Here is a 68162-nt window from a genome sequence, read left to right on the forward strand (position 1 = left end):
ACTCTTAAAATCACGTTCTGATTACATTGAGTGGTCCGGATCATTAAATTTCGATCGAGAACTTGTGAGGGTTTTTTTAAGAATTTTTTTAAGTATCCCCGGAACCACCCCGTATATATATATATATATATATATATATATATATATATAGAGAGAGAGAGAGAGAGAGAGAGAGAGAGAGAGAGAGAGAGAGAGAGAGAGTCCGTCTCCCGTAAGGATCACCTCATTTTAATAAAATGCGGACCTCCCTTTCCCGATTGAATATCGATGATCCGAGCCGCTCAATATGTTCAGAGCGTGATTTTAAGGGTACCCGCAAGAAATCGGCGAAAAAAATGACCGGAAAGGGCTTCATCCGAGCAGTTTTTGTTTATTTTTTATCGAACGGTTCAAACAAAAACTGCTCGAATGAAGCCCTTCCCGGTCATTTTTTTGCCGATTGCTCGTGGGTACCTTTAAAACCACATTCTGAACACATTGAGCGGCTCGAATCATCGAAATTCGATCGGAAAATGGGAGAAACGAGGAGGTCCGTATTTTAATTAAAATAAGGACTCCCTCATTTGAGACTAACTGTGTATATATATATATATATACACAGTCAGGCTCAGGTCAGGAGGTGTGGACCGGAGCTCCGGTCCGCACCTCCCCATTTCTCACATTTCCCGATTGAATTTCGATGATCCGAGCCACTCAATGTGATCAGAACGTGATTTTAAGGGTATTCACGAGATATCAGCAAAAAAATGACCGGGAAGGGCTTGATCTGAACAGGTTTTTTTTGAACGGTTCAGAAAAAAACTGCTCAGATCAAGGCCTTCCCGGCCATTTTTTTTGCTGATTTCTCGCAAGTACCCTTTAAATCACGTTCTGAACACATTGAGCAGCTCGGATCATCGAAATTCAATCGAAAAAGGGGAGGTGCGGACCGTAAGGGTGTAGACTTGATCCGGACTGTGTGTATATATATTATATAGGATAAATTTTAGTAATAGTCCCTCTAGTTTACATGAATTCTCATTTTCATCCCTCTAGTATCATTTGTGTCAATTTTAATTTTTTTGTTTACATTCCGTCTCAATTTCATCTCTCTCGCTAGCAGCGTTAATTAAAAACTGAAAAGAAAGGGAAAATTTGATTTTGCCTCACGAGGGACAAAATTGAGATTTTATAAAATAGAAGGACTATTTTTAAAAAATTTCATTTTAATTTTGTTTTCGCACATAAAAATAAATAACACCACATAATATAATTGGCACCTCAAATTTTTTTTATTGGTAGTCAAAATATGTTGAGAAAATTTTAAATAATTCAAAATCAACCCCTTAGATGAAAATTCATGTAGGATAATAGCACTGTTCCTACAGATATCAATGTGAAACAACGTCGTCCCTGGAAAAATCCGATCTACAGATGAAATATTCGTCCAAAGATGAAACTATCAACTCTCAAGAAGACAAAAACAAAACTCCTACCGATCAAACGACAATTCGTTGATCTGAAGAGACGGACAAAAAACAAAACAAAGACAAAACTATATATAAAATATACATGTTTATAACTACTATCATGTCATTCCCCTTCCACCGCCGTACGAGAGTGTGAAGAGTGTAAAACCCTAGAAGGAGGGAAAGGGAAAAGAAAGATATTTGTGGCCGCTATGATTTTGTGAGAGAGTGACTTCTCAATTTTTTCTTTCTCTTGGAATTATCTCAAAGGGCCCGTTTGGATGCGAGAAAAGAATTTGGGGGTATTAGTTAATAAGAGAGATAAGATAATAGGGGATATTAGTTAATAAGGGATGACCCACAAAATAGTAGGGGGTATTAAATAGTGATTGGTTTGGATGAGATATTAGAAAATGGGGATTAAATAATACTTGGTTTGGATAAAAGATAAATTGGGGGTATAAGAAATGATAGATGATATAAAAAGCTGTCAAATGACCCTTTTGCCCGTGTGCAGTGTTAAGTTAGATTATTCATTACAATAAATATAAAATTGTAAAAATTAATTACTTTTTCATAATTAAGAAATAATAATTTAATTCAATAATAAATTAATTAATTTAATAAGTAAAAACAATTAAAATTCCTTTTTTTAAAGTTTTTTTATAATAATTTTGGGTGTTTTTAAGTGTGGATGGATAGGGTTGTATGGAACACATGGGCATAGGATTGTAGTGCCTCAAAACTGTGTCGTTTTGGGGCTACAAGGGATTGAGAAAAGAAAAAGCTGCAAGACTTGGTTTGGGGAAAGCTGAGAAAAAAAAATGAAGTATTTCAAATTTCAATCTGTTTGAATCGGCGGGAAGATTTTATTTTTCTGATCATTTAATTCTAAAGGGTCATAATTAAATTTTGACTATAGGGCTTTCGTTGATTAGCCCTAAGAAAGTCGTAGAACTAAATATCTGTTAGGGCTAACTAATGAGAACCCTGGAGCCAAAAATTAATTATGACCCTTTAGAATAAAATAATCAGAGAAATAAGATCTTCGTACCTATTCAAACAGATTAAAAACTAGAATAGTTTAATTTTTTAACAATATTTTTTAATATATAAACTGTATAAAGACGTTGAAAAATTAATATATAAATTGTCTAAAGAGGTTGAAAAATTAAGTGTTCAAATTTTCAATCGGTTTGAATCAATGCGAAGATACTATTTCTCTGATCATTTTATCTTAAAAGATTATAATTAATTTTTGGCTTTAGGGCTCTCGTTGGTTAGCTTTAAAAGATATTTGGTTCTACGACTTTCTTAGAGCTAATCAACGAGAGCCCTATTGTCAAAATTTAATTATGACCATTTAGGATAAAATGATCAGAAAACTAAAAATCTTTCCACCGGTTCAAACAGATTGAAATTTGAAACACTTAATTATTTTTCTCTTGCTCAGCTTTCCCTCTTGTCTTTTCGAACAAAAGCAGAACTGCGACAGAAATGGCAAGCTGGGGGTGGGAGAGGGGGATAAATAGGGATGGAATCGTCCATTTTTGAGGGAGATTAGGGGTATACGTGATGGATACCTCAAACCCTAGCCATTGCTAAGACCCTTGAATACCCTTTTCTACGGTGTTATAGAAGAACGGGGGATTAAGAATACCCGACCTCGATAACTTCCTAAACCAGGGCTTATGCTGTGGGCCCAGGCTTCTTCATAAATCCAAACGATCTCAAAGAGTCGAAGTGAGGTACACGCGGCGGCCTTTCGCAACATCCAAAGAAGTCATGAAATTTGTAATTTCTTGGAATTTGCTTGATGTTTGAGGCTTTTGAACTACTCCTATATCAAGTTCCAAACCATACTTATTATTAGGCAAATAAAAGCATCAGATTTCCATGTCTTCTTTAAAGAATTTTGATCCACTCATGGTCCCATGGAGCGTCAATTCTTCTTGGACTAATTAAAGCGAGTCAAGTAAACTTTATTACTATGAGTTGGACGTCGTTGAATCTCTTGGCACGAGTACGGAGTACTAGACTCAGAGATTTCTAAATCACCCAATTTCAGTTTAGAAGTTTGACAATAGCTTGAACTTTTAATTGTGAGATTTAAACAAGCAGATACCGAAATCCGATTTCGTTGATTTTTATAGAAGTATTAAAATTTTCATGTTATAAGAGATGAACTATTTCGATCATCGCAATAGGACCGGCAATGTGATGAATAATATTCACTCAATTTTGAAGGTCACTGAACGAAACTAAACTCGGTCTATTTTGTGTAGGGTATATATGCTTATGTGGTCTCGATTTGGTACCAGAGTTTCTCATCAGGCAAATCAATTAAAGTACTAGGGAAACGAAAAACCACATTAAAGGTTTACACAGAATAATTTCCCCTCCTTCCAGAGGCGGCTCCACCATGGCTTGAACCCTGGGTTACTTCAGAAATGGAAATGCATTAAAATTTTGTGGTAGTGGAGTATTTTTTTTCCGATACAATCTGACATTTTTCATATTCACGGCACATCCGCATTTAAAGTAAATTCAAGTTTTACTTAATTTTGTGAATAAGTAGAAAAATATAACTCAACAATACAAAATAAATCATATATACTGAACAAAGTTTTCACCAAAGTAAATATTTCTACACATTCCGTCCTATTTTGTTTGTCCATTATTTCTTTTGTCTCCTTTATGTCTGTTGTCTATTTCTTTCAATATAGATCTTGAAAAATATGCAATATAAATATTATTTATTAGATTTCAATTCGTTCTGCAATATAAGGTTGTTGAAATCATGAAAAATATTATATTGAAATATATAAACAATAGACAAAAAAAGACAACATTTGATTTTCCAGTGTCAATTGTCGAAATTAGAAGTATGGTTGAACTGTCCTTTTGTGCACATGGTATCTAGTTTCAGGGCTTCGCTCTCTTTTGTTGGCTGGATGAGCAAAGTCCTGAAACTAGACCGTTCTCATGATCTGCGTACTAAGCAATCGGACCATGACATGATTTCTCTTCTGGCTTCAATCTGCTGGCACATTTGGAAGGGTAGAAATAAATTAATTTAAGTTCATTTTGTAGAGAAGGCGCTATCTTTTCACAATGAAGTGAAAGCGGAACGTGAAGCACAGCCCATCCCCGTTAAAAAGGTTACCCCTACTCCAGCTCTTGCATGGTATATATCCTCCTCCACCTGGTGTTGTCAAATTGAATATTGGGGATCATCTCGGCCAGATTCTTGGTACAATATCGATTCCTTTCACGGGCTTTCTTTCCCGGAGACTGACTGAAGCGTTGAGCTTCTGCGAAGCTCTTTCTGCTATGGCTAACATGAACTTCTCGAGCATTAATTATTGTGGAAGATGACTCTACCCAAGTTGTTCAGGCTCTCAATCGGAAAGGATCCTTTTCGGATTGTAGTTCTATAATTTCAGATTGCTTTCAACTTGCTGCGTTATTTTCCTGTTGTACTTTTGTCCATGTTAATCGTTTGTGCAATAGGCCAGGTAGCTCATTTGCTAGCTAAACAATCTGGAATCCTCCTATTACTTCTTAATCTTGCCCTTATGATGTTCGGTCCTCGGACCGTATTTTTATCTAATAAAATTTAGCCTCCAGTCCGATTTTGTTTGTTACCCTCGCTCTTATTGATTCTTCATAACTTGTGGGTCCCATCGAATCTAACCATAGTTAGCATCGAAAGCCAAAAGATATGAGTGAGATTTCGGATGTGCTCATCTGGAAAGTTATCCGCTGCATCAAACGCACATATGCGCGGGATCACTCCTCCTGTAATTTAAAAGGATTTCGGCCGGCCTTGCTTTTGTTCAATTGTAATATTAGGTTCAAAAATTTTACACACACAACTGTTGTGTATTCCGTTTAGTTCATAGAAAATTATTTTGCCTTTCTTTTTCGATTAAATCATGGTCTATTTCATTTAGTTCATGAAATTATGGCTCAAATTTGTATTTTTTTTTAAATAAATCGTAGTGTATTCATTAAATCATAATTGTTTTGGTTCGATTCTTGATGAAATAAATCATGGTGTATTCAACCTATTTTAAGGAAATTTAATTTTTCATGAATTACCATAATTTGCAAAAATAATTCATAAAAAACATGGTTGATATCACCATGTTCCAAAATAGGGTTTCTGATTTTAAATCAGTAAAAAATAAATTTTGAAATGATTTAAACCCACAAATTTTGAAACGAAAAGTCTGCTGTTCCTGATCCCAAAATCCCGACCGGATCCCGACGCCCCACCGGGCACACTCCGGCCACCGGACGGCCGATCCTAGCCATCCAAAAATTCTAAAAAAAAATGAGTGGGCTACGCGAGAATCAACGGCATCCAATGTGTGTAGGTGCTCGATCCAAATACTCCATATTTTTGTATATATTTGGATCGAGCACCTATACACATCGGATGCTGTTAATTCTCGCGCGGGGCCCACTCGATTTTTTTTTATAGAATTTTTGGACGGCTCGGATCGGCCATCTGGAGGCCAGAGTGTGCCCGGCAGGGCGTCGGGATCCGGTCGGATCCCTTTTGGTCGGGAACTGTAGCACCACTCATTTTGAAATGAGATAATCCCACTAAATTAGGAAATAATTTAATCCCACTAAAATAGGAAATGATTGATTAATCCCACTAATTTAGGAAGGCAATATACACACATGTGGATAAATTTTTAAAAGGGTAAGATAAATAATTCATTTTCTGAAAAGACGAAAACATAAGTGCAAAAAAAAGTGTCAGATGAAAACTGACATAGCAAATTTGTGCACAATCTATGCACAATCTTGCACAGATTGCGTTGTGAGGCCTACTAAGGGTTCCATACAAATAATCTGATCCGTTAATTATGTTTAAAATATTTTTTAAAGGGGTTACACGGAAAATTAGCTCAATCCAATACCTATAAGTGCTTAATTTAATCATCTAACTTTTCATTTAGGTTTTTAGAGAATGAAAAAGTTAGACGATTAGATCAAATATTTATAGGTATCAAATTGAGCTGATTTTGTGTGGGGACCCTTAAAAAAACATTTTAAACATAATTAACGACTCGAATCACTTGTGTGGGACCCGTGGTAAGTCTCACATAGCAATCTGTGGTCGATCTATGTACAGATTTGTTGTGTCCATAAACTTTATGTTTGACAAATCTTCTGTTTTTTTTTTGGGTAAAGATATGATATGACAAATCTTCTTTAGTAGTGGGCCATATGTTTCTTCCCCTCCTCAATACAAAATGGACCCTCTCTTAAATGGACGACGTGAATACGTGATCACATAATCCACCCCCCCCCCCCCCCCCCCAATCTCTCTCTCAAGTACTTTTCCAAACCAAACTCCGGTCCTCTGCTTTCCTGTACCAGGGAACACTACAATTCAATTGAATACAATAACGCCTCATTGACTCGCTTCCAAGTCGTCCGGAGCTACAGCCATGGATAATTTTGCCAATCTCCCCTCTCCACGACTCATTAATTTCTTCCATAACCCTCTCCCAAATAAGCCGAACGAGTTAAGTATAGTTAATTTTAAAAACCTTTTACTTTTAATTTGATTGTAGCATTGTGGATACTCTTAGACGTAAGTCCTTTAGTTTCATATTCTTGGTTCTTTTTTCTTATGGATGTTGCCAAATATTGCTAGTTTGGAAATGTCAAAAGCAAAATCTTTCTTAACTTTCTAAATTGGAGTATATAACACTATAACAAAAATAGTTATCACGACGAAATCGGAATTGTCACCAAATGGTACCTATTTGGCAACAAAAATAAAACTTCGTTTCCAAATGCAAGATTAATTACTTTTTAAATTTTGAAAAATTCAATATATTTTAAATAAATAATACATATCAATATATATAAATACATAATAGATTACTTTAAGAATTATTGAAAAAAATAGTAATATATATATATATATTGCAATATTATCAATAAAAAAATAAGTGATGCGCGTAGTGGTGTGGAGTGGTTGTTTAGAAACCGCAGATCCCCAGTTTGAGTATGAGCAACAACAAAGTGAGGAAAAACAAATTCTAGTTCGGTAATTTTTGGCGACAAAAAAAATTCGTCTCCAAAAGTTACTTGTCGCCATGTAGGACCAAAACACACATACACACAAGATATGTGAATAGAAAACAAGAAAGAAATCAAGACACATAATATACGTGGTTCTCCAAAACCAAGTATGTCCAAGGGAGCGAGAGCGGCTGTCGTTTCTTATTCAATCAACTGAAACAGGGTTTACAATATAGAGTATTTATACCTACTCACTCTGCACCGCACCGTTCGGGCAACTGGCCTATTTCTAGAACTCTTTAGTATCCCTTCATACTTAACATATATATGATCGAGCCATAGTTCTAACATGCCAAAATGTAGTTTTGCCGACAAAAAAATTCTTAGCCGATTGGTGGTACCCCTTTTGCGCGAAACATATGACGACGAAGAAATACTGAAATTAATTTATTAGAGGAAGAGATACACGAACTGCATGTTTGCCTAAACTCCCACAAAAGACCAAGAATAGTGGACGAATGACGTATCTCACTTGTATTTTCCAAAATGTGACCGATGTTGACTCATGTCGGCTTGTTATAAACTGAAATCACAACGTTCCCTTACAAATTAACCAAGTCTGAACATATTGTCAAAGCTCGTTTAGTTTTAAAATGAAACTCAACCAACTTAAGTAACGCTAGTTTTAGATGAGTTTGTCAAGAGATGTCACAAATGTAAGATTCACGCCAACCTTATGCATATGCCACCAACCGAGTTGACCAGCATGACCACACCATGGCCCTTCTCAGTTTGGGGCAGTGATATTATTGGGAAGGTGACTCCAAAGGGGTCTAACGGACATGAGTTCATTTTGGTGGCTATCGACTACTTTAGCCGAAACAACTTACAATGATACTCGAATCAGATTGTTTGCCACCTTAAATGAACGCTACCTTTTGCTCATGAAAATTGTTGAATGAAGTAATTTCTTCAATGCAGGAAATGGGGGAATCTCATCGCAAGTAATCATTGTCATTGTAGTTCCAATAGGGTCGCTATTATCCTTTTCATAGCAGGTTTCTGTTTCCTAAGTAGGGGGGCGAAGAAGAAGTATAACTTTATACAAGAAGACAATGGTAAGAACAAGTAATATTTAATTTCAACATTACCCCAAGACAAACTAAAGAAAGAATGACCATGTATTTATTCTTGTTTCAACTTTTGATTTGCCCAGTTGGGGACGACATGTCAGCAGTTCAGTCCTTGCAATATGGTTTGGGTACAATTCAAGCTGCCACAAACAACTTCTCAGACGATAACAAGATCGGTGAAGGTGGATTTGGTCTAGTCTACAAGGTATATTTTTTTGTTGTAAAATCGTTCCCAATTCTCAGAAGTTGTCCTACTTTGGATCTATATTAAGTTTCACGGGATGTTTTGTATTCTCAGGGCTTACTTTCAGATGGACAAGTTATAGCTATGAAAAGGCTATCTCGAACATCGGGGCAAGGTGCACAAGAATTCATGAATGAGGTGGTATTGGTAGCCAAGCTTCAACATAGAAACCTAGTGGGGCTATTGGGATTTTGCTTGGAAGGAAAAGAAAAGATATTCATTTATGAGTTTGTTCCCGACAAAAGCCTAGACTACTTTTTATTCAGTATGAAAATCTAAACAAGTCTTTGTTATATTGCTTGTTACTTTTTTATTGCCGTGAATGTTAAATTTGGAATCTGTAGCAGGCCGAGCAAAATGGCTCGAGCCATTCCGAGCGTGATCTAGTATTACTTTCAACTCCAAGACATCTCTCTTTGGACGTTCGGATCAGCAATCGTAGCCGAAGGTCCCTGTTGCCGAGTTTTCCTCTGATTACACCTTCTTTAATGTTCCATTCCCTACACCTGCTCGGGGTGGAGGATACGTTCGTTTGGATAGCTGCCGAAGGTCCCACAACATGCTCGGTGCCGAGCATGGCTTGGCCGACGATCCAGCTCATCCGCATCGGAACAGCAACCATGGCTATGATGATGGTCGTGATGTCATCCGAATGGTTATGAGGACAATGATGGTGGCACGTGAAGGTGCCAGCTCATCATAAAAACGGTTGCAAAACCCTAAACGTGATGCAACAGTGACATCAGCCGACGCGTGTCAAGCGTTGGTGCAATCTTGGAGACCAAGCGAAGGGTTTCCTATAAATATCCCATTATGCCTTCTTGGAAAAGGTACGCTCAAACAAAACCCTAGCTCCCAATCTCTAACTCTTCCTGGCAAGCAAAACTGACTCTTGCACCGGAGGGCCATCCCGGAGAACCTCCGGTGTGGTCTCTTAGTCGTGCTTCGTTTTGCAGGACTGAGCAAAGGAGACAGGAGCTAACCCCAAACCACCATTCAAAAAGGACGAACCACCCAAAATGGAGCCCCACAATTTGGTGAACCCGACGTGAACTTGATTCTCAGATCCACGGCGGCTCCTCCACCTCGACCGCCTCGTTCGTACCTAAAAACTTCACCCCTCGAGATCTCCACCAGTCTCCTCCAAAGAACAATGGGCGGAGCACCACCACCACCTCCTCTCTTTCAACCCCTCATTTCCTCTTTACACATCACCTCTGAAACTGGTATCAACGCTGCCTCCCCATCTCACCCTCCTGGATTTACTCCTCCAGGCGTAAGCTCTTCCATCCAACGTCCAGTGGGCCTGAGTGAAGATGCTCTAGCATACGTACAAATGCTAGAACAGCAACAAGAACAGACCAACGCTGATGTAGCCCTCCTACGAATGGAAATCGAAAAAATTAAGGCCAAAGAATTTCAAACGGCATCCCACTCCGGATCTCAGGGTCGGCGCCGGAGAGGAAATCTGCCACCCCCTCCTCCTTTGGGTGTTGATGCGCGGCCAAAAAGAATCTCAGTCCACGACCGACTGGACCCACCATTAACAGACCATCGAACTGGGGATAGTGCTCGCCTTAGGCAGCAGCTCTCACCAGTTCATAAACGTCTTGGCAATGGTGCGGGACATAGAGGCAGAGAAGGACAGCGAGAGGGGAGCCCGCATACTGTTTTCTCAAGTTCATCGGCTGGAGACGAATACTCCCAGGGCTCCCAAAGCTACGATACCGTGGAATTCCAAGACAACGATCAGGCTCTCATCCCGTACAAATCCGAACGGCAAAGAAGCCGAACGCCGAGAAGAAACGGGAAAGGTCCCCAGAGCCATCGGATCGAACATGATGAAGTCCCTCGGGAAAAGGCTCACGAAGGACGAGCAACAAATTCAGTAAGCGCTCGGAGGCTAAATCGTGAAAGGAGTGTAAGTGTCGTCGTTCGGCAAGACGATCGCCCTAGCCAACGAAGGGTTTACCATACCGAAAATCTTCCAGAAGAAGAGTACAGAAAGGTCCCCATAGAGAAGAGGGAGAGGGGATTTCAACGTCGGCAGGATGAGAACGAAGGAAAACAAAGGGAACAAGAATTCCAAGCATCAAAGAAGTCTCGAAACGCTCGGGAAGGTCTTCCCCCTCGGCCAACCCACGAATACCAATTGAAAAAACTGACAGAATCACCCTTCTCGGCCAAGATCCAAGCAACGTTGCCGAAGCTAGGTCTACATCTACCCAAGTTCCAGAAGTTCGATCCCAGTACGACTGAGGGATACACCCATCTCATCAGTTTCAGAAGCACCGTCTCTTGCGTCACCGACGACGATGCCATCATGTGCAAAGCATTCCCCTTAAGTCTTGGGCGCCTCGGCTTACTTTGGTTCAATCAATTAGAGGCTGGATCGATCCATAGTTTCAAAGAGCTTGAAAGAGCTTTTAACTATCGGTTCATCACTAGCAACAAGCAAGCCAAGGAAGAAGATGCCTTGGCACAGATGAGAAAGAGGCCCGGCGAGACGCTTCGGAAGTATGCCGAACGTTACTGGCAACTGTTTAACGAGATACCCGGTATTGATCAATACTGGGCGGCAAGGAACTTCAAGAATGGGTTGGAAACAGGAAGCAAGATCCTGGATGAGCTAGCAATAAGGGCTCCACATGGAATGAACGAGCTAATGAGGACGGTAGAACAGTTCTGCTCCTACGAAGAGTTCATCGCCGAGCGAGAACTCCAAGGAGGACAGAACTCAATCGTACCTCAAAGCCTTCATGTTCCCACGCCCCAAATCGCACCCCCGAAGCCTGTGGTCGCTGTCCAGCCGAAGAAGCAGGTCAACACAGTCAAGGTGGCAGACAAAAAGGGGCCGAAAGCTCATGACTATATAGCTGAAACCACAGTTTTCAAAGAGCCAATTTATTTACTCCTCCGTGCGATAGAGAGGGAACCATTCTTTGTTTGGCCGGACCCTCCCAAATTGAACACAGAAGAAGGCAATAACAACAATCGGAAGAGATGCTCATACCATAATGAGCTCGGGCATTACACCACGGCTTGCGCTCCCTATAAGGCACTTTTGGAAAATCTAGCGGCACAAGGACTTCTCGATGATCATATCGATTGGACAAAAACGCCGAGGAGACAGCCGAACGCTGGTGGACAAAACCTTATTCCACGACCAGTCGGAGTAATCAACGTTATTCATGGGTCAACAACAAGGGAGGCAGCAAAACAGCTTCGTCAAGAGCTTGTCAAAGCTGAGAATATTTCCCAAGTTTTTTCCATCGATCGTGCTCCAAAAAGAGTCAAAATGCTCGAGCGTCCCTGGTCAATCTCCTTCACCGAGCAAGATCTTCAACGCATCCAAACCCCCCATTGCGACGCTCTGGTGGTCACACTCCAAATCTCAACTCACTCGGTCAAAAGGGTGCTTATTGATCAAGGAAGCTCGGCAGAAGTGATGTATTTATCTCTCTTCAACGAGCTCAAAATCCCACAGTCGTGCCTATTATCAACAGAAGTCCCTTTAATTGGTTTCAGTGGCACTCCAGTTTGGCCTCTCGGAAGGATTACCCTCCCTGTCGTTACGGGCTCGGTTGCTTCTAATCAAGAATTCGTCGTTGTAGATGCACCGAGCCCATACAACGCAATCCTTGGCCGAAATTGGCTCCATTCAATCAAGGCCGTCGCCTCAACCTACCATCAAGTGGTCAGGTACATCGGCGCTAACGGCAAACAAGAAGACTTATTTGGAGATCAGTTACAAGCCAGACAGTGTTACGTCTCGGCCATCGGAAAGTCATCAAGCACCAAAAGAGTACATTGGGTTGAAGTCCCTGACAAACCAGTTCTCGAAGACGTCGGATCTCTTCCTGAAGAGAAATCAATTGAGGATCTTATCAAATTCCCACTTAACGAGGATGCATCACGTTATTTCATGCTCGGCGCTGGTTTATCCCAAGCCGAGAGTGAAGAAACCTTGCAGTTCCTCAAAAGCAACATCGAAGTTTTTGCATGGACGCCGTATGAGATGCCAGGCATTGACCCAAAGCTCATCCAGCACTCCCTCAAAGTTTTAAAATCGGCAAAGCCTGTAATTCAGAAGCCTCGGCGGTCAGCCAGCATTCACGCCGACGCAGTTAATGAGGAAGTTGGCAAACTCCTCGAGGCTGGCGCCATCAAAGAAGTACAATACCCCACTTGGCTCGCGAACCCTGTGGTGGTGAAAAAGAAGAATGGAAAATGGAGAGTTTGCGTGGACTACACCAACTTGAATGATGCTTGTCCGAAAGACTGTCTTCCCCTTCCAAAGATTGATCAATTGGTAGATGCAACGGCGGGTCATGCTCGGCTAAGTTTCTTGGATGCTTACCGAGGCTATCACCAGATAGCCATGGATCCCGACGATATGGAAAAAACGGCATTCATCACACCCAGAGGCCTCTCTGCTACCTGGTTATGCCGTTCGGCCTTAAGAATGCTGGTGCCACATTCCAAAGAATGGTATACCTGTTGTTCGGAATTCTCATTGGAGAAATCATGGAGGCTTATATCGACGATATGGTGGTGAAAAGTCTCAAGGCCGAGAATCACCTCTCTCATCTTGCCGAAGTCTTTGCAATCTTGAAAAAGCACAAGCTACGGCTTAACGCCGACAAGTGCGCCTTCGGAGTTAGCTCAGGGAAGTTCCTCGGCTACTTGGTTACTCGGCGCGGTATCGAGGCAGATCCGAACCAGATCTCAGCTATTCAGCAATTAAAACCACCATCCACTCCTCGGGAAATTCAGAAGCTAACTGGGATGGCAGCGGCTCTCAACAGGTTTATCAGCCGCTCATCGGATAAATGCCATGTCTTCTTCCAAACGCTTAAGAAGCAAAGCCGACGAAGTTTCAAGTGGACGGAAGATTGTGATGCAGCCCTTGCCGAGCTGAAATCTTATCTCAGTTCGGCCCCTCTTCTTGTCAAACCAGTAGCTTTCGAAACTCTTCATCTCTATCTAGCTGTCTCTCCACACGCCGTGAGCTCGGCACTTGTCCGACGGGAAGGCCTTGAGGACCAACCAATCTACTTTTCTAGCCGAACCTTGCTCCCGGCACAGACTAGATATCTGCCACTGGAGAAGCTCCTTCTAGCATTGGTTACAGCAGCTCGGAAATTGCTCCCTTATTTTCAAGAGCACCCCATCATAGTTCTCATGGAGTTTCCACTTAAAAATCTCTTGAGGAAAACTGATCTATCAAGCAGAGTATCTCAGTGGGCAGTCGAATTAGCAAACTTTGATAACCACTTTGAGCCTCGAATTGCAATTAAGGCACAAGTATTGGTAGACTTTATTGCTGAGTTCACCCCTGGAAGCCCGGACGAGGAAACATTGGTCAAGCCTAATTATGGGATGCTAGAACAACAAGAGGCTCGGAAAGTTTGGAACTTATTTAGCGGAGACGTTTGGAAATTGCACGTTGACGGGGCATCAAACAGCAACGGCTCGGGTGCAGGGGTTGTTCTCGTAAACCCTTGTGGCGTCCTTCATGAAAGTGCTATCACAATCAACTTCCAAGCCACAAACAACGAAGCCGAATATGAAGCTTTGCTTGCTGGCCTCCGAGCCGCGGCAAGTTTACAAGTTGAAGATTTACAAGTGTTCTGCGACTCTCAGCTGATCGTCAATCAAATAACAGGTGATTATGAAGCTCGGGACCCAAGAATGATTAAGTATCAAGCTACCGCTCTAGAGCTAATCCGAGGGTTCAAAGGATTCCAAATCGAACAGATCAACAGAGAGAACAACGCTCATGCCGATGCTCTTGCAAGTTTGGCCTCGGCAAGCAAAGCATCTGAATACCGACACATCAGCCTCGGCGAGATTCACCAGCCGAGCTTTGAAGTATCGGAAGAAGTATACAACATTTCCCTCGGCCCAAGTTGGATGGATGAAATCATCTCGTTCCTCAAGGATGATACTCTTCCCTCTGACAAAAAGGAAGCCCACCGTGTACGCAGCAAAGCAGCCTACTACTGGATCTCTGAGCTCGGCCAACTATATAGGAAAAGCTTCACCGGGCCATATCTCCGAGTCGTTCACCCAACCGAGGTCCCAATTATTTTAACCGAGCTCCACTCTAGCAGCTGCGGTTGTCACTCTGGCGGACGTTCCCTATGCCAAAGAGCTCTCAGTCAGGGATACTTCTGGAAAGGAATGAAGAAGGATTGTGAAGAAGTGGTCAAAAAGTGCAAGCCTTGCCAACTTTTCTCCCCCATACCAAGGCAACCCGCTCAATCTCTCAAACCTATCACTAGTCCATGGCCCTTTGCTCAGTGGGGCTTGGATATAGTAGGCAAACTTCCAACTGCCCCTGGGGGCTTCAAGTTTTTGATCACTGCAACGGATTACTTTTCAAAGTGGGTGGAAGCGGAGCCGTTAGTCACAACAACTGAAACAGACGTTCGGCGATTCGTTTGGAGAAACATCGTCACAAGGTTCGGCGTGCCTTATGCAATTGTGTCAGATAATGGCTCCCTATTCGTCGGAAAAGAGTTAACTGGGCTCTGTGCTGAGTTCGGAATTAGATTCTTCAATTCAACCCCATCCTACCCCCAGGGCAACGGCCAAGCCGAAGCCACTAACAAAACTGTTTGCGCGGGCATCAAACGTCGGCTTGACTCAAAACGAGGAAAATGGGCCGAGGAACTACCTAGGGTCCTTTGGGCCTACCGCTCCACTCCCAAACGCTCCACTGGCCAAACTCCCTTTGCAATGACCTTCGGCATGGAGGCTGTCATACCACTGGAATCAAAGTTCCCGACCCTGCGTACCGAAACTTTTGATCTAGAATCTAACAATGATGCAGTGGCAACCGAGCTAATCTTAGCCGAAGAAAAGCGAGACGATGCTCAGCTCAAGTTAGCCAACTATCAGCAAGAAGTCGCTCGGGGCTACAATCGAAGCGTAAGGCTTAAGAAGTTCAGAACCGATGACTGGGTCTGGAGGAAGGTTGTCCGAGCCAATCAAAAGACAAAATTCAAACCAAATTGGGAAGGACCCTACAGGGTGATTAAAGAGGTCGGCAATGGCTCGTACAAGTTAGAAGACAAAGAAGGAAGGGAAATTGAAAATCCCTGGAATGCTCTGAACCTCAGGAAGGCCTACCTTTGAACTCTCTCGTCGGTCGCACTCTATCACACCACCTATCAAGTCTATTACTTTTCTCTTACCAAAGTGTTGTACTTGTCTTGGCAATCTTTTTAATGAAAAGTATCTCCTACTTCTGAAGCATCAGTGTTCTTTATATTTGATTATAATGATTCAAACATCAATCAGTATAAGCTCGGTATTCTAACAGTTACAGCTACGTTCGGATTTCTTTACTGCAAACATGATTATGGCTCGGACAATTTGATTTCCAGCCACAACTCGATTAAACAAATTGGTTCGGTAATGTCCACACTTGGAACATTTACTTAACATATTGCCTTGTTACAAGGCTGGCATTTTGAGCAGAGCCTTATACCAGCATTGGGGCTGTTTTGAGTAAATCATAAACAACTCGGACAACTTAAAGTCCAAACAGAAAGCAATAGATGAACTTGAAAGTTTATCCTCAGTACGGCTATGTTCATAATTTGACTTGAACTAAATGGCCACATCAAACAATTACTCTACCTATTACCTTGGCATAAGACTGGCATTATGAGCCGAGCCTTACACCAAAGTAGGGGCTATCATGAGTAACTATCAAAACTTTCAAAGCAAGCCAAGGTTGCTTAACCCTCGGCAGCCAAAATCAGAAAAAATTTCTAAGGCATGGAGAAAAATTCAGTGCAGTAACAAAGTTGAGAATTCCTTCTAAGTCATTTAAACACAAACTTGAAATGCAGAATCTCCTACCAAGAGGGCTCGGCTTGGTAAAACGTTCGATGCCGACCCCCTTAAAACTATTACATCTGGCATGGCAAATCCTAAACGTTCGGAGCCATCCAGTCCAAAAGCAAAGTTCAAAAATATTCAGAAACAAAACAAAATAAAACTTAAGGAAAATCCTAAACTGGGGTATCTTCGGCAACTTTATCCTGAGCCTCGGGATGGCTTTCAGCATCTCCAACCTTCCCTTGTTGATCGGCCACAGGCGCTTCGATCATCTCTTCATCGTCATCCTCAGGAGGTAACGGTAGGCACTCCTCTTCGGAGTAAGGAAGCTCAAGATCCGGCACGGTCGGCTCGGGAAGCTGCTTCAAAAAGCCAGAATCGGCTTGAATTGCCATTACCGCAGCCATAGCCTCGGCACCAGCAGTATAACCCAGCTTAAAGAAATTTGGAAGCCGAGCCTCAAGCTCGTCATTCACCATCTTATGTGCTATTTGGGTGTACTCCAGTGCGGCTCGGTTTATCCCGGCCTCATAGCCCTTGGCATCAGCAGCATTGAGCTTCTCTTTTTCTTCTGCCCTCATCCTTTCAACATTGGCCTCGGCAGCAGCCTTAAAGTCGGCAAGCTCCTTCTTCAGCCTCTCCACCTCTGCTTCCGCATCCTTCGATTGCTGATCTGAGATCCTCCACTTGGTTCGGTAGGAATCTCGGTCAGACCTGTATCGTTCGCGCTCGGCAGACACTTTGGTGGCCTTGTCATAGGCTTTCAGGGCAGCCTGTCCAGCCTGTCAAAAACAAGGAGATAAAGATTACCACAAGGCAAGTACAAAGGAAAAATCACAAGTACAAAAACTAAGCAAAAGTAAGCACAAGTAATACCTGCACAAGATGCGAGCACATTTCCCCGAGCCCTGGGATTAGGTCGGTCGGCACTTGATCATAGTCTCTTGGAAGAGCTAGACCCCTGAGGAGCGTCACTGCAAGGTTTGGTTCTTCCTTAATGGAATCACTCAACTGCAAGACCCTTCCGTCAGACATTGTGTACGAAGGACTGAAATGCCGTCGGATAGCAGCCTCGGTTTCAGGGTCGGTAAGGTCAATGTGAGGCTCAGAAAGATTCCTTTGTTCCTTGGGAGGAGAGGCTCGGGCAACACTCGACGGGGCAGACTTAGAAACGTTCAGTGGCAAAACATCCTCGGATGTCTTCTGTCTTTTTTCCTTCTACTGTTGCTGCTGGTCGGAAGAGCCACGGCTGCGAGCAGGGTTAGCTGACTTCGTTGGGATGACGGGCCTAGGGATATTCCTCCTCGACATATCTTCGACAGCGGGGTCGGTTAGAATATCGGATCCAAGCGAAGTGAGCCACTCCTCGGCGGTATATCCGATCTTCGGCAATCGCACTCCCTGAAGCCGCTTCTCCCGAACGCCTTCGACGTTTGAAGCACCCCCCTTTTTAGATGCTCCGGTTGTCTTGGGGGCACCTGCTTTCTTCTTCCCTGGTTCGGCTTCGGCTTCTTTACTCTTCTCTTTCCTTCTCAACACACCCTTGTATGAAGGTCTGTAGTAGAGAAGGGTTGGAGCGTGTCGGCAAGCTTGTGCGAGGAGCGTGTCGCAAGCCTTCTCACGAGAATTTGTATTAAGTCCTTTTGATATAGGACCGAGCTCTGCAAACGAAAGATAGCAGGAGTGCAAACGTTAAGCAACAAACGAAAAGCCGAGCGAAATTTTTATTAGATTAAGAAAGGAACGGTTCGTTGGTACCTCTCGTATCCTTAACTTTAGGGACTGCGTACCGACGGAGACCGTCGCCAAATTCGTAGTTCCCGTGGACTTCAAGGTAAAAATCGGCCCACTTATCCGTGTCGGATAAACCCTGGATCAAGGGGCTCTTTTTAGGACGGGTTGAAAGGTACCGACGGCCAGATTTACCATGACGAGACATGGTGTAGGTGAAGAAAAGGTCCGTTGGCTTGAAGTCCAGATTTTGGCTCTCCATCAGAGCAATTACCGACATGATGATTCGGTAACTGTTGATTGCCAATTGATGGGGTGCCAAACTAAACTTCCATAGTATCTCCCTAAGGAAGGGGTGGAGGGGGAACCGAAGCCCGGCCTCGCAGATGGCCATTAGGGGCACGGTTATATGCTCGGGACGGTGATCCCTGTGGTCTTTTATATCGGTGATCTTGACTCTGTGAATCAGAACGTCTTCGGGAATGTCGTACTTCGTACGAAACGCTTCATACTCTCCCGGATCACCACTAAAGTAGTGGGCATAAGGGCATAGCAGTCCCTTGTCAAAGAGATCAGCATCGCTCGGCGCCGACGTTGAAGCCTCGGCCCCTGACATAAGCCTCGATTTGGCTTCTTGTCCCACCCGTGGTTCGGTCTCGGATTGGGTGTCAGAAGAAAAACTAATCTCAGGCTCCGTAGTGAATCCGTCTGCAGCATACTCGAAGTCACGCTCGGCGTTAGAATCGTCTGTCACAGGAGAAGTTGCCGACATCCTTGTTGAAGAAGATACAACCGCTCGGCTATTCCTCAACCTACGCCACTCGATAAGTTCGCTGAGGAATTGACGATCGGATTCGGTTTCCGAGCAATCCGAGTCTGATGACACGTCGATGACCTCGTGAGCCAGACCTAGGAAAAGAACAAAGGGGTATTAAGCTAGTGAAATCTGCGTCGGCAAAGAAGATCGTTTGGAAGTTCGGTTCATCTTATCGGCTCACGAGTCACATGCTAACCTATAGTGGGCTCGGTACTTCTATAAAGACAACCTACGTTTGGCAGAACAAGAGAGTTGGGGAACGTTCGGTAATTTATCCCCATCAAAGAAATCGTTCGGCGAGCCCCAGACATCCTATGGGGGCTCGGAAGAACAGGTTGAGTTCAGGGATGAACATCATCGTTCTCCCCAGAAATCTACTGTTCATACAGTACAAAAAACCCCAAAATCATCCCAGAAACCCAGAAAATAAGTGTGGAAAGCAAGATAAAGAGTGAGATGATAAGAATCGATGACATACCTGAAGATTTCTGTTGGAATGGGGCTTGAAGTTGAAGATCTAGGATTAAGTTGAGTTCTGGAACGAAAATGTAGAGAGAGAAGCTTCAAGCGCTAGAGAGATAAAGTGCAGAAGAACTTTCTCTCGCCTCCTTCACCGGTATTTATAAACGGGGCGGGGCTTTTCGAATTTCCCGCCCATCATTTCACCGCCGAACCCTTCGCCAACCTCTACGTGACACGTGGCAACTGAAGCCCTTTCCCATGCTAGCCGTCTCCTCGTCTACCAAAACGTCCTTTCAACTGACACACCCGTTCGAATACTCGACGGCTGTTATCTTATGTGGGGCTCGGATTAATCTGCCGAAGGTTCAAGCTCGGCCAAGTCTTAAATCAACCCATACCGAGTGAAGAGCTTCGGCATGGGTTGAGGGGCTATTGTAGCAGGCCGAGCAAAATGGCTCGAGCCATTCCGAGCGTGATCTAGTATTACTTTCAACTCCAAGACATCTCTCTTTGGACGTTCGGATCAGCAATCGTAGCCGAAGGTCCCTGTCGCCGAGTTTTCCTCTGATTACACCTCCTTTAATGTTCCATTCCCTACACCTGCTCGGGGTGGAGGATACGTTCGTTTGGATAGCTGCCGAAGGTCCCACAACATGCTCGGTGCCGAGCATGGCTTGGCCGACGATCCAGCTCATCCGCATCGGAACAGCAACCATGGCTATGATGATGGTCGTGATGTCATCCGAACGGTTATGAGGACAATGATGGTGGCACGTGAAGGTGCCAGCTCATCATAAAAACGGTTGCAAAACCCTAAACGTGATGCAACAGTGACATCAGCCGACGCGTGTCAAGCGTTGGTGCAATCTTGGAGACCAAGCGAAGGGTTTCCTATAAATATCCCATTATGCCTTCTTGGAAGAGGTACGCTCAAACAAAACCCTAGCTCCCAATCTCTAACTCTTCCTGGCAAGCAAAACTGACTCTTGCACCGGAGGGCCATCCCGGAGAACCTCCGGTGTGGTCTCTTAGTCGTGCTTCGTTTTGCAGGACTGAGCAAAGGAGACAGGAGCTAACCCCGAACCACCATTCAAAAAGGACGAACCACCCAAAATGGAGCCCCACAGAATCCAATAAGCATAGATGAATAGTACACAATATGAATTGTGTATTGACTTGAACTTGCATTTGGATCGATTAATGGACAGACCCACAAGTGCAACAGGAGTTGGATTGGTCGAGACGTTATAACTTACAAGATTATAAGAGGGATTGCCCGGGGCATGTTGGACCGTCATGAAGATTCCTGGTTTACAATTATACACTGCGATCTCAAAATTAGCAATAGCTTATGAATGTGAAAATTTCAGATTTGGCATGGCTAGGTTCCTTGGTGTTGACCAAACTCAAGAAAGTACAGGTCGAGTCGTTGGAACATTGTAAGTAGTGTCCCTGAATCCCGTGTGTTCGTTTTTCTATTAAATGATATGAACACTCGGATTCTACACTTTTTAGAATAGTAATCCTTTTTTGACCTTACTATTGGTTATTTATTTACCTGATTACCTTTCAATCAATTCTTGACATATTTTCATAACTTATGAATTCTTAAATCAACAGTAAAAAGGAAAAAACAGTGTACGTTGTTAAGGAAAAAGAAAAATAAAAAGAAAAGAGGAGTGCCAAATCAGTTCAAATACATTTTTAGTTAAAATTTTGGGGCATTATGTCCTTAATTAATTGTTTCATGTCTGATTTCATCCATTCATGATTCATTGATAATGGTGGATTGCAGTGGTTACATGTCTCCAGAGTATGTAAGGCATGAACAATTCTCAGTCAAGTCTGATGTTTTTAGTTTCGTTGTCTTAGTTCTGGAAATCATTTCTGGCAAAAAGAACAACAGTTTTTACCAGTCAAACGATGTTGCGGACCTTATGATCTATGTAAGCTCTTATCCATGCATTCTAATTGCTGCTCCTTCTGTCCCACATATTGCTAGTCTTGTATCCATGACTTAAGGACGTTCGAAAATTTATGTCCTTGTTGGAAGTTCTTAAAATTAACGCTTGAAAGTAACTACAAATATATGCTAAGAATTAAAGTTAAAACTTCATAAAGAGAGACCAACTCATGTATACAAGGACTTGTTGCAGGCTTGGAAACTCTGGAGGGAAGGAACGTCCTTGGATTTGATGGATCCAACTCTTGAACGGTCATGTGCAAGAAATGAAGTCACGAGAAGCATCCATATTGCCTTGTTGTGTGTCCAAGATGATCCAGACACCAGGGCTTCCATAGCAACCGTAGTTACGTACGATGCTCAGTAGCTATTCCGTTACTTTTGGAATTCCTCAACAGCCTGCATCCCTTGGTCGGAGCAAAACAAGGTCGAATACTGTTAAAGCCTAGAGTCGGATTGGTCTACAAGCAAGTCAATGCAATGGTCTGTGAATGAAGCATCCATTACTGAACTAGACCCCAGATGATGTGAGAATTCTACGCCGATACAGAGATTCAGAGTTTGCTCTATGGCTGCGATGACCTGGAGACTTGATGCCAACGATTTATTCAAATGTTTGAGAGCTTTAGAATCGTAATTGGATTTTTTACGGTAGTAAAACAATATTAGTATTATAGATTCAGCACAATGTCTATAGGAATTCCCTCAAGTATCAGTGTCCCAGGTTTGAGGATGCCTGGATTGTATCCATTTGGTCATATGGCAAAGTTTTGCTTATTGTTATGCATTAGATTGGTCCTCTTACAGAAATAAAATGTTCGCAAGTGATATATATAGAAGAATTGTTGATTTTCTGCTAGCCATTGGTTTGGTGTTTCTTGATATATTTGATAAGGCTATATTCCCTGCTGTGGCTTGTTCTTTTTTCAATCTTTTCAAATGAACTCTTAATTTGCAAAAGAAATAATAGATGTAATTTTTCCGTAAATTCTTTTTCAACAACTGCGGGTGAATGAACTTGTCCTGGATCCTGAGAATTAATGACTTGGTCTGTACCCGTTTGCCTAAAATAAAGTTGGACTTTTCTTGCCTTGATTTTTTCATTTTACTGGGGCTGTATTTGTCCCAGTCAGTTCATTTTAATTTAATTTATTAGGCAAAAATACATAAACACCCCCTCAACTATCACTTTTTCTCACAAAGACCCCCTCACATTTAAAAGCACCCATACAGACCCCCTCAACTAATCTCCGTACCCAAGTGACACCCTTCCGTCTCCAAACCGTTTGTGAGGAACCCCCTCATCCTTAAATCGGACAAAAATACCCTTGTTGCAGTACATATATACACCCCCTCTAACCCATCTATTTCTTCCCTCTACAAACAGCCTCCAATTAAAATCCAAAATTAGCAAACATATTTGAAATTTTGGTTCATATATATATATATATGTGTGTGTGTGTGTGTGTGTGTGTGTGTGTGCGCGCGCGCGCGCATGTGTATAGGGGCCAGTTCCACCCACACAATTTTTTTTTAAAAACACTCCATCTCAACCATTAAAATCAATGGTTGGATTAAAACTTAAAAGGACTGTATTCTCCTCCCTTCTCTTAATCACAAGTAATCTCTCCCTCTCTATCTAAGCTACTCTCCCTCTCTACCCTAACCGACTAACCATTGGTTCCGGTGACCTTTTTTTTTTCCTCTCTCCTCTAATACATACACACACGCTCTCTAAAGAAAATTTAAAAAAATAGAGATGGAAAAAACAACGCAGCAGCTGCTGTCGACTGCCACCACCATTCTCCTCCACTTCTCTTCTTCTCCCTCACCTCTCTCCTTTCCCTCGTCTTCTTCCCTTCTCATTTCTTATCAGCAAAAGAACCACCGCAGCACCTGCCGCCGTTGCACCACGGTTTTCACGCTATTTTTTATGGTTATATACAGAAGGTTCTCTTTAAAATGATTGATGTAAGGAAAAAAGAAATTGTATAAAACGAAAAAAATGATTAGAACAACGACTGATAGAATAAGGGTATAATATAAATGTTAGGGGGTTTCCGTGGAACAAAGTGATCGTTGAGGGGGTGTTTATGTACTTTCACCTTATAAAAAAAAAGGGTATCTTAGTCATTTACTCCATTCCGTTAACGGAGTTAGCATTTTTTTCGATTTCAATAGTTGAGGGGGTCTGTATGGGCGCTTTTAAATGTGAGGGGGTCTCCATGAAAAAAGGTGATAATTGAAGGGGTGTTTATGTACTTTCGCCAAAGAACTATAGAACAGACCAGTCTCCTACCCTGTCTGACTGTATAATACCAAACTTTGAACATTTATCACTATGCATATCTCCAAGGGAGTTATCAAACCAAAAACTAAACTGAAATTGAGGAGTCACATAAGCAAAATGCACTCCAAGGAAAGTTGGATTTGGTCCAGTCTACAAGGTATGTTTACCTTTTTTTTCTACTGTCATTCAAATTTTCAGATACTACTTCGGATCTAAACGTGTCACGGGATCTTTTGTATTCTTAGGGATTACTTCCAGATAGACAAGAGGTAGTTATAAAGAGACTATCTAGAAAATCAGGGCAAGATGCACTAGAATTCAAGAATTAGGTGGTATGAGTAGCCAAGCTTCAGCATAGAAACTTAGTGAGGCTATTGGGATTTTGCTTTCAAATGAGAAGAAAACATACTGATTTTTGAGTTTGGGCGCAACAGAATCCTCGACTACATTGATTGTTACTTCTTTTATTTCCATGACTGTTGAATTAGGAATCAATCTCAAATTCTAACACGAAAGCATTGCATTTCAAATGCATGCTCAGAGATCAGACCACTTTAATGAATTCTTTTGCTTGTTTCTCAATTTCGAGAAAAACGGAATATAACAGAATAAATGGTGATCCCCAAGTCTAGTTCTTCACTTCTAACTTGAATTTTCATTTGGATCGATGAATGCACAGATCCACAAGAGCGAGAGAAGTTGGATTGGTTAAAGACGTTACTGTATTATAGGACGGGTAGCCCGGGGATGTTGTACCTTCATGAAGATTCACAGCTTAGACTTATACACCGTGATCTCAAAGCTAGCAATATCTTTGTTGGATCAATGGTGATATGAATGCAAAAAATACAGATTTTTAAATGACTTGTATCTTTGGAGTTGATCAAACTCAAGGAAATTCAAGTCGAGTCGTTAAGTAGTGCATGTCCCTACATCGATCCCGAATGTTAATTGTTTTCTATATAATATAATTCCGTAAACGGACACTGACTTTATACAATCTCAGCCAATGCATCATTCTGATTCATCAAAAGCCGACCCTCAGGGTAAACAAATTGATGTGTTCTGAGCAAAAAAAAAAGCTGATGTGTTGTCAATTTATTGATTTTACTGTACAGTGGAATGATTTTAGAGTACTGCTATGGGTACCGACGGTACCCATAGGGAAAATGCACCGACGGCCACCGGACGGCCGTCTCCGGTCACCGGACGGCCGATCCGAGCCGTCCAAAAATTTTAAAAAATAAAACCGAGGGGCCCCACGCGAGAATCAATGGCATCCGAGGTGTGTAGAGTACTTGATCCGAGTACCCCTTTTTCGTGTATATACACGTATATACAAATATATACGAAAAATGGGTGCTCGGATCAAGTACCCTACACACCTCGGATGCCATTGATTCTCGCGCGGGGCCCCTCGGTTTTATTTTTTAAAATTTTTGGACGGCTCGGATCGGCCGTCCGATGACCGGAGACGGCCGTCCGGTGGCCGTCGGTGCATTTTCCCTATGGGTACCGTCGGTACCAATAGGATTTCTGATGATTTTAACACTTGTTTTTTTATAGACAAAAGTAATATTTTATTAAGAGAAAGGAATAAGGAAATTCAACCAAAAGTTGAAAAATATTCACAGGCCAAAGCCCATAACACCCAAAAGCCTAAAAGCCTAAATATGCAATGAAGCCTAAAAACACCCCAAAAAAGACAAAGCCCTAAAAACCAAGAGGCCAACAACCTGATATTACAATATAGTCCAGCCCAAATGAAAACCCAAAACCCTAACCTTATACACTAAACAGTTTCACTGACCATGCCAACCCACCGCAGCCGCCACCTCTGACTGACCACTGTTGGGTCGAGACCTTGACCCCGATTCACACCTCCAAGCACAAGCACGAAAATAAACCAAGCACAAACGAGAGATATCCGAGAAAAACTCCATTATGTATAAATCACATATACAAGTATGAAAAACCTCACCGGGATAGCCACAATCCGGCTTCCCCACTCCTCTCTCTCTCCCTCACTCTGGTGGCTCTCCGACAGTCTCTCCGGGCATCTCCGAGGAGCCCTGCTCCCCCCGAAGGGGAGCCTCTCCGCTCAACTCTCTCTCTGCCTCTCACTATTTCCAGCACACACACACACACACTGCCAAAGGCAGTCAATACAAAAGGGAAAAGGGGACCAAGGGATTTTATCCCCTACAACACACCCACACCACTTGGGTGTACCCCAACAATCACCCCCTACACCCGAGCGGGGTAATCGCTGAATCCGCAACGCTGTCCGGCTGTAATCCGCCACTCTCGCACCACAACTACCCCCTGCTCACACCAGAGGCTCCACTCGCCAGATAATCTCACACATCACCTCCGAGGAGGCTAAAAAACCCAACTAGATATCCGTGGCTCATATCGGCATCACCGCCAATACACCGCACCCCCTAAACCAAGTGCTCTGCATCCAAACCCGGATGCTCCACATCTCAATCCCGAGATGTCCGCAACAAAGTCCATTTCTATCTGCGCTCCTCTACTGCCTAAGCGCCCGCATCACCCCTTGGATGCTGTAATCCGCGTTCGCCAATCCCGTTCTGCCCCTCTAGTCAAGCGCCTGTGTCACTGCCAAACTCGAGCTCATCCATACCCCAAACCGGGATACACTACTCGAATGAGTGTCTCCTTGCAAGACCAGATCTTCCGTGGCTGAACCCTGAACGCACCGTGCCCAATCACCGGACACAATCCGTGACTCCATCTTTCAACTCATGTGGCCACATATCCTAGAGAGAATCCCGTCACCAAATCCCAAAAGGAAGAGAATCCTGCGATGCGTCGTCGCGTCTCTATCTCAATCCCCCTGTCTGGAGCTCCAATGAACACCCCCGCAAGCAGAAGCAATCATCACCTAGTCGGTATCCTGCACACATCCTGATTCGTATCCTGGCACACACATCCGTACGTATCAGGTCGCGACTCCTCATACTCCGTGCCTATCCCATGTGCGTCTGCAACTGCTGCTCATCCTGTTCATTGTCGATAAACCCATATTGTTTGTTCCGTACCAAGCATCAGCTCCATCTGTTTGTACGCTCCATAAGCCCGTATAGATTGCCCATCATCATCCTCATGCAGTCCGAACCACAACTGCAACTCCCAATGATAGGTCTTTGATCCCGATTAAACTAGACTGCTTCCAATCACTGTCAATCATCTCCGCAAACCGATGCACTAGTGAGCGCCTGTGTCACTACCAACCCGAGTGTATCCTTGCTCACTAGCTTCGCGCATGTTTGCCCCGATCAACCTCCGATCTCTGCAAGTCTGCTCTGTCAATCGTCATTTCCGCCACTTTCCGTCAACTCCTTGCACTCCCGTCAGCTTTCCCCGGGTCTTCTCCCTGCCACTCGACCATTCCCGTTCCATTCCCGGCTTTCCCCAGCATCCTGGATCTCCATCAGAATCGATCTATCACTCTAATAAGCGCCGTGTCATTACCAGACGAGCTACCTAGCCCGAATGTAATGTATCCTTGCTTACCAGCTCCATAACAGATCATCACCAACAGTCCTTGCTGCAACAAGCCGTAAGCACCTATGTCATTACCAGACGAACAAACCCGCTCCAATGTAATATATCCTTGCTTACAAGCCAAGCCTCCACGCAACCCAAACCGCCTCCAAACACGCATTTTCATGCTCCACTAAGCAATCGCACAAGCCTAAGAGCCTCCAATCTGAAAACGAAGTGCGCGGTTGCGTCCGGAACGTCGAGATAGTCAAAATCGACTACTCGTACGCGAAAAACAGAGTCCGAATTGCCCTGAAATAGCAAAAACTAAATCCGACCCGGCAGTTTGACCATTGACCTGTTGACCAGCCACTGTACCTGCTGACTGGACTGACACGTCATCATTGACCGGATGATGTGGATAGTTGACCGCTGACGTGGCACCAAATGGGACCCTTCTTGCTGACGTAGCACAGCCACGTGACATGCTGACTGGGCCCCTGACTCATCGCCTAGTCAGCGTTGATCGCCCATGTGGCATTGACCACACACGCCTGGCGTGTGCCAGCCCAATTCCGACGCGTGCAGCTCACGCGCAGCGTAGATTTGACGCGCGACCACGCGCCACTGCTTCTGGCCGCGCGTGCGGCCTACTGCGGTGGACCCCGGCGACCACTCGACCATCTCCGAGCTCGTCTCGACGAGACGAACACAACCCCGTGCTCCAATCTCGCATCCGACCACTCCTTGTATGGGCCGCCCTTCACACTACAAGAAAAATTGCATTGGGTGACGAATGACATTGTCGCAAATTGTATGTTTTTCGTCACAAATAATATAGGTGACGAAAAAAAATTTGTCGACTAAAGGTTGTCGAGGATTCCTACCTGGTGAAAAAATCTATTTTTCGTCACCTATAGTGCCTTTTGGTGACGAAAAATTTCGTCACGGAAAAATGACTTGGTGACGAAATTTTCTTCGTCACCTATTGTGCTTTTTTGATGACAAAAAATTTCGTTACAAATTATTCCTTTTGGCTCGTCAAAGGTGACCCATCGATGACAAAATTTTTCGTCGCGAAAGACATTCTTTTATGTGAAAAAAATCTCACTTTCTTGCTCCTGCGGGGTTTCGAACCCGAGTCTCCTAAGTTTTGCACGCAAGCTTTAACCAACTACACCACACAAACTTTTCAGCATATGTTTGAAATATCTAATATATAACACATACATTGAACATTAAAATATATTTTGAACGCCATTTTGAACTATTAAACATTAAAATTAGCAATTTTAATAAATATAAAAGTCGTAACTCTTTATGTTATTGTTCAAATCCAATTTAGATTATCTCAATCGGAGTTCTGAGCAAAGAGTTATGCCCGAAATATACTTGGTGACAAAGCGTAATTCATAAATTTCGTCACCAAAGGATAAATTTTTTATCACTGAAAACGTAAAAAGAAGACGAAAATATTTTTCGTCGCCAAATTGGTTCATTTGGTGACAAAATATTTTTTCCGTCACCGAATAGTTATCTTTGGCGACAAAAAATAATTTCGTCTCCTTTTTTACTCTTTTGGCGACGAAAGTTTTATTTCGTCGCCAAATAGGAGCCTTTGGTGACAAAAATATCTTTTTCGTCGCTAAATAGTTATAATTGGTGACAAAATAATTTCGTCAAGGAAGTTATCAAAACAGTGACGAATTTATTTTTTTGTCGCCAAATATACTCATTTAGCGACGAAATTAAATTTTGTCGCCACTTTTTCGTCACTAAACATATTTTTTCTTGTAGTGTCAACTGCACCTCCGCAACTCTCTGCCGCCTTCGACTGGCCATTGCCGCCACCTCCGAGCCCCTCCGGCAACGTGCTACCCCAATCCGTGATCGTCTTCTCGAGGTGAACACAACCCAGTGCTCAAAACTCGTCTTCGATCATCCACAACCTCGAGCTTTTCAAAACAGCCTGTCTGCCCGCCGCCGACTCCGCCCGCTGCGATCGAATGGCTTCCGAGCCTTCATCCGGTAACGAAACTCGACCCCATCACCTCCTATAGACTCGTCTCAGTGAGGTGCACAACCCTTATTGGTCCGATTGAGTTTTCAAATGGCTCAACCGAGAACCCAGCTTAGGCCATGCTCCGTGCTTTTCTTCCAATCGTGCTGTCCGTGCTCCTCCGGTGCCCCCGAACCAGCAACTCCGGCTCTGATACCACTGTTGGGTCGAGACCCCGACCCCGATTCACACCTCAAAGCACAAGCACGAAAATAAACCAAGCACAAACGAGAGATATCCGAGGAAAACTCCACATGTATAAATCACATATACAAGTATGAAAAACCTCACCGGGATAGCCACAATCCGGCTTCCCCACTCCTCTCTCTCTCTTCCTCACTCTGGTGGCTCTCCGACAGTCTCTCCGGGCATCTCCGAGGAGCCCCGCTCCCCCCAAAGGGGAGCCTCTCCGCTCAACTCTCTCTCTGCCTCTCACTGTCTCCAGCACACACACACACACACTGCCAAAGGCAGTCAATACAAAAGGGAAAAGGGGACCAAGGGATTTTATCCCCTACAACACACCCACACCACTTGGGTGTACCCCAACAACCACCACCAAACACTGCTTAATCTCCTGATCCAAAACCAACACCACAAGCCGATACCACTGGAATAGGCCAAAACGACGGTGGGAGACCCAAAACCAGACGCTAGCACTCAACCCAAGTTGTTAGCAACGACCGAACGACCCAATAGTAGCAACCGGTGGGAGGCCACGCCGGCCATGCTCCAAATCCACCAAATCTGCCACGCCGTTAGGCAAAAGCACAAGAACCGAACAAAAACCTAGCGAGAAGATCCACTGGAGATAGAAACACAACCGAGAAGAACAACAACGACGAAAAATTGGCAGGGAGATAAACAGAGCAGCATACAAGGGAGATGGGTCAAAAAAAAAAAGCGGGGGGGGGGGTGGGAACCGAGGACCCTTACCAAGGCCGATCTCTTCACCGTCCGAACACCCTATTACTGGTCTTAGAGTAGTAACACCCCGATTTTAACCCTTGTTTTGTACTCTTTTGAGACTAGTAGTCCTTTTTCGACCTTATTACTGGTCATTTACCTACCTAATCACCATTTCATCAACTCCTGACAAAATTTTAAAACTGGTAGGATATGTTGGTAAATCAATAGTATTAATACTGGTGGCTTGTAGTGGTTACATATTTCCAGAGTATACAATACATGGACAATTCTTTGTCAAGTCCAATGTATTTATTTTCGGTGTCCTAGTTTTGGAGATCATTTCTAACCAGAAGAACAGTAACTTTTACCAATCAGACTTACCATACAAACAAAAAACGTTTACCAATCAGACGGTGTTGCAGGCTTTCTGAGCTATGTAAGCTTTCAGTGATACCGTCTAATTGGTCAGTCACATTAATTGCTTGGGATCTTCAATCCAATTTAGGGATGTTTGAAAATGTATGTTTGCGGACGATTTTTTTACAATCTCTCCTAAAACCAAATGTTTTATGGGAGGGTTTCAATTAATTTTTCTATAGCATTCGACGTCGCATAAGCAATTTTGTTTTCAGAGTGATTGCAGGGAGTGTCATTGTGTAACCGAATCAATGCGGCACTCCTTGCCCAACATTAATGTCCATGTTGGAAGTTCTTAAAATTATCCCTTATAAGTAGCTAGTGATATAATTTTAAAACTTAAACCTAGGGTTAAAGCTATTAATAATGCTTTTAAATAAGAATTCAAGTTTATCAATTGTATGTCCTTTTAAAATTTAATGCTCCACAAAAAGACCAATGATCCGAACAGTTCAATGTTTGCAGAATGTGACCAGGAAGTGCTTATTTTGAGCAATTTTAAATTGAACCGTTCATCAAATCTGAGCTAAAAACTGCTCGGATCAAGCTCTTTTCGATCATTTTTTTTGCTGATATCTCGCGGGTACCCTTAAAATAACGTTCTAATCACATTGAGCGGCTCAGATAATTAAAGTTTATTGGAAACTATGAGATGTTTTTTAGATGTTTTATAGGTGTCCTTGGAACTGCCCCGATATATATCCGGTCACACTTATAAACTGGGGAGACTTTACCGAATTTTTTTTTAAAACCTACCTTTGTGAACGGACACGATACGGACACCGGCATTCCAAATACTCAATTTCAGTACTTCTAAAACTCAATTTTCCAGCACCTAATGAAGCAAGTGTTACCAACATCGAAACTCAAGGTCATTTGGAGAAAGGCTAGTGCTCGGGGCATAAAAAGAACTTTTATACACTGATCAATTACACCCAAAAAAAGAACTTTCTTACATTCAATACCAACATTGAAATTGATCTATGAGAATAACTTTCTTACATTCCATTTCATCCCAAAAACTGATCCATAAAATGAACTTTCTTATAGTTAACATAAAAACTGGTCAATCCCATTACGTTCAATTCCAAATTGAAAGCACAATAACTACATTACATTACGAAACAAAGCTAACATGCCAAAATACTCCGAGATCATTCAAAGCAATTTGAGCCTTCCTCTTGGTCACTATCTGAGCATTCCACTTCCTCTTCTAAGTCTATTGAATAAAATTGACAATTAAAAAAAATAAGATTAGTAAATAAGAACATCTATGTCCATAAGAAAAATAGAATTAGTAATTGAGTTACCTTTGCTAGTTTTACGCATTGGAATCGAAGGACAAGTTCTCTTATCATGTCCAAATTGAAAGCACATGTGACACTTTCTTTTCTTCTTATTTAATGACATCTCAATACCACTTTTCAATCTTTCAGATTGTGTAGTAGCGGCTTTGCCCTCGACATCCTTTTTCCTACCCTTGCGTTGTGAGATGTTCGGATCCAAAAGCAATATCTCAGCCCGCGACGACTCGATTGATTTCTCATTATCTTTGTCAGCACAAATTTCAATTGGAGACACCTTAGAAACTTTTTGAATCTTCTCAAATAAATCATTCATACCTTCAATAAAAAAATTGTGTATGTCTCATTTGATGGGGCGGCCAAACAAGCCAATTTTGTAGCTTCTTGACACATATGGCTAAGTCTTAATGCCTCAGATTCTTCTTTGCCATCGTCATGCACCAATCCTTGGGAATCAATTATCCTAAATTTGTTGGCCTTTTGCCTCCATCGTGAAAGAATAAAATGTTTCAGTATTTCATCAACGTCTAGTCAGACGAACACTTTCAAAATGTGCGCACACAATATCCCAACAAACTCAAATTGTTGGCATTCACACTTACCCTCATAGGTTTGCGAATCCAATGTCACCTCGAACTTTTCAAGTTCATCATCTTTTGACTTCATTACGAAAGATTGAAAACCATTCCATTTCTCACATTTTCAACTTTGTAGTTGAAGACTTTACTCCATGATTCCTTTAACTTGTTGAAGACGTTTCTAGTATATATTTTTCCCGCATGCTTCAACAAAAATTCATGGTCATTAACAATCCTAAATTTATGTTCGAACTCAAAATCTTCATCATTTTCCCTTTTTACAATCCTATTCAAGGCTTTCTCATACTGCACCACAAATTCTTTGAGATTTGACATATGAGTTACAAACCATCAAAAAATGAGTTAATACCCTCACTACGTCTGGTAGTATTCATACCGGCAAAGAATGTACCACGATTATAAACGGGTACCCATGATTCACGAATATCAAACAACCCTTGAAGCCATTTGTTGCTTTCTAACTCGTTTTCCTTCATCAATAACATTCATCTCCCTTCAAAGTCCTCTTTCTTGTATGTCTCCTTAATACATTTTTTCATATTCTTCTTGAATTTTGATCTCTTGTAGTACACTTGTGACAACTTTTCAACAAATTTCTTCTTAATATGCCAAAGACAGAGACGATGACGGGTGTTGGGAAAGACTGTGGCAATAGCTCCTTTCATTTCCAAGTCCTGGTCAGTGATGATAGAAGTTGGAGGACGTCCTCCCATAGCATCAAGCCATGTCCGAAACAACCATTCAAACGTCACCTCTGTCTCGTCTTGTAAAAGTGCACATCCAAACTGTATCGACTGCATGTGATGGTTTGCTCCCATAAATGGTGCGAAAGGCATATCGTACTTATTTGTTCGATATGTTGTGTTAAATGTGACCACATCTCCAAAATAATGGTACGCCATGTGAGATCGAGAATCCATCCAAAAAAAATTAATTGCCCTCCCACTTTCATCATATTTTTTTTTTTTGAACACACTTTCATCACATTGAATCACATAAAAAAAATTGTGAATTCTGTGCTTGTTTGCTCTTAAAGTAGTCAAGAACTGATTGTGCATCCCCGCAATCTAGGTCTCTATGCCTCATATTCCTCAAGTGATTGTAGCAGTCCCTATTATCAAAGCCAATGTACTCCTCACCAAAAATTGAAGGAACTTTCAAAATTCCTATATTTTCTTTATGAAATACCTCAATCAAATCCTTAACTGCTTTGGGCATGTTTTGATTTGACGTCATTTTCATCCTTTTAGATGGAGTCACTAGTTTGTGGTTGTGATGTTCATCGAAACCTGTTACTTTCCATTTGTAATTTCATTTGTCAAGCATAATCCGCATATGAGCCTTGCATCCACATTTAACGGTTGAACAACTTTTAACTCTTTTCTTTGATATCACTTTCTTTTCTCCAACTGTCTCATCATTCACCTCCACGATACTCTCCTGCTGTTTTCTAGCAACATACTTTCCTTCTTTTCCGCAAACAAATAGCACCTTAGTGACTTCATTCGACCGGTTTCGTCCTTTGCCTGAAGCCCGAGTACGAATCCAAAATCCATTTTCTTGAGCATAACATTCGTAGTATTTCCGTACTTCTTCAATTGTCTCAAAATACATTCCAATTGTTGGTGTTGCTAAACCTTCCACAATATTATCTACAGTCTCGGTATCATCTACTTTGACATCATCTAAACCCACTAACTTCATTGTTCACCCTTCAGTTGCCTGCAAGAAAAACAAAGGAAATCCATATAGTTATAAGGCAAATGATACTTTTTTGATTCTTTGTAAAGTAATTAAGATGTGTATTTTTTCTTTTAAGGTCTCACGTTCGATACCTCTCATGTATCATCAATTCTTATGAGTTCGTCTATATAGGACATTGCCCTAATTTTAAACGGGCTATGTGTCAGCAAACGATAAAATTGAGTCCCTAGAAAATAGTCAATGTATGCTTTTATTTAAAATTAGCCATGGGAATAAAAATAAAGAAGTTTCTCATAAGTGTCTTTTCTCGGTAAATGAACCACTAAATTTTAGTTTTCTTGCAAAAAAAATTTGTCAAATGAACACTCACAGGAAAATATATATTTCTTTTTCCTTTACTTTACTTTACTTAAGTTTTTCTAAGAATAACTTTCCAGTACAATATTTTTGACAACTGAACGGAGCCTAAGAGAGAAGAGTACAGTCAAGAAATTAGGCTTAGACTTGGTCACAAAAGAAAGCAAACTCATAATAGCAAGGGAAAACTAGAAGAACAGCATGTTCCTCTATCTATACCAGATTCGGGGCTAGGCTAGTCGCATCCCCGCCTTGCAAATTGAAATTCCACCACCGCACACACCTGACAGTACCACCATAGCCATTGCCATCGCACCACCACACAAATTCAACTCAATTAACACTCAGGTGGATGTAAGCAACTGTAACAGTGCACTTGTGAGGGGTGAGAGATCCTGGACCTGTGGTGAGGAGTGCTTCTACTATGTGTTCAAAAAAAAAGGGGGAGAAATCGGGTCACCATGAATGCACGGCCCAGAATCAAAAGTGGTCAAAAATTCAATTGTAACATACCGTTTTGTTCGTCTCTCCAAGGTGATCGCAGTGGTATAAAAATCGAGGTGATCCGAACAAGGGGTGGAAAGCACGAGCAGAGGGAAGGGAGGTATGTGGTGCTGATCACCACACGCGCAAAATGCGTCATCAACCTGGTGAAGGCGAGATCAAATTGAATAAGAGAAAGGGGGTTATCTAGTGTAGCTAACATTGGGAAAAGATTGTTACAACGGCATACTCCAAAACTAAAAAAGTACAGGGGTATTATAGTCATTTAATATTTTTTGTTAACGGAGTTAGAGTTGCACTTTACTCTAAAATCATAAGGAAACAAAGTGATCATTATTGAATCACAAAGAGATCATCTGCAAAACGGCCAAACCACAGGGAGATAATTCATACTTTATCCTAACAAAAATCTTAGTAACGGAATTGAAAAATTATTTTCAAGGACGTGATCACATAATCCACTCCCATGGCCCATCTCTCTCTCTCTCTCAAATACTTTTCCAAACCAAACACCCCCTCGTTTCTTGTACGAAGGAACACTACAATTTAATCCAATTGATACAATACGGCCGCATTGACTCACTTCCAAGTCGTCGGAGCTACAGCCATGGATAATTTTGCCAATCTCCCCTCTCCACCACTCATTTCTTCGATAACCCTCTCCCAGTCTCCATTCTTATAACAAAAAATTGAAACTCCCGAAATCCTTCCCAGGTGCTCCACGATGGCTAATTTGCCCCATAAAATGCCCGGAAAGGCTCTCTTTGTTTACTCGATGTGCTTGCTCAGCCACATCCCAATAATCAAAGCTGACCCAACTTTCCGATCCATAGACTGCAACTCCACCGTGCCTACCGACCAGGCCCTCTGCCCCGGCGTCACCACGGACGTGTGTCGCGACTGCATCGATTACGCTAAAAGAGATGCAGCCGTACGGTGCCCCGGGTCGAAGCCGTTCTCGATCGTGTATGACGAGTGCACAGTGAGGAACTCCACGGTGTCCGCCCCAACAATCAAAGGAGCTGACCCAACTTTCGCCTACATCAATTGCCCAAACACAACCCTCACCACAACCGGCACCTACGCCCCAAACAGCACCTACAAAACAAACCTCGACTCCCTCCTCTCCGTTCTCTCCTCCAACTCCAACAACGCATTGGATGGATTTTACAACTATACTGCCGGCACCAGCGCCCCCGACGTCGTCTACGGCCTCTTCCTCTGCCGCGGTGACCTCACCGTCGCCGCGTGCCGAGAGTGCGTCACTTATGCTTCCAGGGATGTAGTCCAACAATGCCCCGGGGCAAAGCGGGTCATAATCTGGTACGACGAGTGCATGCTAAGGTACTCCAACGAGTCTATCTTCGCCACTCAGGAAACAATGGAATGGGTAGTTTTGATTAAAATGGAATGGGTAGTTTTGATTAATACGCAGAACGTGTCGAATACAACCCATTATAGCGAAGTTTTGGGCGAGGTATTATAATGAACTTCTTTATACAGAGTATGGATTCGAAGTAGGTGGTGTTCCGGTTTCTTAAAAAAGAATTTTTAGAAAAAATAAGGTAATTTCAAGCTCAAAAATTATGTGTTTACGTAAATAATTTTTCTATCAATATGAATCTTGTTTGATAGATTTCATTGAGATCTTTTAAACGGTGCAAAAAAAAATTAAATTTTTTTTTATTTTCATTATATTTAAGTTTGAAATTACCTTCGTTTGAAAAAAAAAATACTTTTTCTAAAAGCGGAACACCACGGTACTCACTTGTGTGATTCTCTATGATTGAACAAGAATACGAACTCTTTTCTACTGTTAATTTTGCTGTTCTTTTTTTTGTCTCTGAGAAATTTTTAATGTTCTAAAAGTACAAGTTATCAAAAAAAATTTACAAACCACCTCTCCAGAATCAAATCAGAATGCTAGGATACTGAGTCATTGACACGTGTTTGATCAAATTGTATTTGTCAAATTGACGTAGAACACGTAGAGGTCTAATTTAATGATAAATTGGACCAGTTGAAACCTCGGAAGTCCAAACGTTATTTAATTGCAAATTATCCAATTTGATAACTTTCAAACGAGCTCGGATCCGACCCAAATTTGGTGGGCTGACTTATTTTCACGTTGCGGTCAATACTCACTACCCTAAGTCGTGACTAGTGGTGTTTTTCGGCTTAATTCCTTCGTTTCGGCCTCAAATTGAACATTTTTGCTATTTTAGAAAATATTTATTTTGTTAATAACTCTTAGCGTATAATTCCGCATAAGTTTATTCTTTTTAAGAAAGTCTTATTTTTCTTTTCTTTTTTCAATTTTATTATTTTCCCCAAATTTTAAAAATTTTGGTTTTTAAGTTAGGTTTTGTTAGGGTTACGCATTTTTCCATTAAAATGAGTTGTAACTTAATGTTAGAGTAACCTTTCAATCAATAATATTCACTTTGTCTTTTTCCCTTGTAGATTCGAGTTTATCATTTGTTCAATTAGTACGCAACTAATCTTTTTATTAAATTTGCTGCATCACAAATGTAATTTCTTCACGTGACCAGCGGCATCTTGGGTTTTTTTTTTTTTTTTCATTCGACAAATCTAATCTACTTTATCTTAAGAGACTTGAGAAGAGGGATGAGTACTTACCGTAATCGAACCATACCCATGTACATGAGAATATAAGAGAGGCGTCTATGTGCATGAAAATATAAGGGAGGTAAATGCTTGCAATCTGCATCTTGTTAATTTGACTTTTAATATGTAATCATGCATCTCCAATCTCTCCTTGGAAAACAAATTTTTTTTAATCAAATACAACTTTTGCTGACCTATATATGTACCATTTTAAGGACTCGTTTTGTAGATTCTTGTTAAGAAGAAATTAAATAGGCATCTTGTTTAGAACCCATACTTAAATTGTCATTCTTAGTGGTTTGAAATAAGGTGGTCCTTATTTTCAAATAAGGTTGTCCTTATTTAATTAAAATAAGGACCTTTCCATTTCTCCCATTTTCCGTTTGAATTTTGATGATCCAAGCCGCTCAATGTGTTCAGAATGTGATTTTAAGGATATCCGCGAGGAATCGGCAAAAAAAAAAACCGGAAAGGTCTTCATCCGAGCAGTTTTAATTTGAACCGTTTGATAAAAAATAAATAAAAACTGCTCGGATGAAGCCCTTCCCGATCTTTTTTTTTGCTGATTTCTTGTGTGTACCCTTAAAATCACGCTTTGAACACATTGAGCGGCTCGGATCATCGAAATTCGATCGGGAAAGAGAGGTACTTATTTTATTAAGTTAAGGTGGTCCTTAGGAGAAGGGGACTAGTTTGAATTATTAAGTTTCCATCCTTAAATTGTACTCCCTCCGTCCCTTTTTAAGTGTCCTGCTTCGTAACTCCAACTTATTAAAAAGACATCATCATTACACCTTTCACATCAACTTTTTCCTCCACTTTCTCTACTTACCTATCATCATTACACTTTTACTCACTAACTTTTCAAAATAAAATATACTTTTAGGGATAAAATAGACAATATACCAACTTTTACCCCACTAACTTTACAAAATTGACATTTATTAAGAGACAGCCTAAAATGAAATACTGGACACAAAAAAAGGGGACAGAGGGAGTATATTTTTCCTATTACATATGCCCTTATAAATCTAATAACAGGGGTGGAGCTACCTGGTGGAGGGGAGTGGCACGTGCCACCCCATTTCAAAAAAATAAACCCAAAAAAACAAAAAAATTCTTCACAGTTAAATGTTAAATGTTAAATGTGAAAATATGAGAAGTTTGCGGATAAAGTACTTTGGTTGAGTGTCTAAAACACGTGCCGTGTTTTGTACAACAATTACGCGAGTTCGAATCTCCCAGGCGCCATTTTTCTAGAACTCTCCTCTCAACCACGTGCTGTGTGTAAATTTTTCCATAATCTCCCGACTAATTGGAGAGGCAAGTGACTCAATTGAACATTAAATTTTTCCCTAGTACGAGTTTTTACGGCATGTTTTCTTTACAAATATTGGTGTGTGCGAAAGAACATATAAAATAATTTCATGAATATGTCAATTTTCATATTTGTATGGATAAGTTACGGATATTACTCATTTTTTACACTTATAGTGAAAGAGCGATTCTTCATTGCCTCCTGCACTCCTTAGAGCATCCATAATGTAATAATTAAAATCAAAATATTGCTAAAGTTAACAATATGTGCTTAAAAAGTGCTCACATTGTAATAATCAAAGTTAGCAACATCCTAACTAATAATCAAATTTGGGCATTTGAATAATCAAAAGTAACAATGTGGGACTTTACATTGCTAACTTTAGCAACCCTCTAAATAAATAATCAAAATCTGACGTAACAAGTTTTGATTATTCACTTTTGATTATTATATTGCGGATGCTCTTATACTCCCTCCGTCCCTTATTTATAGTCCGGTATTTCATTTTGGGCTGTCCCTTAATAAGTGTCCATTTTGTAAAGTTAGTGGGTAAAAGTTGGTGAATTGTCTATTTTGTCTCTAAAAGTAGATTCCATTTTAAAAAGTAAGTGAGTAAAAGTGTAATAATAATGGATAAGTAGGAAAAATGGAGAAAAAAGTTGATGTGAAAGTTATAATGATGATGTCTTTTTAATAAGTTGAAATTACGAAGCAGGATACTTAAAAATGGACGGAGGGAGTAGTTCTTAACTTAGTTTTTTTTGTGATGCTTGTTAAGGGAGAAAGCATAAATTAAAGCAGCTGCTATTGGAGCTTTTTGCCAATTTTATTTTGTAATGGTACTCACATAGAGGGGGTTTGGGTATGGGTAGGGGTCACGCTCACTTTCAAAAACATAAACTTTTTTTATAGACTAATGTAGATTTCACAAAAAATAAAGAAGAAGAAGACAAAACCTAATTTTATGACTTTCTATTTTATTTTCTTTCTCATATTTTTCCAAACAACATGTAACTAGATTTTCATTAAATGGTGTCACCTCCACACCTGAATTCTGGCTCTGCCCCTGCCTAATAATATGATTGGACAGCCGTGGATGGTAATTTGTTTGTATTCCTAGACATTCATTAAAAAAATCACTCAATTTTATTTGAGTTCATTTTTTAGATTTTGAGTTTGTAAGAGCAACTTTATCAGTTGAGGTAAAATAACTATTTTACCTAAGCAAAACCTCCAAATGAGCATTACACTAGATTAGGTAAAGGTTTAGGCAAAATCCATCTATGAACAGTGCTTAGAGCATCCACAATGTAATAATCAAAATCAAAAAATTGCTAAAGTTAGCAGTGTGTACTTAAAAAAGTGCTCACATTATAATAATCAAAATTAGTAATCTCCTAATCAATAATCAAATTTGGGCATTTAAATAATCAAAAGTAATAATGTGGGACTCCAGATTGCTAACTTTAGCAACCCTCTAAATGAATAATCAAAAGCTGACGTGGCAAGTTTTGATTATTCACTTTTGATTATTACATTTGATTATTACATTGCGGATGCTCTTAGGTAAATATACCTAAGCACTATTCACCATGTGTATATTATTTTATTAATTGTTCTCTCTCTCTCCCCCTCTCTTCCTAGAAAATAAAAAGAAAATAAAAGTAATAATATTTTAATAAAGAATAGGTTAAATAGATAGTATTAGTATAGTGTTGAGAGAGATGTGAGTAGATAATTAAAATGAAAAAAGTATACTATTTACTAGCATTTTTACCTAACAATTAATAAAAGGAGACAAATACTTTGTCGAATCTAAATTTGTTTAGGGCAAATTTCACTAACCTCCCCTGAAGTTTCTGACACGAACAGAAACCTCCCCTGAGGTTTCTGAAATGACACTGCCCTCCCCTCTTTTACCTGACAATACCAAGGGACCCACCCCCCCCCCCCCCCCCCCGGTTAATTGCACGTTAGAAAACGGATGGAAAAGGTGATTTCATTGAACTATACTTTTTACAATACCTTTAAAAGGTGATTTCAAGAAAGATTAAATTGATTGGCTATGTTGTCCATCGAGAAGGAATTGGAGAAAAAGCTTGACTATGGAGACTTAATCAGTGCGTTTGCAGCAAAAAATGCGAGAAAAATAATTTTCAAATGATGGATTTTGAGGTATGGTAAATCTTTTGTATTGGTTTTTTCTTTTTTTTATGACTCTTTGTAGACCACTTTTGTATGAAAAATATAGGGTGGCCTCATTCAAGAAGTTCGCTTCCGGCCTTCAAAACTTATGAGCCGGCCCTGCTTGCGTCAGTTGGGCTGGCTCCCACATCGAAAATTTGGGTGTTTTGTATGTATGTGTTTAAAGGGTCCATTATGCTTCTCTCTAGTTAGCAATTGCCTAGATGAATTGGTATGTAAAATTACCCTCTTATCCTCGTTCAAATCTATTTAAGAGGAAGCATACAATATATATACACCCAAAAAAGAGTGTGTATTGTAGCTTTTTCCCCTTTTACATAATTTACAAAAAGTGTACATGTATTTCGGGACACCAATATTATGAAAAGGAGGAAGTATTTAATCGAATCATAAACCCACAAAAAGTTTACGTAATTATATTATATAGTTGGCTCCCTCTTTATCAATTTTCTGCGTCTGACACAAGGTGGGATCGAGTATGAGAGGCCTTAACCTCCTGTCTTTTTGGTACTTAGTTTGGTTTCTTTATTTTCTTTGCAGTATGCATGGGAAAAGCTGATTTTAATTTTGATATCTTGTTCACTTTCCGCATACACTTAACTAACAATTAGTATGAGTTTCACTTGAAAAGGTAATGAACGAAATTGCCGCTCGGGCTTCGAGTGATGACTCCGGTAAGAAATTCGCAACTGGAGAAGCCAACTTCTCATCCGTTCAATTGGTGTATGGACTAGCGCAATGCATGCCAGATTTGTCTAATACTGATTGCGATTCATGTCTCCGGAATTCTATCTCGAAGTATCTTTATCAATACTGAGGAGCGAGAGTTTATTTTCCAGACTGTTTTGTCAGGGGTGAGCTGTACCCTTTTTACGACGCCAGCGTGGGTGCTGTTCCGCCGCCACCACCACCTTTGCCGGTCCTCCCTCCTCCTCCTCCTATTACGACTTCTACAAGGAGCCCTGGTAAAACTTTCTTTTGTAAAGCATGGATCTGGGATTTAATTTTGAAGTTTTAATAATTGTTCAGTGACCTTATCAACGATCTGTTACTGTTAGTCCTTTCGTTCTATATTTTTGGTTCTTCTTTTATTAGAGGAAGAGCTACACGAACGGCATGTTTACCTAAACTCCCACAAAAGACCAAGAATAGTGGACAAAAGCCGAATATCAATTGTGGTTTCCAAAATGTGACCGATATTTCCTGGAGTTAAATGAATTGAAGCAATTCGCTGTTGACTCATGTCGGCTTGTTATAAATTGAAATCACTGCACGTTACCTTACAAATTAACCAAGTCTGAACACACTGTCAAAGCTCGTTAAGTTTTGAAACGAAACTCGAACTACTTAAGTAACGCTTGTTTTAGCTTGCTCGACCTTTTAAACACCTTACTAGCTGAACCTACATACAACGGTACTAGAATCTGATTGTTTGCTGGCTGCCGCCTTAGTGAAGGCTACCTTATGTCAAAACTTATTTACGGACCCACCCGGCACTGAAAAATTTGTCCTACCTAATGTGCATGTGTGAGGAAAGTTTCCGACAATGACATCTCAAAATGTGGGAGCAAACATAAGCGAGAATTTGAACTTAAAAAGGAAAAAATTAAAAATACCTCCTTTAGCAAATTTTAATTTTCCTCCTAAACTATTCTTCCGTTATTCAATTAGCATCCTACCGTCTGATTCTGTCAAATTGCAAATGAAATTTTTGCTAAGTTGAGCTTACACAAGGGGAGGAAAACGTTAGAAGGCTGATTTGGAATTGAGATGGGTTAAGTTAGAGGGATAATTTAAAAATACCCTCCATACTTCGACCTCAATGTCTAATAGATACCCAAACTATAATAAACTTCAATTAGACACCTTCATTATGAAGTAGTTTTTCAATTAACCCCCAATCATCTAAATTCGTCAAATACCCAATTACTAATGAAAATAGCTGAATTGAAAACATCTAGCCGTTACCCAGCAGGTAAGACATTGATATTGCAGTAGTATGGATTTGAACCCTTTTCTTCTAACTTTAGAAAGTTGTGATAATGAAAGCCCGTACGGAAATTTGAGAGAGAGAGAGAGAGAGCATCCAAACAAGTATATAACGGAAAAATAACCCCAAGTTAATTAGCCATTCCTGTTAGTAATTCCCAGTTAACCCACCGCTAAAACATTGATTATCTTCTGAGTTTTCGTTTCTGAGTGAGGCTTTTGGGGTTTTAACAGTTGTAGTAGTTAAAGCCACGATGGATTTGAGCCCTTTTCTTCTAACTTTAGAAAGTAGTGATATTTGAACACATTTAGTTTTCTCAAGATATTGATCAGCTTAATTAACGCTAGTTTTAGCTCGGCTCGATTGTAAAGAAATAAAACTTGATATATTATTCACCATTTGCAATCAAGTTGAAGCAACTCAGTACGCTACTTGAATGAGATTGTTTGCAGTCGTAGTGAGTGCTACCTTTTGTTAATGAAAATTGTTGATGACAGAATTTTTTTAATGCAGATGGGGGAAAGTCATCGCCAGTACTAATCATTACCATTGTAGTTCCAATTGTGGTTGCTATTATGCTTTTCATAGCAGGCTTCTGTTGCCTGACAAGGAGGGCGAAGAAGAAGTATAGTTATAACAAAGAAGACAAATATGGTAACAACAAGGGAAAATGAACTCTTGGCTAGACCTAACTAAAGAAAGAATGATAGAGACCAAAAAACTTCTTGTCCTTTCTTGGTTTTACCATTTACTATTGTTCCAACTTTTGATTTGTCCAGTTGGGGATGACATGTCAACAGTGCAGTCTTTGCAATATGATTTGGGTACAATTCAAGCTGCCACAAAAAACTTTTCAGATGATAACAGAATCGGTGAAGGTGGATTTGGTTCAGTCTACAAGGTTTTTTCCTCCAAAAATCATCCAAAATTTTTAGAAGTTTTCTTACTTCAAATCTAAAAGTTTCATGGGATGTTTTGCATTCTCAGGGCTCACTTCCAAATGGACAACAGGTAGCTGTGAAGAGGATATCTCGAACGTTAGGGCAAGGTGTACAAGAATTCAAGAATGAGGTGTTGCTGGTAGCCAAGCTTCAACATAGAAACCTAGTGAGGCTATTGGGATTTTGCTTGGAAGGAGAAGAAAAAATACTCATTTATGAGTTTGTGCCCAACAAGAGCCTCGATTACTTTTTATTCGGTTTGGCATTCTAAACAACTCTTCGTATATTTTGCTTGTTACTAATTATTTTGAACTTCATGCCATGGATGTTATGTCTCAACATCCAATAATGTTTTACCCTCAAACACACAAGTATATAGAGCTGAATGCAAGGCACGCAAAATGAATCCAGTGTTGAGCAGCATTTCACATGCATGCTCATAGATGAGACCATTTTAATGTGTTCTTTTGCTTGTGTCTCAATTTCGAGAAATGGAATTAGAGTATACACATTCGTCCAAAGCCTAGTTCTTTGTTTCTAACTTGAACTTGCATTTGGATTGATCAATACACAGATTAGCAAGAACAGATTCTGGATTGGTCAAGGCGTTACAAGATTATTGGAGGGATAGCTCGAGGGATGTTGTACCTTCATGAAGATTCCCAACTTAAGATTATCCACCGTGATCTCAAAACGAGCAATATTCTATTAGATGGAGATATGAATGCAAAAATTTCAGATTTTGGAATGGCCCAAATTTTGAGAGTGGATCAAACTCAAGGAAATGCAAGTGAAATCGTTGGAACATTGTAAGTTGTGTTCACATAACCGTGTTAGGTTTTTCCATACCTTTGATTAACGGCACTATATGCAATTTCTATTTAGGTAAAATTCCATGAAGACCCCCTCTTCTATACCTGTTTGCCACGGTGACCCCAAAACATTTTAAACAGTTCACACAGACCCTCTTATTTATAACCATTAACCAATTAACACCCTTTTGTTAAAAGACCATTAAGTGCCAACAAAAGAATGTTACGAATTGGAAAAAATACCCTCACACACACACACACACACACACTCTCTCTCTCTCTCTCTCTCTCTCTCTCTCTCTCTCTCTCTCTCTCTCTCTCTCTCTCTCTTCTTATACCCAAATTAAATTAAATTACCACTGTTTTGACTCACCCATCTCATCCCCCCCGCCTCCCAAGCCAAATCAAGACAAATTCTTTATTTCTTCAACCGCCCAACAAATAAGAACAATCTTTCAAACACTTTATGAGCACCCAAATACATTATTGACATCACTCGCCAACAAGTCAAAGCAAATTTGCTAATTGAGTTTTCACCTTAAAATCAAACAAGCTTGATTGGAATAAGACCATATGGTGTTGGTGTTGGTGTTGGTTTGGGATCGGCTGTGAAGAAGTTTTAGGGCAAGGGACGGAGAGAAAAGCTATCGCTAAAATCTATTTCCTAATTCAAAGTCAACCTTACAATATAATGGAGATTTGAAAAATGGCCGTACCCACTTACACACACACAGGGGTAGAGAAAGAGGGGGGAGGGAGGGGGAGAGAGGGAATAGGTATTGGTGAGATCAGAGAAATGGAGAAAGAGACAGAGCATGAATGATGGTGTATATGTACAACGGTGATACAAAATATTGATAAGAGAGAGAGGGGTTCAATTTGTTACTTTCCTCAACGACCCAGATGTAGAGGTGGTGGGTATGATGGAAGAGTAAGAGAGGGAGAAGAATGAGGAAAGAGAAGTATATTCGGTCACTGTGGTCGACTTTTATAATTGAGGGGGTCAGCATGAGTGATTTTTATAATTTAGGGGGTCAGCGTGGGCAATTTTTAAGGGATAGAATCATTATTTATCTCATTCTATTAACAGAGTTAGCCAGTTTTTCATTTCATATAAATGGGGGGGTCTGTATGGGCGATTTTAAACGTCAGAGGTCTCCGTGGGAAACAGGCATAGATAATGGGTCTTCGTGGAATTTCACCTTCAATTTATGTATCAACACAACTCTTCCAAAAAAAAAATCCTTGGGCTCAAACATAGGGAAGGAAATATAATGAGTAGCTTCCTAATGACAGCTTTTGTGCTTTTTTGTCCAATAAGATTTTGGCGCACTGTGTCCTCGATTGGTTTTTGTCATTAGGCAAATATCTTATTTGTCTTGTCTTCTATTCTATTGATAAAGTAGAGGTTATTGCGGGCTTGCAGTGGTTATATGTCTCCAGAATATGCAATGCATGGACAATTCTCTACCAAGTCTGATGTGTTTAGCTTCGGTGTCTTAATTTTGGAGCTCATAACTGGCATGAAGAATAATAGCTTTTGCCAATTGGACATTGCTCCGGACCTTTTGAGCTACGTAAGTGATCAACCTTACTACTCTCTAATTATGTACGTTATTCCTTTTTTGTCTATCTGTTTAAGTGATGTATGGGGAATTCTTGCAGGCTTGGAAGTTCTGGAATGAAGGAGCACCGTTGCATTTGATGGATTCAACGCAGAAAGGTCCTTATTCAAAAGATGAAGTCATTAAATGCATCCATATCTCATTATTATGTGTTCAAGACGATCCATCTGCCAGGCCCTCCATGGCAACTGTAGTTGCCATGCTTGATGGCTATTTTGCTACCCTGTCCCTTCCTCAACAGCCTGCATTCCATGGTTGGAGTAGAACAGGCTTGGAGTTGCACAAGTCTAGGAGCAAACCGTTAGAGTGGTCTATGAATGAAGTTTCAATTAGTGAGCTAGAACCTAGGTAATTTAAATACACACTGTGCTAATATAATGACTATGTCAGGGGAGAATAAGAAATAGATAAGCAACAGTTTCTCGTGATCTTTAAAGTTTTACTCTTTTTAAGGTGATTTTTCTTTTTGTTCTTCCTTTGAAACAACCAAAAATTATGCTAGTCAAACAGATTGTTTTTGCCAAAAGACCTACAATCTTGCAATTGGGTATAGAAGTGGTTTTTCTTGAATAATGAGAAGCATTGATTTTACGCATCGTCTAAAAAAAGCATTGAATAGATTAAATTAAACACCTGTCTAAAAAAAGCATGTAGTTTTATGGGACCTTTAGATTAAATTAATATTTTGGTATTTTTCCGTACTTTCTGAATTGTTCTTGGCCTTCACATCAAATTTTTTATGTTAAAAACACTTTTGCTACACGTTTGCGAAAAAAGAAGAAGAAGAGAATTAGATTCTAATGAAGTGAGATTAAGACGTTTGGTTGGGGCAACCACTGAAACAAATCGTTTCTCTTTCTCTAAACCCTTCTCTCTATATGGTGGTAATTTATTCTTTCTGAACCAAATTAATCAATCAAGTAAGTGAAGGAAGTGGCTCGCCCATCACTCTAGGTGGGTATGGTTTGGGTGTTTTGAAAAATGTGGCACGGGTACGAAAAAAGCACAGGCGCGAAACAACATGAGTAAATATACATAATGAAACAAACTATTATATTTATTTTCTAATATTTTGTGTCAATTAATTTCAATGGTTAATAATTTTGTTTTGCCGAGCAAAACAAAAAAAACCTCCTTGATCAATGGTCTTTATTGTGGAAAATCTAATTCCAATTAGTAAAATGAATATTCTGATAAATATGGGCTCTTTAGTTCTGCAATTTACAAGTACGCCACCAAGTATTTTTGGACCTTGTTTTGATATGATGCATGTTGAGCTTTTATTTTATCTTCGGATGGACTTTTTTTTTTGGTATACATAGGAGTAATACATATTTTGGGGCCCTAAAAATCTGTTATTTTTTGGGTCCTAAAGTCATGGCACCTTGGGCTTTAGCCCAAGGCTGGCCCTTGGCGGCATGGTTGTATTTTTTTTTTTTTTGGTAAATGTATCATTTTATAATCAACCAAACTTAAAAATCACGGGGTACAAAACCCAAACTGCTTTACACAAAAGAAAAACGTCCTACTACAAGCTACCAAACATCTATACTAACTCCTCTTTAGAGATCCAAGGACTCTAGTAGAGATGTTCCAACGATCACAGAGTCTTTGGTTTTCCAAAGTGTTGGGGAACAGATTCCAAGTACAAACTCTTAGTCTTATATTGTCATCAATACAAGCTAAGATTGCAATTGAATTTCTGGGCCTGCCTTCAAAAATTCTAGAATTACGCTCAAGCCAAATGAAGTATACCCCAGCAGCTAATGCCAGTTTAAACAGCAAAGAGCTGAATGTCTTATTTCTACAAAAACCACAAGCATCATTCAGTTCTAAATCTCAGGTATCTGCCCTTCTTTGGATCTGAAATCTGAATAGGATAGGCTCCCAAATACATCGAGAAAAAGAACAGGTGTTGAATAGATTCTGCAAGCTATTCAAAGAGACCAGAGGAATTGGAGAGTTGCATCGTGGTGTAAGAGAAGATAAAGGGAAAGTGAGTTGCTCTCTGTACTGTAACCAAAAATGATTGAGAGAGAGACTTGAAGAACATTGATCGCTTTGACTAAACAATGGTATAAAATGGTTAGTCACTAAAATCTATCGACTGTTTTCGCTCTAGCCTCTAAAATTGTTGGTACAATAGTTGTTCTACTCCTACAGGCCTTCCACAAACAACTGCTTTTATTGCCTAAAAACAAAACTGCTTTCATTCATGTCTTCAAGAAAATGGGTCCAAAATAAAACTTAAAAAAAAACGCAGCCCTACACCTGTGTCTACTTTCCAGCTTAGATCCATGAGTATTCGGGGGGCTGCACTTATGGTCGGTCTTATGTAGGCCCATGCCGCGTCCCCTTCAATAATTAGGATCCTTATTGTATAGCTCAACTAGAATATAACCCGTATCTGAAATCATGCGGAAGCGTTCAATTTACTCCTAAAGGGGGGTGAATAGTCATGTTTTGTAAAAAAATTACCAATTTGAATAAAGATTAACAGATGAAAAATTAATAGAGATGAACGGGTTAATTATTTCGATTAATCTAAACCAAAGCTCAAGTAGTGCAGTAGAATAAAATAGAGACAAGAGACGCACGGTTTACGTGGAAAAACTTAAGGTCCTAAATAACTCTAAGCCAAAACCACGACCTAATACTACTGCCTTATTCTATTAATCGAAAAGAAGTACAAATTGCGAAATAGCAAAAACCTTACCCAAATCTTTACCTATTCTGGCCAACAATCTCCGATGCTCCCAGAGCTTCTTCAAGATCCAATAGATGCACCACGGACTTCACGCCCGATCTCCAGATTCAACCGGCTCCGAATCAATCTCTAAAAGATTCAGCCACAACAGTAAATGGCACCAAGAACCATAAATAGTGAATGAAAAAATGATATGATGTGTAACGTGATCTAGACATAACAAATGGCGTTCGAAGATGCAAGAGGCAAGGACAAAACACAAAACAGAATGCGGGCTGCCACATCAAAACAAAATCCTTAAATGTCTTGCACCCCCTTTGTTAAACAAAAATAAAACTCGCCTCTGCCGCAAACCAAAAACCCGTGCATTGCAACCTTCTTTTTTTTTCTTTTAGGAAAACCAAACTCTTTCTCAGCTCTCTATTCTTTTTGACTTGGTAGGTCTATGTATATATGGACAGATGCAAAAAGAAAAACGTGATAGAAAACGTGGGTTGATGCCTTAAACAAAAACCTTCTCGGAAAAAGCTCAGCCCCTATAGACGATCAACCCCTTTTTAATTTAAACTTGTATTTTTTTCCTTCTAGGAAAGATCTCTTAATGATGCATAAATGGAAAGTTAAATTTTCGGACGCTTTCAAAGAAATTTGATTTAGGATACATATATATATGGAAAACTAATTTCCGGAGAGATTTACCAGCAAGAAAAAAATGTGCAAGAATAAAATTTCTAATCTTGAAAATAATATGCATGTTGTGTTGTGTAATGCTTTTACCTCTCACGCAATTGGATTGATTTTGCAGCAGTTAGCATGGCGCAGATAATGGGAGGAGCATCGATCGAGCGAGCAACTGCCCCCTACGAACCTACCCATTACAATCAAACGGAGTCGATATAGCAAAGACACCAATGGAGGTTTTGGACAATCCCGAAAAGTGCCAAAATATCAAACAGTATCAAAAATCATATCAATTGCATACAGATTTGTACCTGACTGGCATATATTGATCTTTATATAATGGGTTCGGTCACACTGGATTAAACCAATCAAGTTCATGTTTATAATAAATAGAAAAAGGACGAAATGGGGCAAAAAAAATGCATTTGTAATGTGCAAGTTTTCTGAAATCATCAAATCGTCGGGAGAGGAAAAGTTTTGTTACATACAGGCTTTCATAATTTATCCAGACGAATATCTCTAAACCTAATTTACAATGGCGGTCCGTTTGGATGGAGGATATGATTTTGGGTGGATATAGAAGGTGGGTGGACTCACCTCCTAAGAAGAGTGAATTTGCAATCCTGTGTTTGGATGATTTTTTTAGAAGAGGGATTTGGAGGGTGGATATAATGAGATAAGATGTTAAATGACTTTATTGCCCCCAGTTTATTAATTTAATGGTAGTATTTAATTAAAATTAAAATAAACACATAATTATCAAAAAAATCTTGATAAAAATAATTCAATTTATGTTTAAAATGTTTTAACCATAATATTTATTTTGATTTTTTTTTAAAAATGGATTATATGATAGAATATTTGTAAAATAATTCAATTATTATAAAATTTGTTTAAAAAAACAAATTACAATTTTTTTTTTTAAATATCTTCATAGTTGAATGGGGGTAGATGGTTGTTGGATCATGTGAGTGGTAGTTTAACCATGTGGGTAGTAGGTTCAACATATACAAAAAATTTCTATAAATAGGTTTCATTTTTTATTCATCTCATCCCACATATCATCTCCATTTTAATTTTTAGTTTGATATTCTCGTTTTTTTTCATCATTTCAATGGCACACCGGGAGTGGAGCGAGGAGGAGGAGGAGACGTTGTTAGAAAATCTTACGAGCCTAGTAGATGCGGGAATTTGGCAAGATGAGAACGGATGGTTCATACCGGCCTCCTTCGTAGTTTTGGAAACTCAGATGCGAGCTTCTTTTCCCCAAGGTGGTATTAAAAAAGTTCATATATATCGAGGCAAAGATGAAGAATTGAAAGGTAACTTGTTTCTGACTACAAGACATGCTTCGAATTTCTGGGTTTGGTTGGAATGAAAATGAAAATAGATTGGTGATGGAGAATGAGGTTTGGAATGAATTTGTCCAACTAAGTACTCTTGTTTTTAATGAACATTTATATACTCTTGTTTATGAATAATTTGCCATATTCTCCGTGTGTGTTTGTAGGTGAATCGACAATTTAGAAACTTGAGGGACATGCAATTCCCCATGTTTAATCGATGGAGCCATTGCTTTGTACGTTCAAAGGTTGAAGTTGGATGCTTGAAAAGGATCATAGTTGTTTGAAAAATAAATTTGTTGCTTCGTACCCTTGTAAAGTATCTCTAGTAGTCTAGATTTATTTGAGATTATAAGCTTGTGTTGAAAATGCAATCTTGAAAATAAATATTGGACTAGTTTCAGTCTTGCCATTTTTGGCCAAAAAGACAAATCAGAAAGAGTAGAAATGCCAAATAAAACACTCAACAAGCTTTATTACAATGCGAAATCACATGACAGTGTACATAATCAACAAAGTTTAGCCTTTACCTGATATGATTACATTGAATTATGCAAGACTTAAACTTTTCAAATTTTTCTCATCCACTATGAATCCTAAAATCAGTAGAAACAACAACTGATTTGAACTGCAATTGAAATTAGCAAGCCTAGCAATTGATTCTAAGGTCTTCATTTTCATGAAATTGGAACCTCTCCATGGGATCGATGCTTGGTTTCTTAGGCTCAGATATTTTCTTAAGTGGCACATTGGATACTCATTTGGCTACAACTTATGTTGCCGTATAGTGATTAACCATTGGCCCTCATAAATTGTCCCGCCAAGACGAGTGTTTTACCTTCAAATTTGTAATATCATCACAGCCATTGAAATGATCATCACTGCCCTTAAAAGGAAAAAAAATAAAACCAACCATAAACCAGCCAAAAAACCAAGCAGAACCCAACCAAAAACAGCCTTGAAAATACCAGGCAACGGGCTCAGAACATGAAGGAAAACATGATGAAATGGTTCAGAACAAGGTGTCAAATAGCATAAAAAATCCAGGAAAAAAGCCAACTCATATATTACACCTCTACCACCTTCAAACACAGCAAGAAAGAAACCAAGGGGAAAACCAACCAAAACCTGCACGAAACTGTACCAAACCAGCAAAAAAACGAGTTGAAGCACTCTTCTCGGCTCATCTTCAAGACCCCAAAGCATCTATCCACAACATTTCGTGCAGAAGAGTGCTTCATGTCGGCTCATCTTCTCGGCTCTGGGGCATGTGTCATTGCCTCCAAATGTTAATGTGGTATCGTTGACCCCTATACAGTGCTAATAATCCCAAGCCATTAGTGTAACCGGCATCGACGAGGTAGTAACGACCTACAAATGACATACAACGTCTAGGTAGGTATGTTAATAGACCAGATTCGATCCGAAAAATCCGATCCGAATCCTATAACGTCGATCCGATAATTCGAATTCGATAATCCAAATACGGATCGGATCGGATCGGATTTTGGATCGGATCGGATTAATCCATTATCGATCCGAATCCAAAAAAAAAATTTTAATTTTAAAAAAAAAATAGTAAATTTTTATTTTGAAAAAAAAATTGTTTAAGAAGTTATATTTTTATTTTAGATTTTTTTTTTAAATTTTTTTTGCAAAATATATATTTTTTTTCTAAAATTTTTGAAGTAAAAAAGTTTTCGGATCGGATTCGGATTTTCGGATCGGATCCAGATTTTTCGGATTTAGATCCGGATTACCACTATCAAATTCGAGTCTTATCGAATTCGGATCGGATTTGAGTCTTATCGGATCCGGATGGGATTCGGCCTATTGACAGGCCTACGTCTAAGTGAGTACGTTTACATAAATGTGGACATATGTTGATTAGTGGCAGATTTTAAAGTCACATACCGTGTGAAATCTTCAACCTGTGAGGCCTGACCAAGGTGTTGCGAAGCATTCTCGAGTATGTGACAGAGTCTTCCCAACCAGACAGCACATATATGAATTGTAGGTTTTGATTACAAACCCCTAAAACATTTGTCGCGTAGTCACCCTTCCTTGACCTATAGCGTGCCTTGAGTTTGGTTGGGGGAAGGACAAGTACGAAGGTACCGTCTAAAGCCCCTAGACAATTCTACGAGAGACCATGAAAATATTTTATTAGAATAGGTATTATATATTTAATACTTGCATTGTAAAAATTTAATAAATTTCTGAGATATTTACCTCAAACCACTTCCACCTATTGTCTGGCTCATTAGCAGGGACAGGTTGGGGATGACGCCACAATATATTGTGAAGGCGCAACATTGCAATCAAAAGAGCATTGAAATGCCTACTAATTGTTTCCCCCGATCTTATAAATTGGAAAGTGGTCCGCCTATTCTTCGTATGGTGAGAGAGAATCCACAAAAATATCGCCACTTTCTCTATAAGGGTGACATTCCTAGACTCATGTAGGCTATTTTGTGCAAGTAATTGGCACAACGTCATGAATGTGTACCTATTTACCCTCAATTGGTCATGGCAGTTTGTGTCACTCCCGTGTACCAACTTGTTAAGTGAGTCTATTTGTTATTGGTAAACATTTGGATTAACACGAATACAAGGCCTTTGTCAAGCCCTTTCGTCAATCAAGTCAATAATTAACATGTAAAGGCTCAAAACCGTATTGACTAATCTCATCACACAAACAAGTGCAACTAATGCCTCACGGTTTGTCTTCTTTCTTCGTTCACGTTTTGTAATTCTTGTCATTTGTTTTAGGGCACAACTCAAAAAATAGGAAAAATAGGATATTAGGGCTAACTCAACAATTACGCACAACTGAATTAGGGAAAATCTCAAATTAGGGCAAATATGCTTTATGAGTGTATTTTTGTATTTAGTTCTTCTGAAAATTAGGCATAAGTTACAGTTAACTAGGCATAAGTTATAGTCAACTCAAAAATTAGGGCACAACTCAACTCCAAAATGAGGGCAAATAAGTTTTAGGCAATAAAATCATAATTTAGGGCAAATCCAAAATTAGGGCCCAACTCAGATTTTAGGGCAAATCTCGAAATTAGGGCACATCTGAAATTACGGCAAATCAGAAATTAGGGTAGAACCTAGGGAAAATCAGAAATTAGGGCTAAAATCTGAAATTCGAGCAATATAAATTAGGGCTAAAATCTGAAATTCGAGAAACAAATCGCGAAACCACCAACAGAAAACCAGTTCAAGATCGCGAAATCACCAACAGAAATCGCAAAACAAAACCAGTTCAAATCACACAATACCTGACGAATGAGGAAGACAATGTAACAAAGAGCTGGAACCGTCGAAATACGGCGGTGGAGTCACCGAAAATGAGAATTGGCAACCTCCTCCTTTCTTCTCTCTCTTCAGATTTGCTTTTGTGGGATGGACAAAACTGAGCAAAACCTAGCGCCAAAACCAAAACGAAAGGGCAATACAGTCTTTCTACCAAGTCGCATATCCAACGATGGGGGTACCCCCTATTGTTACAAATCCAGGCGAAGGGAGAGTAGCAATCCCGGCGTCGATCAAATCCGGGAGAAAACGAGGAAGTTTTTTCCTCTCCCAAACACAAGAGAAAGAATGGAGCTAGGAGTTGTAATCGAGGAAGACCTTATGTGGGGACTTAAGGACCTAGCCAAACAGGCCGTGAGAGTGCTCACTAGGGTGCAATTAGGTTACATTGAGAGTGCTACGATGAAAAAATGATCCTAATTGCTCAACTTCGAACTCGTGTTAATAGGTGGCTGCTCCACCCTTAGTCAATGGTGGTCACTTGATCCCAAAAAAATTTAGGGTTATTTACCCAGACACCCTGTTAATGTTTACCCATTTTTCACGGACACTCCGTCCACAAATTCTCGCTACGGCCAGACCTCCTCATCAAAGTATACTTTTCTCCTAGACCCCTTTCCTCAGCATTCCATTTAGATCCATTAAATTTTCCTCCCAAATTCTTTTAAAAGTGGTGCAATCTTCCAATATTGCCCCTAATGATTTTCTTCTTCCTAAGCCCATTTTGGCTTTCACCCAAACCAACCCATTTTTGCCGACAACCACCCATCAACCGGAGCACAACTGATCACCGCTATACACTTCCTTAAATATTTTTCCATCAATTACTTCTCCCATAATGTCATCCATTGGTCCATCACCACATGCATCCGACAGTCAAGAGAGAGAGAGAACCCACACCCCAAAGCAAACCCATTTATGCACCTCCAAACTGCAACCACCATGGACGCCGGAGACCACCACCATCGACTAGACCCAGCAACTTTTGAGTCAAAAACTATACCTATCAAACTCAAAATCAACAAAAAAAACCCACAGATCAAACTTGAAATCAACGTAATACATCAGAATCAAATATAAAATCCCTACTAACCAGTAGAATCAGATACAAAATCCCTATTAGCATCAGAAAATCAAAACAAAAGAGCCCTATTAACCAGAATGAAATACAAAATCAAACAAAAGCCCAATCATCACACTTATTTTTCCCACGAAGCCGTAAGTAGATCTTTGATTTCCCCTCCTTAACTCCAACGCCGATAACGTCCTACTCCACTGCCGTTAATTTTGACTTATCGATCGACGAATTCTATCTCGAAAGTGAAGTCACCGCGTAAGGGAGGTTGGCGCCACGCGAGGAGGAGTCGGTCGGGGGGGAACAGCCTGCGAGGTAGCGGCCAATGTGGTGGTGGTGGTGGTGGGAGGAAGGGTGGGGGTACGAGAGAGAGAAAGGGGTTGTCGGGTGTGGTGGAGAGAATGAGGTGCGGGAAGAAAAAGAATAAGTATTGCCTATATATAAGAGAGGGTAAATTGGTCTTTTCAGCCATTCTATCCAACGGCGTTAGGTCCCCAATCGAAAACTTTAATGAGGGGGTGTCTAGCCGTAGCGAGAATTCATCGAGAGAGTGTGCGTGAAAAACGGGTAAACGTTGATGGGTATCTAGGTAAACAACCCAAAATTTTATAATTATAGAATACATGTAATATTTTTATGTTTATTTTAGTTTAGCCCTTCTTGAACACTTTATCCAAAAAAATTTGAACACCCAACCAAAAAATCAGCCACAAATCCATCCAATATATATAACCAAGATAAATTTGTGTGTACATGATAGATGTGGTTTTTAAAGGCAGTAGAAATTTCTGAACACCCTTCTTAGAATTTCTGGAGCCACCACTATGCTAGCTAAAGTGACTTAAATGAGCGATGTGAGACAAAGTCTAACACTCCCCCTCACATACAACCCGAATGTATGTGAAGGTGCCAATTGAGCTGATCAGGAGATTTGCTTCGGGCCACAAAGACTCTCTCACGAGATGTAAGGCCATCCAAGATCTAGCTCTAATACCATATTAGATTTCTTGGAGGGTTCCAACCTAAAACCAATTGACAACAGGTGGAGTAGCTTCTAGAATATATTAACCAAGTTTGAGAGGCTTAGATGAGCGAAGTGGGACAAAATCTAACACTAATAACTCGTTACTCGTTAGAGAATGGCCTATTCTATAAACAAACCAAGCTTGAGTGTTTTTTTAAACTCGTTAAGCCTTAAAACTTTGATTTGTTCGACCTATGATGTTTAAAACTTCAATGCCGTGGTTGGAATACTTTTTGAATTTTTTTTTTAAAAAGTAGTAGAAGTAATAAGTGGAGAGAGATATAAAGAGAAATGATTGAAAATAAAGAGAATTTAGAGAGAATCTTTTAAAGAATATTTTTCAAAAAGTGTTCCAAATAAGGCACAAGGCACTTCTGATGAGTTCGTGCTCCACTCAGTTAGAGCTCATTAGAAATTGGTTCTCATTAACAAACCAAGTTAAGAGAGAGAGTGTGTGTGGGGCCATTTTTCTTTGCCACGCAGGTTGTTGTACAAGATCTATTCCTAATATATGTGTGGATAGCATTATTGCAAAGCTAAAAAGTACTTTGGGCAAATTTCACTCAGACCCCCTGAGGTATCTGACAATGACAGAAGGTGCCCTTTAGTTTTCAAAAATGACAGAAACCTTCCATATTTCCCAGTTTGTGTTTCATTCCGTTAGTTCCGTTAGTGAAATGGACGGAAAATGAAATCTTCAATTTTATTTAGTTCTACAGCTATCTTAGGGCTCTCATTGAAAGTCCTAGATCCAAAAATTAATTATGATCATTTAGAATAAAATGATTAAAAAAATAAAATCTTCGCACCGATTCAAACGGATTAAAATTTGGAGTATTTAAATTTTTGCTATTCATTTGGTTTTAAGGATTTCAATGAAGAACAAATACATAAGTGCTCCAATTTTCAATCCATTTGAATCAGTGCCAAAATCTTATTTTTCTGATTATTTTATCCTAATGTGCAATAATTAATTTTTGGTTCTAAGATTTTCAATGAAAGCCCTAAGATAGCCATAAAACTAAACGAAAAGGAGATACTTAAGTGTTCAAATTTTCAATTCGTTTGAATAAGTGCGAAAATCTTATTTTTTTGATTATTTTATCCTAAATGATTATAATTAATTTTTCGCTCTAGGGCTTTCAATGAGAGCTCTAAGAAAACCATAGAACCAAATGAAAAACAGATACTTAAGTGCTCCAATTTTTAATTCATTTGAATCGGTGCGAAATTTTTTATTTTTTTTATCATTTTATCCTAAATGGTCATAGTTAATTTTTGGCCCCAAGACTTTCAATGAGAGCCCTGAGAGAGCCATAGAACCAAATGAAGAGAAATTACTTAAGTGTTTCAATTTTTAATCCGTTTGAATCGGTACTAATATCTTATTTTTCAAATCATTTTATCCTAAAGGGTCATAATTAATTTTTTGCTCTAGGACTTTCAATAAGAGCCCTAAGATAACTATAGAACTAAATAAAATTGAAGATTTCATTTTTCGTACATTTTCCGTCCATTTTACTAACGGAATGAAACCCAAACTGTGAAATAGGGGAGGTTTCTGTCATTTTTGAAAACAAAGGACTACCTTCTGTCATTGTCAGATACCTTAGGGGGTCTAAGTGAAATTTGCCCAAGTACTTTTATAGCTCGTCTAAGTTATAAAACCAAATCCTTTCCAATACATAAAGTCTACACACACATACAATCTGTGCACAGATTGTGCACATATTTCATTGCGGGACCCACCAAAGGTCCTACACAAATCATTCAAGCCGTTCATTAAATGTAAAATATTTTTTCAAAGGTTCCCGTAAAAAATAATCTCAATCCGATACCTATAAGTGCTCGATCCAATTATATAACTTTTCATTATCTAAAAATCTAAAAGAAAAGTTAGATAGTTGGATAAAGCACCTGTAAGTATTGGATTGAGCTTATTTTTTATGGAGACCCTCGAAAAAATATTTTACATTTAATAAACGGCTCGAATGATTTGTGTGGGACCCGTAGTGGGCCCCACAACAAAATCTGTGCATAATCTGTGCACAAATTGCTGCGTGTGTAGCATCTGTGCATAATCTGTGCACAGATTGCTGCGTGTGTAGCATCTCTCTTTCCAATAATGCATTGGCATTTTCGCACGAAAAAACGTACCTGGCGAACTTGTCCAATTCGTCTAGAAACATAATAACAGCACGGAAACCATTAGTACTAGTAAAACGTTCGATATCTCATAAAATTTGGTGGGATCCTTCTAGACCTGTTAATGGGTTGGATCCAGAATTCGATCCGAATCTAATAAGACTTAAATTCGATAATGATAATTTGAATCCGATAAATTCGGATCCGATCAGAAAACTTTTTTACTTCAAAAATTTTAGCAAAAAAAATACAATTTTTTTTCAAAAAAAAAATATTTTCCAAAAAAAAATTTAAATAAAAATACAAGTTTAAAATAAAAATACAACTTCTTAAACATTTTTTTTTTCAAAATAAAAAATTTATAGTTTTTTTTAAAAAAATAAAAATAATAAAGTTCGGATTCGGATTAATAACAGATTTAATCCAATCCGATCCGATCCGTATTTAGATTACCGAATTCAAATTATCGAATCAACTTTATCGAGTTCGGATCGAATCTGATCCATTAACATGCCTAAATCCTTCATAATAATTGTTGCCGACAGGACAATTACGGGACAGTGGAGGAGACCCGGTCATTTTACCACTTTAATGGTCTACAGTTTCAAAATCACCCATACATGGTAAGTGCTAAAATAATAACCACAAACATGGTAACCATGACTTGAGAAGACTCATTTGCCCCTCCTTCCCATAGATCACTCCTGATAAAAGAAGAAGCAGATCTCTCTCTCACCAAGTCTTTCTCTCTCAACAATGGTAGATCCTTGTTACTGGTAGCGCTGCCCTTTCTACTTCGTCATGTCCATAACCCTCGCTCTCTTATCTCTGCATCCATTCATTCCCCACAAAAACTCAACCAAATCCCATCACCCCAAACCCCCCTTCCCCATAACCTCTACTTCGTCGCCTCCCCCACTCTCCGCAAACACGGCTTCACCGCCACAGTCACCCTCCTCTAAATCTCCCCTGAACAAAGGAGACTCAGTTTAATTGAGATTAACAACTTGTTGGTTTCGAATTCGGATTTGTTTCTTGGTGGACCCATTTTGATCAACGGTGTTCTTGGGCCTTTCTCTTCGTCAAACGTTAACGAAACTGATCGAGATTGGAAAATCACTCAGCCATCCGTCTGTAATTATCATTTTCTTTTATTCCTTTTCTGTTTGTTTTTTAGTTTTCAACTGTAAGAAAGGGAGATGAGTGAGAGATGAGGGCAAGTAATTTTGTAGTGAGAGAATAAGGACCAAACATTCCCATTTGTTCCAGATCCAATCTATCAATACAATTCCTTTTCTTCTTCTTCTCACTTCATTTTGTCGCAATTTCTTTTCATTTATATCACCAAGCTTATCATTTCTAATAGTTTGTGTCCTTTGCAATGAGATTGAAAACAGTTCGAAATCAAACATTTTCACCGATTATGCTGTTGATTTCAAAAAGGAAGTGGATTTAGATTTTATAGTATTAGAATTACTTTTTTTGGAGATTAAAGAAAATAAGGTTTATGACCATTAACTCCATGGGCAAGTCATTAACTATGAATGACTACGTCGAGTAAAAATGAGGACCAGTCATTTTGTTAACATAGACCAAGTTATATTTTCTGGGAGAACCTTGTTCCATTTGTTCCATATGACTCATCATTATCTTAGATATAAAAGAGCAAATCATTAATTACAAAGGACTATGTCGCATATTAGTAAAGATCTCTTTCTGTTAACATGGACCAAGTCATTAATTATTAATGACAAACGTCGAGTAATAGTAAAGACCAATCTTTCTGTTAACATGGACCAAATCATATTTTTTTAGAGAACCTTGTTCCTATTGTCTGAAGTATAAAAGAGCAAGTCATTAATTAAAAAGAACTACGTCAGGTATTACTAAAGGCCAATTTTTCTGTAAACATGGACCAAGTCATATTTTTTGAAAGAATCTTGTCCCTATTGTTTGAGGTATAAAAGAGCAAGTCATGAATTATAAAGGACTATATCGGATATTAGTAAAAACCATTATTTCTATTTTAATTATAAAGGCTACATCGGGTATAAAAAGATACATAGTTGTTTAAATCAAGAACAAGAAGAACACAAATTCAAACATATTTTTTTATAGAAATTACAAGACCCACGATTCTGTTCACATAAATTAGACTCACAGTCGATACACGCGATTTTTTAAGAGTTTACGTTGTACATGTTTGAAGACAATGCTACAGCTCCACGACACATGCCCACCTCACACATATGGCGCCCACTGCAAGACCAAAAAAATAGAGTACTCATAAATTTTCAAATAGTAATTTTTTTATAGAGTCTTATAAAAAATCTATTTCAACGGATATCAATAAGTATTTTTCCTAAATTTACAAAGGCGAAGTTGAGCAGTTAAGCAGTTTTACCCTACGAATTTAAAAAAAATACTTATTAATATCCGTTGAAACTTTTTTTTTTTTACAAGACCCCATAAGAAATTATTTTTAAATTTATAGATATTTTTTTATATTTTTGTAGGATTCGGAATAAACTCCACATACGTGGAGTGGACATATGTGGTGAACGTAGACTTTCTGTTAAAAGAGGAGAGAGACATACAAGGTGGTAAAGGAAGAGAGAGAATAATTAAAGTTGTTGGCTGTTAAGAAAAGGGGTAAAATCGTAAACTTGAAAACCCTTACCATATTTTGGTCAATATTCTTGGGCATGCCATGGCTCCTGTGATTTCAGAACAAGGTACCATCAAGTGGTCATTAATTCCACTGCACACCACTGTCCCCTGATTTTCCCGCGTGCCCATAATTCCACACGGCTTTCATTGACGGGACTTTTGCTTGAAGCCTTGAACATGGAAAAGTCGACGGAGCCATGCCATGGGCATCCATCCCCGCTACCCATTTCCTCATCAAAAATACATCTTTTTTTGAAGAGATCAATAACACATCTGAAGTCTGAACCAGATCATGCTTTTGATTTTGCATGAAAACTAATACTACTACGCCCCCAAGAGGAAGATTGCCTAATTCCTCTAAAGGCTACAGTTACCTTGGCTACTAATTTCCAGCAACCATGATTTCACCCTCCTCCAACCTCTCCTCGGCCATCCTGATTTCATTCCTTCTCACGCTTCTTCACTTTCTCAGCCTCGGCCCCACATCCAAAGCCACCCCAACTTACAGTGCCATCCTATGCCCAAACAGCAGCACGTATTCCCCAAGCAGCACCTACGAAACAAACCTCAACTACCTCCTCATCGCCCTCTCCAACGCTGACCCTGATGGCTTTTTCAACTACACCGCCGGAAAAGGACTTCCCGACCCATCCTACGGCCTCTTCCTCTGCCGCGGCGATCTTTCCTCCACCGCTTGTGACGACTGCGTGACCGCTGCTAGTACCGAGGTTTTACGAAGGTGCCCCCAGTTGAAGTCGGCCTCGATCTGGTACAACGAGTGCATGCTGCGTTACTCCGACACCTATATCTTTTCCGCCGTGGATATAACTTACAACGTCATGTTGCCCGGGGCGGAAAACGTCACTGAGCAGCCGGGACTGTTTAGCGAGTCGCTGAAAAAGTTAATGGGCGAGTTATCGACTCGGGATTCTTTGAAAACCCAGTTGGGATATAAGAAATTCGCCACTGGAGAACTCAATTTGACGGCGAATCAGACGTTGTATGGGCTATTGCAATGCACACCGGACATAACTAGCGCAGATTGCGACAGATGTATAACGGCGGCTGTCTCGAATTTGTGGAATTGCTGTGACGGAAAACATGGGGGGAGAGTTCTGTATACGAGTTGTAATGTGAGGTATGAGACGAACCAGTTTTACTCACTTGACGCCCCTCCAACACCGCTGGCGCCACCTCTGCCACTGCCTCCCCCTCCGCCGCCTCCCCCTACTTCAGGTGAGTGTCTATGTTAATTTATGCGAAAAAAAGTTCAGCTATGTGTCCAGATCAATTTACACGCAACAAAGTTATAAAAGACTTTAAGGCGGTAATTGGGCGTATGAGGACCACCTAGCCGCCTAGAGATTAGTGAATTTTCTATTTTTTTATTTCTTAAAAATATTCTCCTCCTTCCCTTCCAAATTTTGAGTTAGGTAGAGCAACATAAGTAGAACAAGTCATTAAATAACATCCAAAGTAGAGACATGAAAACTAAGTAAAACCAAAGAGTTAGGCAATCCATAAGCGATGTTCAATGTTCAAACCAAAATGAAAGTATGAAACTAAGTAGTAAACACAAGGGGTTGGCCTAGTGGTCAAGCGGTCAAGACTTGGACTTATGTGATTGTTTCCTCCTTAGGTCTGAGCTTCTTAGGTGCTGTCAATTCTTATGGGTCAGCCCATACAAAGCTTTGCTCTGATTTTAATTGGAACCCCGGTGATGAGACTGGTTCTCTAGAATTAGTCAATGTGTGCAAAAACTGGTTCGGACACCTGAGTAATCAAAAATGAAAAACGGAAGTACCAAATAACTAGCCAATTACAAAGTTTAATGCTATCGTTCACAACCAAATGAAACCATGTGGTATAAAATCACTAGTCAATTACTACTCCTCCTCATCTTCATATCCCCAGTGAATCCGCCTAAGTTGCCGATTAATTCCGCCTAGCCAATTACTCTTGCCTAGCTGCCTAGCTGATTAATCGTCCTGGTGCCTAGATCAATGCTTAGGCCCCTAGGCGAGGCAACAAATCACCGCCTACGGCCTAGGACCAATTTTTAGAACAATGCGCGCACTTCGACTAATCGTAGGACTGATTTCTCATTGCAGTATAAATGGATTCTGATTTCAATTGTTAGTGGGTTTTTGGGCGTTATTCTTTTCTGCTAACTAAAATCTGATGTATGGATCGTTGTCTTTTTTGGGTGTAGGAAAGGGGGGAATCTTATGGCGAGTACTTGTCGGTGTTGCTGGCCCAATTGGTGTCATCGGATTCTGTTTCCTTTGTAGCAAGAGAAGGAAGAAATATTTCACTAGTAAACCACTTGCTAGTAAGACAAGAAAGAGAGGGAGAGGAGAGAAAAACATATAATCTCTTGTTTGATCCTTTCAGTGGCAGATCTAAATCAGATTGATCATTTGATTTGAACAGGTAAGGATGAAATTACAACATTACGGTCGTTGCAATATGATTTGAGCATGATTCGAGCTGTCACAAACAACTTCTCCGATGATAACAAAATTGGTATGGGTGGATTTGGTCCCGTCTACAAGGTATGTTGCTGCATCTAATTGTGCTTGTCCCATTTCAAATACCTCAGCTTACAAATATTCCAAAATTATTTATATAAGGAGTCCCTAATTTCACGCGCCAGAATGCTGGTGCTGGGCAAATAAAAGTATGCACTGGCATATAGTCCCTGGAAAGGAGATGAACCTTACCACCTTTCTAGCTATAACCAACCGATGTAAGACTTATATTTCCATACATCCTCCATGTGCAGTCGCTCTTAAGATGCTTTACGCGCATGTAGTCTATTATGATGCAGCCTTTTTATCGAGCATCATATCCAACCTAAGGGTCTGTTTGTTAGGGGTCAAAGGAAGGGGAATTATCTATGGCCTCGGATAGTCATCCCGCCCCACCCTCATCCGGTGATTGTTACATGGATGAGAAGAGCAATTATCTGTGGTCCCCATGGTATATCCCAGGAGGGGATATAGTACTGACAGCCTCCCCTCTATCCTTGCTATATCTCCCTTCCGTTCCCCTTCTTTGATTACCAAAATACCATTTTTCCTCTTTAAATTTATCATACACGTAGTCTATTTTTAGACTATTACGACACAGCGTTTTATCGAGTCCATCATCATAAGGGTGAAGTGGCGTTCGTCTTTTTCTTCATGTTTGAAATGTGGGATGGAATGGGACCTACTCTCATACTGCGTAAAAACTTTATATCCAACCTGATGGCTTCTTTGTTAGGGGTCAAAGGAGGGGGACTATCTAGGGACCCGGATTGGTCATTCCACGTTTCCTCCCCACCCTTGTTGGGTGATTGTATTTTATATCCCATGTTTCACAGGGTTGGTGATTCAAGTGACATTTACCCCATATTTTGATGTAACGTGCATTGCATTTTATATATTCTCAGGGCACACTTCCAAATGGACAAGAGGTAGCTCTGAAGAGGCTATCTAAAAACTCACGACAAGGTGTACAACAATTCAAAAATGAGGTGGTATTGATAGCACAGATCCAGCATGCAAATCTAGTGAGGTTACTTGGATTTTGCTCGGAAGAAGAAGAAAAGATACTCATCTATGAATTTCTGCCCAACAAAAGCCTCGACAAGTTCCTATTTGGTTTGGCAAACCTAAGTCTTTCTGTTCCTTAATGGTGTCCTTTACTCGGTTTCATAATATGATATGCATTCCATGAGGACCATGATCACATTCTCCTCATGTAAACAGGAATTTTCCTTTCACACGATTGGCATGCAATCCAAGAGATGAAACCCTTAGTTTTAGTCCTGTGCTTGTGCTTGCATTACGAAAATGGATAACTCTTTTGGATTCTTGAATTCAGTGACATTACAAAATGATTTGCAAGCTGGGTATTTTATGAAAAACAAAACATTCGGAACAATATGCCAGTAGCTGTGGCATTTTAGAAGTTTATAAGCCACAATTTTTCTTTACGAATGTAAAGACTGCAGAAGTCACATCATTTTCTGCTTAGAATTCTGTTAAAAAAAATAAAAATTTGGCGCCTGTAAAAACGTTACTGTATTTTTTAATGCATGTGCACAATGGCAAAAAACTGCATTATAACTAAGTTGAACTCATATTTTTGTCAATGGGCAGATTCACAAGAACAAGAGAAGTTGGATTGGCCACAACGTTACAAGATCATACAGGGGATAGCTCAGGGGATGCTCTATCTTCATGAATATTCCAGACTTCGAATTATACATCGGGATCTTAAATCTGGTAATATTTTATTAGATGGGGCTATGAATGCAAAAATTTCAGATTTTGGCATGGCTAGGATCTTCGGTGTGGATCAAACTCAAGCAGTTACAAGTCGAGTTGTTGGAACATAGTAAGCCCATGTCCCCCTTACCTCATGTGTTCATTTTTAATAACTGGAGTTAATGGGTGCATGCTTTATGCAACCTCTCTAAACATCATTTCTTATATTATAAATGAAATAGATTACATATATGTCTACATGAATATATGTTGGTATATATAGTTCTCTTTCTGAATCCAATTACCGAAAGCTTCGGGGAAGGGCAGGGAATGAGACTCCAACAAAGGTCAAAGCCTAGGAAGGGACAGCTCTTATGACCTTTGTGATCTGAAGTAAAGCATCATCATGTAGAGATGCATACTAAGATTTTGGTGCTAGAGTTTGTTATTATTATCTGATTTCATTGAGCGGACTCATGGTGTTGACTGCAGTGGTTACATTTCTCCGGAGTATGCAATGCATGGACAGTTCTCCGTGAAGTCTGATGTGTTTAGCTTTGGTGTCGTACTTTTGGAAATCATTTCTGGCAAAAAGACCAATAGCTTTTACAACCCCGATTGTGTTGAGAACCTTCTGAGCTATGTAAGTAATAAAACCTACATTCTCATTAGAGTAATATAACTATGGCTCCTGAAGTATGTGTTCCATGTCACTTTATTCTGAAGTTGAATATGTTGTCAATATCTGCAAAGTTTTCAATTTGAGTGAGATTGTTCTAATCAATGTTCTAAAACTCGGTACTCGGTACTCGCTCGGCTGGCCACCTTGTACCTTGTAGGCCGAGTACTCGGTGATTACTCGGCGAGTAGAAATTACTTGGATTTTTTATTTTATATGTTCCCCTAATGATTTTCATAATGCATAATGAGAAGTTCAATGTTCATAGTTCAAACCAAATGAAACTAAGTACAAAATTACTAGTCCATTGCAAAGTTTAACGTTCAAACCAAATCAAACCAAGTACGAAATTAATAGTCAATTACAAAGTTCAACGTTGGAACAGCAGCAGTAGCTTGATTAATGTGTTTGCTCGATTAGGGTAAGTATAAAACTATACTGAAATTACACTAACGACCCTTCAAATTTAACATATTATGCATTTTACCCCATTTTTTCAGTTTTTTTTTTGATTTTCTCCCCACTTCCGAGTAATCTCGTTTTACCGAGTAATCGGTACTCGCCGGGTACTCGCCAAGTAATGCCGAGTAATCGGCTGGCCGAGTAATTCCCACCGAGTAGCCCTAACTCTACTCGGCTAGGCACCGAGTACTCACCGAGTATTTCCGAGTTTTAGAACACTGGTTCTAATCTATATCTATACTGGAGTACAAATCACAATGATAGGGACTCGCTCAAAAAGATATTTTGTCAGACTAACCAAGATAGTTTTGACCTCATGTTGGTGTTGACAGTGCATTTAGAGTTTAGACGTAGGCTACATAAACAGATCTAAATAAAGGCTGCAGAGGTTTTTGTAGAAGTACCTAGAGTCCCTAAGTAACTAAGTTATGTGTCTTTGACATTTTCGTTGCCAAAAGTTAGAGTTAGATAAACTTGGCGTTTAAATGTTGGAAGGTCGTGGTTGGAATTGTAGGAATCCTATGAAAAAGCTGAAATGTAATTTTGAGTGCCATGATTCCACCGTCTAGAAGAAATCATGAATGGAAAGTTGTTTTAATTTTCTTTGAAGTTGGACTTACTTTTTCATACTACCATTGATCAACATAATGGTATAGTGTTTACTACAAAAGAGTAATTTGGATGATATCCTATGTCATCCAAACATTCAAATGAGATTACATCAGAAATTACCTCCCATCGAATAAATTATGTGAATTATGCTTTTATTTCTTATTCTGGATAATAACCACTTTAAAAACGAATTATTCTAGTTAGGGGTGAAATTGACAAGAATTGAAGCATTAGCACCAACTGGCACATGATACGCATTTTAGCGATAATCAGTTTATTTCATAAATACTTACTATTTAGAGGACATTT

General features: G+C 39.9%; 2 protein-coding genes and 2 pseudogenes across 4 annotated transcripts in view; all 4 read left to right on the forward strand.

Annotated features, from left to right (window-relative positions):
* The first annotated feature begins 4360 nt into the window (after positions 1-4360).
* LOC131314025 (cysteine-rich receptor-like protein kinase 10) lies at positions 4361-22479 on the forward strand (annotated as a pseudogene).
* Positions 22480-35842: 13363 nt separating this feature from the next.
* LOC131313384 (putative cysteine-rich receptor-like protein kinase 23) lies at positions 35843-37821 on the forward strand. The gene has a single exon (XM_058341675.1). It carries the CDS (start codon positions 36084-36086, stop codon positions 36843-36845), a length of 762 nt encoding a protein of 253 aa, XP_058197658.1. The 5' UTR covers positions 35843-36083; the 3' UTR covers positions 36846-37821.
* LOC131313381 (cysteine-rich receptor-like protein kinase 10) lies at positions 36773-47306 on the forward strand (annotated as a pseudogene).
* A 14623-nt stretch (positions 47307-61929) lies between these two features.
* LOC131313378 (cysteine-rich receptor-like protein kinase 10) overlaps positions 61930-68162 on the forward strand; it is a 7130-nt gene continuing 897 nt past the window's right edge. The window contains exons 1-6 of one of the 3 annotated variants that reach the window (XM_058341666.1): positions 61930-63080; positions 64057-64176; positions 64278-64399; positions 65281-65491; positions 65993-66230; positions 66593-66743. In XM_058341666.1, the coding sequence (XP_058197649.1) occupies positions 62243-63080; positions 64057-64176; positions 64278-64399; positions 65281-65491; positions 65993-66230; positions 66593-66743 (1680 nt within the window). In that variant the 5' untranslated portion in view covers positions 61930-62242. The remainder of the gene's footprint in view (positions 63081-64056; positions 64177-64277; positions 64400-65280; positions 65492-65992; positions 66231-66592; positions 66744-68162) is intronic. The other 2 variants (XM_058341667.1, XM_058341668.1) reach the window with 2 other exon arrangements.

This window comes from Rhododendron vialii, chromosome 13a (genome assembly GCF_030253575.1).
Source record: "Rhododendron vialii isolate Sample 1 chromosome 13a, ASM3025357v1".
Lineage (NCBI taxonomy): Eukaryota > Viridiplantae > Streptophyta > Magnoliopsida > Ericales > Ericaceae > Rhododendron > Rhododendron vialii.

Bases quoted from the DNA above. Each gene is read 5' to 3' on its own strand.
- LOC131313384 (XM_058341675.1), top strand. From the start codon at position 36,084: ATGGCTAATTTGCCCCATAAAATGCCCGGAAAGGCTCTCTTTGTTTAC.